This window comes from Callospermophilus lateralis, chromosome 6, assembly GCF_048772815.1.
Source record: "Callospermophilus lateralis isolate mCalLat2 chromosome 6, mCalLat2.hap1, whole genome shotgun sequence".
In the NCBI taxonomy this organism is placed as follows: domain Eukaryota; kingdom Metazoa; phylum Chordata; class Mammalia; order Rodentia; family Sciuridae; genus Callospermophilus; species Callospermophilus lateralis.
The window spans coordinates 157,133,669-157,205,757 of record NC_135310.1 but is presented as its reverse complement, the minus strand read 5'-3'; the positions used below and the strand labels follow the sequence as shown (position 1 = coordinate 157,205,757).

The following is a 72,089-nucleotide window of genomic DNA, read 5'->3' as shown; positions in this document are numbered from 1 at the left end:
TGGAAATGCATCTCAAAGTTCCTTTACGGTTGCTTATCGCTGGGAAGAGGGCAAGAGGTTCTCTGGGAAGACTGGAGACACGTATTTTTCCTACCCAAGATCAATCACTGCCTCTTGGATAAATATTGCTACATATACTGTCTCCCTCTTGCCTCATCTTCTCAGTAAGATTTCTCAAGCCACCACATCCCACAGAGCTACATGGACACAGACATGCAGACTGATGAATACAGGCAGAATATGAATATTAATTCTCCTAGTAACTCCAATGGCCAAAGTCTCTCTCTCCCTCCTATGATATTCCATAATCAATACTCTAGGAGTGCCTGAATCATCCCAAGGTATAAACTCGAGGCTCCTCCACAAACTCCCCACAGTGAACACTTGCTAATAGGCCTGTGAATCATGTCATTTGCTCTCACTCTGGGCTTCACCACTGGGCCTTGCTCCCTACGGGGCCAGAGGCGCAGTGCAGTTGAGAGCACGCCCTGCGCCTGGCCCCAGCCTAGGACGTGGCTCAGTCCTACACGCCAGCAAAGACCCTCTCCAGAAAGAACACCAGAGCAAAGCAGATCAAATGCTCTCTAGAGACAATCCTAAGACATCAATTTCTGAATCAAAACAGAAACAGAAGCAGTAAATCCTGTTGATTTTAATGCTGTAAAATGCCTTAATGTATTTTTCTTAGCAATTCAGCAGATGTGGAAAAAGTTAAAGAAATTAGCATTTATCACTGTTTATAGAAACACACAACCAACAAATCTGAACAAATACTGTCCAAAAGGGGAAAAAAAAAAACAGATGAGACCCTTGTCAATTTTTAATTGGCAAAGCAAAAACATCATACTAATAAAACTTAATTAAATCATTAAATATTTAAAATGAAGTTCTAGCATTAGCTTATTGAATTAATTCCTTTTATGTATTTGCAACTCTATTATAAAGTCTGTATATAAAACAGAATCAAATGTAAGACCAATTTAATGTATTCAACTCAATCAAAAATTCCATTTCATTTATCCTACCGAAATTTAAATCACCTCAGAATATTATATCACAGTTTACATTTCCCTCACATCAGGAAACACATCATAAATCAGTGCCACAAATACGTTGTCCATAAAGTGGTCCTACCTTACAAAATAGAACTCATTCATTTTACATGTTTCATTTCATTTCAATAATAATGTGTGATAATATTGTCCAATTTACAATGAATGTCAAGTTTCTGGTAGGAGATATAATGGATATTTACTAACTTCATTTTATATCATTCATTACCAACTATATATACATATGTATGTCTTTAACCTCCTTTAAACAAATATTTCTTTCTTGGCCTGAATAGGAAGGACTTCGATACACAATACTTCCTTGGGTAAAAATGAAATGTGTTCGCTTGTTATCACATGATTTGAATGTATTTATTGAGTCCCACTCTATAATATAACACTGCATATAAATCGAGAAACTAACTTAATGGTATTGGGTCTCTAAAGCAATAATGCCAATAAGTAATCAAAGGCATCACAGAAACACAGTATCTTCCTGAGCAGTTGATCAGAGCAGAAGAGTGAGCACAGTTTGTTAGCGAGCCTACTACCGTCGCCAAGGCAGAGTTCTCAGCAAGCAGAATCGTGGCCTTTGCTGGACCCATGCATAACTTGGATGAGCTCTCAAGTCCTTGGGCTGGAAAGAGGAACCCAAGTACCCAAGTACCCAAGCACTTCTTGCTCTGCTTTCTGATCTGTGTAGGGTCCCTTCCTCTTCACGCAGTTTGTTGCCCATATCTCAAACTGGACACATTTTTTTCTCCCTCTTCTTACAGTCATCCAATCTGCTGTTCCAGAGACATATCCTGGGACCTGTCCACCCCAGGAGCCTCCACCTGCCCCCTGGGCCTACCCATCTCCAAGCTGTGAGGTGCTTGGTCTGCTTATGAACCTCTTTCCAACGTACGCTCCTCCATCTTCTCAATGCTCAGCACTCTCTTGAGCTCTCAGGAAGGGAAAGCAGGGGAGACCTTCAGGAGGAGGAGGATCTCTATGGAATCAGAAATCAGTGAAATCATTCTACCAAACACTACTCAGAGCCGCTGCCTCACCATTAAAATGGACAATTAAAAATGCAAGAAAAACTAAGCACAGTTTTATTTTTCCTCTTAGTTGTAGCAGGCACAGTAGTTAGACCTAAGACAACAGGTTAGGTGTCTGGTTTACAACCTGAAAGAATTCATAGTCCGTAAATAATATGTTAGACTGCTTCTCTGTCACATGTTAGGAAAAAAAGTTTTGCTTTCAGATCCCTTCTAAAAAATGTCTCTAACTTCCAGCCTCCTTCAAAGTTCAGCATTCCTTAAGAACACAATCCAAAATCATCAACGTGTCATGTAAGTCCCTTCACAATCTGACTGAATTATTTCGTATGCTTCAACACGGTCAATGCTGCAGGAAAATGGTCCATCAGCAGCACTAACTTCAGTCACTATGGGGTCAAGCCCCACTCCTGGTGTCTCCAGCCCCCGACATGTCATCCTAGAATCCACAACTGCAGTCTCTCTGCTGTTTCTGAGACTTCACTTCCAGGAAATAAGGAGACTTGCTCAAGACCCTGAGCCAAAAGTTTTAAACCCAGCAGATCTGCAAACTAAAGATGCATTGTCAGATAAATAGTGAAGGGGAAAGAGGAAAGTCACAAAACAATGAAGATCAGAGTGTGTCATTTCAGAACTTCAAGGGCCTTTGTATCCCCCAATATTATAAGCTAAAAACATTAATTTTAAATGTGCTTTATTATTGGTTTCACCTTTAAACATCTACACTGAGTATTTTTTTAAATGATGACATTGGTATCCACTGCAAATAACATTGTAAGTTTGGCTTTCTTTCTTTCTTTCTTTCTTTCCTTCCTTCCTTCCTTCCTTCCTTCCTTCCTTCCTTCCTTCCTTCCTTCCTTCCTTCCTTCCTTCCTTCCTTCTTTCTTTCTTTCTTTCTTTCTTTCTTTCTTTCTTTCTTTCTTTCTTTCTTTCTTTCTTTCTTTCTCCTTCCTTTTTCTCCTGTGTCTAGCATGATATTCTGGTATTAAATAAATGTATTGTTCAAGAATGACCATTTCAACAAGTAGCCATTATGATAAGTTCATTGCCCAAGAATTCCATTTCAATAAACAATATTCTCTGAATGTATATAGAGAGGAGATTTACCAAAGAACTCTCTGGTCCTCCCTCTGGTCTTTTAATCCAGTAGGTTGAAGCTAATTCCTAAAAGACTTTCCAGAAATGTTCTTCCCATGGAAATGCACTTTTGAAACTGCCATCAATAGCATTCTATGTAATTGAGGGAAATTCCAACCTAGCATTGCAGGGGGGAAATCCAAGTGGCTTATTGAAGAATAACACTCAAGGAAAAAGTACCCAAAACGAAGCGCTCTGAAATATACACTGCTTCTAACATGCATTATTCCACATTTCACAAAACAAATCTGGAAATGTGAGTCAATGGAATTATATGTATAAGAATTCAAAAATAAACAATCTAAATGAAAACTATGTAAATTTACTTCGTACTTCTCAGAGGCTATGGGTGTCTTTTATAGCTTACCATATTGTGTCTAACTAAAAAGAATATTTGACTAGGAGTCAGGTATACCAGGCTTCTGTTTCCTGCAACACTATGCAACTTTAAATAGATATTTAAACTTCTCTGAGCTTCAGTTTCTTCACATACAGAATCAAGATTTGGGCATCAATCTTACCAATCTACCTCAGTTTGTTGCACTTCATTCTGCATGTGTTTTTGGCCTAACAGATGGTAAACCCCTCGAGAGTTAAGTCTGAGTTACTTTCATCCCTACTGTGAGCATACAATAATTTTTAACAGTTCTGCTATTTCACAAATGATACAGAAGAATAGAGAAACACAAATTTTACCTTAGGATTCTAGTTCTCTTAAAACGTGAAAGAGTTGTGTGTGAAGTCCAAAATGCTTGTGAAGCACCAAGTCAAATAAATTTAACTCTTTCTCCTGCAACATCATCAGAACATAGCAATGCACGTGTCCTTCACAACCATCCCAGAGCAGGTTTTCGTCAACATGCAGACGCGCTGCACCAGGGTGCTCAGCACTGGTCTTCAGAGACAAGGATGCTAACCACCAAATGTAACAACAAAAAACCCAAAGCTTCTCTCTGTGTGGTCCTGGCCTCTGCCTTGAAAGGTGGATCTGAAAGGCAGCCCCTTTTTGTAATCCGAAAGTCAAACTGCTTAGGCATCATCTCAGTTCCAGATTGTCTCTTTTAATTTAAAGGATCCACACAAACTAGAAAATCATCCTGCAAACAGACCCTGAGGTTTTGATCACTTTAAACTTTATAATGGAGTTGGTAGATCCTTCCTAATTTAAAAGAAATCAGGGTTTTCAGACTCGAGGGTCTTAGCCAAGTATTCAACTTTAGTTTTGATTGAAATGTTTCTCTCATCGCACTCAAACACCATGGATTTGTGTAGGATTTCATCACATCATATAAACACAATAGCAAGCACCATAGACATAAACCACTGTGAAGCCAAGCCGCCCCCCCATGAGCACCACTCACCAGAAGGAAGCTTGATGGACAAGCCACTCAGGCCCCCGTGGGTGGCTGCTCGGCAAGCTGTGCGCACCAGCAGTGGGCCTCAAAGGACTGGAGAGCATCCCAACAGCTGGAGGGTTAATTACACGGGAGTCACTTACGTGGATGTTCAGGGTACGTACAAAACCCTTGCAGAGGGTCTCCATGTGAGATTACCAAAACTCCCCTTCAAATCCAAAATTATCTGTGATCAAGAAGAAGATAGCCTATGGAGTCTTTTCCAATCATGTACCCTACTTTCCTTGTGAAATCGGATCATCCATCAGGGTATAAAATGCAGTTGTATCAGATGGAGGAAATACTGCACTGTAGCGTGAGTGACGCCATATAACATGAGCCTAGCCATGGACTGCTCTCGGCTCACAGACTGTCACTCAAGGGCCCCAAATCCATTTTGCCTTTTACTAAGACACAGTGGTATTATTTGGGAAAGTTCAAGGTACTGTCCAATTTATAATTAAAACCTAAATCAACCACTAGGATTTGGTAAGAGCACTTTCAAAGTTTGCCAGCCTAGAGGCACTCACAGGGCTATAGGAGAAAGGGTGCTGTCGACTGGCGCCTCAGTAACGGTCAGAGTGGGCATCCAGCTGGCTAGGCCTGCAGCCTCCTCCATTCGTAACGGCCATGACTGCCCCTGAGCAGCTCCGGTTGGTTTTCCCCGCAGAGCTCCCAGCATGGTATAAATAAATGAGACCGTTGAGGGGTATGTGGAGCTTTACAACCCAAACACTGGCTCCATCGCCCCAGGAATGTGCCTGGTACCCTGGACATGGGCTTAACCAGCCAGGCTGAAGTCACTTCTGTCCTGACTACTTTTTAAGGCCCTCCTCCTGACCCACGTACCTTGCAGCCACCTAGGACCACACTCCTGCCAGTAAGCCACCCAAGTGCACCCCTCAGGAATCCTGGGTCTGTCTGCCTCTTTGTCTCATAGTACCTTGGGGCCAGTTCTCACACTGGGACAGATGGCCCCAGGATGATCAGCAGCCTGGTGGTGACTCCAGCCAGGATTTCTAATCTTCTGTTTCCAATGGTGACAGTAAACAGTAAGGAATTTTCCAAGACACCACAGCCTGCAAACCCCTCGATTCTGCCTCCACAGGGGCTATCCACTGAGAACGCGTTGATAGTGGCTGTCACCAGGGGAGAAACAAATGACTTTATTGCTCCAGTTACCCTTCTCCCTATCAACTCACACACCCACCTTGCTCTTTGACTCCTTTATTGTCAGATTAGCACAAGTAGCAGAACTGGTTCAAAAACAAAGTTGTCTATTGCGGGTAGCACCTGTTTAATATCATGAGTAAATTCATTTTGTGCGCACCAGCAGTGCTGGTGATCTTACTAAATAAGATGAACAAGATATGCAGATACACAAATCAAGTTTATTCCAGGCAAGAGGAATGTGCAATTTTTACCTCACCAAAAGAGAGTATCATTTAAGAACTCACTTATGAAACTTTTGATGTATCAAGAGTCTCTGCGCAGAGTGGTACATGCTGCATTTTTACTTATTTGAAAATAAACAGTAATTCTTGAAGTCTTAGTGAAAACATCACTCTGGGTGTGTTTCTCCCCACAAAGGGTCTTCCTTTTAGTTCTCTATTTGCAAAAGGCCTAAATCAGTAAAAGAAACAACTATTTCAAAGTTGCTTTTGTTTGGAGCACCTCATAGATGGAAGTTCAGTATTCCATTGCTGATATTCAAGGCCAACTTGATCTTTACCGTAAACTTTAACAGAATTTTCTTCCACGTTCACAAGCCATTTAAATCTTTGCTGTAATTACCCAAATGCCCGACTCTGCAGCCGTGGTAAATCACAGGCATCAGGGAAGACTGAAGACAGCCCTAAGCTCACGCATGTTTACCAACTTAATTAGGCCATAACTAGCCAGTTACATAAGCAAACAAAAGGGGGGTGGCGTGGTGGAGCCGAACATTCTCAACTCTCAACAAACAGACCTTCAGAGACCGTCACTGTTACTATTACACAAAAGACCCCGCCTGTGTGGCATCACAGCTGCCTGAATTGATTTTCCACAGGAATGTCCAGGGAAAGTTACACAACGTATACACAGAACTGAGGGGGGAAAGCAGAAACTCCATTAGTATTCAAACTGTGCTGGAAAATAAAACTCTCCTCAACCACTGATTCTCAAACCTCCCCCTAAGAAATCCAGGCTCCCTGGTTTCTCAAAAGACCCCCAACCCCACAACTCCATCACTTTGAGGTGAAATGGCACCCATCGGAAACAAGTACCTCCCAGAAGTTCACCCAAGTACTAATCCCTCCTGAGTTCCAAGCCAGGCAGGCTCCAATCCCCACACCCCAGCCAGCCAGGCAGGAATGGGTCTACCTGCCAAATTAGGCTGGTCTCATTAGAAATGCCCTGGAAAAACAGGATCGGAAGAGAGTAAAGAAGGCTGTTTCTCCCTCCCTGTCTTTGGTTTCAGACAAGCTGTAATCTTGGGAAATTGCTAATAACCAAAGAGGTGTTTACAAATATCAGTGGCGACTAACTAGAAGCTCGAGCCAACAGTTACACCTCCATTACTTACTGCTATTCAGACTGGGAATCAATAAACTCCACAGTTGCATTAACCACTGAGCAGCGTGGACCACACCCCTCTTCCCCATCCTAGATGCTTGCTAGCCCAGTAATTCCCCTCTCTGCTGATAGAAATAGATTATAGGGTAACAAATGCCCTCTGTTTTCTTGGTATTGCAGATGCAAAGGTCAATGATTTAAAAACCATCTTTCAAGGAAATCTTTAAGAAAAATTAAGAGATCTTTAAAAAAAATACTTGAAATCTTAATATAAAAGTCAACATAAAAATTAAAAGTAGTCTATGATCATTTTCAGAAGAGGATTTTAGATGGGAATCACCTTTTTCGGAACACGCAGATTTATCATTAAGCAAGCATACTCTTCCAAGCACTACTTTAAAATATGTTTTGTTATCACAGGGAACCCAAGAGTAAATCCACAGGTGGTAAGTCACTTTTTCTCATGATGTCAACAAAAAATGGGTCAACTTGTGCTAAGGTTTAACTCTCACAATTTAAAACAGAGTTCAAAATATTTCTTCTAAGAGAAAAAAAAAATGAAGACAACATAATCCAAACTTACCAACCGCGGCCCCGCTCTCCGGGTGGCCAGGCAGGTGAATAAGACCTGGCTCATCTAAGACGCCTGGGTTCTGACCCAGGTGCCGCTGCTTTAGGCAGGGGACTCAACCTCTCAGGGTGTTTTCTTCAAACTCTCTACCTAGTCAACAAATATTTGTTGAACGCCTCCCCTGTGCCCAATTCTGCACTACAAACTGAATGCACCTTGGCAGAGGACGGGGGTCACTGATCTCAGCAAGATCATGTCCTGGAGGAAAAGACCGATAGGTGAACAAGCCACTGTGATCTCCGGCAGCATCCTGACATGGGAGGAGGGGCGATGTATTAGGGTTCTCTAGAGGAACAGAACCAGCAGGAGGTCTGATTATAAGGGGACTCATCAGGTTGGTTTACAGGACCAGAAGCTGGGTAGTCCACGGAGGCCATCTGCAGGCTGGAGAGCTGGGGGAGCCAGGAGCTGTGCCGTCCAGAGGCTGAAGCCCCAGAAGGAGAGGGATCCACGGCTACCCCAGTCTGAGATCCAAGGCTTCTGGAGAATCACCGGCAGAGTCCGCTTTGGAAGAGTGAAGAAGTGAGAGTCCTGTATCCTCATATGGTTGCAGCATCTAGAACCCATTCCGAAGAACTGAGCTTGTTCTGCCAACTTTATTCCATTCAAGTCAACATCCCATTGGATGGTGCTACCCATGCTTAGGGAGAGTGTCTAGTTGGCTATCCCACATGCCAGTCTTTCCTAGACACACCCTCATTGACACATCCAGAAGCCTGTTAATCTTCTGCATCTCAATCCAATCAAGCTGACAACTCAAATTAACTATTACAGGTGAGTTGAGCCCGAAACAGGGGAACGTGATCTGAAGGGTTGGCAGTGATTATCTGAGCTAAAACCCAAGGAGAAACGGGGGAGAGGAGGAATATAGGGAAAAATGTTCTAGACAAGGGAAAGTAAGAGAGGGCTTGACGGAGCAGGATCCTGGCGTGTTCAGTGTGGCTGCAGGACCAAGAGGAGGCAGAGGCAGGGACGGAGTGCGCCTGACCCGCGGGCCAGGGAAGTCCTAGGGAGACCCAGGAACCAGCTGGCAGGACCTTGGACACCATCCAAGACTGGAGACTCCATTGCACTGTCTGGAGCTGCAGAGTGGAGTCTGTACTCCAGGTGGAGGTGGGATCTGCACATGTGCTAGACGGCTGGTCATCTAGGCAGCAGACGGGTCTGTTTGGGGCACAGTTAGGAAAGAAAGAAGTGAACCAATATGTGTGAGATGCAAGGAAACTAAAATTAGAATTTAAGACATCAGTAAATTTATAAACAAGGGATGTGGGAAGCAAGCAAGAGATACTCTCTCCAGCTATAAAACAAGACATTCCCTATGAAATAGCTCCCACAGTAATGGAAACTCAAAAATGAAAATTGCTGGGTTTTCTTTTCTTTGAAAATGGCTTTTTTCAGAGTGAAACCAAAATTCATGCTTCTCATAAGTGATATAAGCTGAACATTTTCTTTCTGGGTCAAAACCTAAACCTTTGAATTCTCCCATGAGCATAAGGACTACAGGGCACCAGTGCAAATGTTCATGGGGACACTGTTCTGTCACCGAGTAGCGCCTGCAGGGAACCCTCTGGATTATGATTGGCCTGCCTTCCCACATGGGTGGGCATTCCGGCACGGCCAATAGAAGACGTTCTTTAGGTGCATCTCCACCCGTTAGGTGAGATTTCTGGTTCGGTTTGTGAAGAGGACCAGGAGGGGAGGCTGCCTTCCTCTGCAGGTCTCTTCTTGCTGCCCTGCTGAGCCGTGCATGGGGAAACGTCTGGCTGAATAAAATCTTAAGACTTTCTATACTTTGGGCTCCACAGTTGCCAAAATAAAGTTCTGGGGGGCCGCAGAACTGCAGCGAGCTCAGTGCACAAGGCCAAGCCCTTCTGCTGGTGGCCCCTGTTCACTTGCCTGCAAACAGGGCCCAGGAGAGGGGGGTACCAAGGGCAGAGGAGAGGAACTGCTTCTTTTCCTGGAGACACACTGTCACTGCCACCAAAGGACAGGGATCATGTTCCTCTGAATGCTAACACATGTGTGCTTTTATTAGGCATTTATAAGGACACTGTTTTAACAAAAGAACAGAAACTGAACAAGCATTTTCTAAATTAATAAGACCTGCATATCATTATGCAAAAGCATTATTTTCTCCCTGGGTATTCTATTGCACCACGCGGAGGAGACGCATCTTACTCAACAATTAAGTCAGTGGGGGAAAACTGCACAAAGTTACTCTTGCACATTCCTGAATCACCCACGAAGAACAGCGTGTGTGGCTTTGTATCTACTGTCTCGCAGCAAGCCTCACACCGTCAGCTGCGCCTCCCCCAACACTGGAAACAATGGCTGTTCCTTTAGTGGAGAAACCAAATGAAATATCAAGTCTGCATTTACTAGCTGTATTGTAAAAAGAAATTTCTTGGTCTGTTTTCTGCTCTCATTTTTATAAGCACGTGTAGCTGAACAAGTTAAAACCATGTAACTCCATTGTATATAAAAGAAAATGACCTCCCCCTCTATTTATAAAATTAACACAGATCAAGTCCCACTGTAATTACTGAAAGAACCTTTCAAGTACAATTTAAGCAACTGAACTATCTCATTTAACAAAGTAAGTTAGTTGGCTTTTGTTTTCACATCATTCAAAGCACTAAGTCTTTAACCAAACTATGGGTGTTCCTAGTCAACTGGAATATTAAATGTAAAGAAAAAAGGATTGCAAAACATATTTCACAATTTCCCTCCTCTTTCCACTCTTATATATGCATAAAGAAATCCCAATGAACCCCAAAGTCACCTCACTCCAATTCCTTCAATTCCCATTTAATTTTGGAAATAGGAGTCAAGTTCTGCCATGCCCCTCCAGATTCATCTCCCTCTCTCCATCCGCCCTCGGCCTCCCTGGGCGTGTTCTGTGAACCACATCACTAGGCACCTTCGCCTCTCTCTCTTCCTGCTGGGTTCAGTGAGTGGGAAGCCCTCCTTCCTGTTTGGTGGGAAGGAGACCAAAGCCAGCAAATGCATCCCTTGACACCCTCCCACTAAGTCTGCCCCCGATACAAGGCATTGCTCTTTCAATACACTGGGTTCCAGATAAACACCTCCTCTTTGCCATTTAGGATCAAAGGCGACATCAGGTCATTCAATACTGGCTACTTGATACCAATGGGACCAATAGTTCCCACGCCTTTCACAAACATTCCTGGCACTATTTTAACTTCAGCGAGCCCTCTGCTTTCTGTTTGAATCCTAAATCATACAATTTGACTTTACAAATGGAAAATCCCAATCTGAGAATAGTTAGGTGGCATCCCCAAGGGAACATAACTGCATGAATAAGAATAAGCCAGGGTGCTGGTTTGCCAGTGACAGAAACTTCTCTGGAACTATTAGAAAATGGTGGTGATGTTCACTGAAGCATGCAGCTAAGAAGCTCACTGAAACTGAATTTGAGCATAGCTAGATACAGGAACTTGAACTTGGTGCTCAGGAATGTGTCTCTGTCCTCCATGTGGACTTCATTATTGGGTTGTCGACACGTGATAGCAAACATAACTAATAGAATCTACAAGATCACACCCCACAGCAGTTCTAGCTAGTAAAAGTCCCATAGATGATTATAAATGATCTAGCAGCATTATATGTCTACCCAGGAACTAATCACAGTGGATTCTGATTGATCAGGTTAAGATCCATGGCCTTGGATAAGAGCGACAGCTGCACCCAAAAACACGGACTCAAGTGGAGAATCCATGTTAGAAAAGAGGAACTTTGCTCAGAAGTAAGTGTGAACACATTGCTGAATAGCAAGAGCAACAGACACCTCTGGGACACAGAAACATGAATGGAGTCAATTATCAGTCTGCACCCCATCCAAGTAACACTGACCTAACCTGAACCTTGCTTCCTGGAAGCCAAAGAACATTATCAAGCTAGAAACATCAATGACTAATTGTCCATATGGAATTTCAGATCTACTATCTCATTTAGTTCAGTTCTTCCAGATTAAGAATTCCAAATTGCTTACTGAGAGTATTGTGCAAGGCTAAATCTTTGGAATTTCAAGAATCCAAAGACCATTTCTAATGCTTCGGTGGTACTCAAATGTTGTTAAGAAACAATAGTATAAACCTGCGAGAAAAATTCTTGGTATCAATTTTATTGTACTGAGACCCTCTGTGGAAATCAGACCCATCAAGATACATTTCTGGGCCAAAGGCTAAAGTTTCTTTTCTGGTCATGTCTTCTCTTCTATGATCTGCATTTTACCCAGGACCTAGGGGTCACTTTAATACTAAAAATACAGCTTCCAACCCCCTTTGAAAACAACTTGACCAAGACTTTGACCATAACCTTGCAGAGAAGTCTTAATATGTGGGCTCGCGCAGAAATGTGTGGTCAGTAAAGATTCTCCAACCCACCATCAAGAGGTCAGGGCTGGAAAACTCTTGTAATGATTTCAAAGCAAACTGTGGGCTTGCTCTGCTGAAATTTAGTGGTCGGAAAACATGAAGAGGACGTCGTGGTGAAGCTTTGACAGGGAAGAGCAGCAAACTCGGTCCAGATCTCACGACGTGTTGTGTGAGGAGGAGGACCTAATTCCTAACATCAGGAAGAAAGTCCCAAGCTGCCAACTTGAACCTCTGAGCAGAATTTCTTTTGGTCCTTTCTTGATGAAATAAATAAAAAGTTTTAACTAAATAGCTTTCGAAGTGTGTAGGGGACGGTGTCACAATTTCAGTAATTACCTAACTCAGCAATTGAGAGTCATGTCATATGAAGTTTTTTGAAAATATGTCTTTCTAAAAAAAAAAAAAAAAAGGGAACCATTGATCAAGCCCAATCATCATAGGTAAGGGCAATAATTTTCAGGATAGAGTTTATTTTGGTATTTCTGGCTTTAAAAAAAAAATGGAGTTGATACTTCTGTCCAAACTCAAAAATCTTTTTTAGCTGTTGACATGAGAGTCAGGCAAAAGACCCTGATGGCTGGAAGGAGTCTGAGAAAAGGGGTGACAGACACGTTATGGGAATAAAAAAGGAGGAGGGAGTGAAAGGTGACCCAGAGTCCTGGGTCATTCTTTGTATTCACTGGATGATGCTTAAAAGAGCCCTTTTCTTTCCTGCCAATGGTGGGACAGAAAGCTGCCTACGTCTGGCTGCCTCCGCACAGATCGGCTCCTGAGTGGTGGAAGAAGGTCTCAGGAAGACAGGCAACCATCCAATGGTGCCCAACAAGTATTGTGACCAATAATGGAAAACCAACCTACCAATACAAAACAATTTTCTGGGACTGAAAGATTCTAAAAGGTTAATCTACCTCACCTCTGTGTTTCTCGTTAGATATTTTCTCCCTGCATGCAACTCCTCCAATAAAACATAAATAAAGTGCATTTCAAAGCTCAGCAGGGAAGAAAGGCCACGGCTCTTGTCACCTAAGCGCACTGGACTATCACAGGTGCGGGCAATTAATAAGCAGCTTGCCCTACGCCCACGGTTCTCAGGGACCCATGGAAAGACAGTAAAGAGACATTGGAGATCTCAGCTCAGTTACAAATAGAATTAAGCAGAGAAAACTTAGGCACCCTGTTCTCATTTTCTCCATTTTCTTTTGAAATTGAGAACACTCCTAGGATTCACTTTGAAGTGAGGGCTGCCTGAATATGATCTTATTGATTTCCATAACATGTTTTTGCTCTGCAATGCGGATGTGCATTTTTCAAACATATTAAGCCAGGCTTTGATCTGATTTGTTCCACCAGCACTCTCGATGGAGGCTGAGAACCATTTCTATATAAGGGTTTGCTCTGCGGAGGGAAAGATTGCCCTCGCTGGAAAGAACTTGGAAATATCCCATCTGAAAGCTCTTTTCCGTCTTCCTCAGCCTAAACATTTTACTCAGAGGGGTCAAAGGTCACCAACTGTCAAAACAAAACCCAAATTACACAGTGCTCCTGCAAAGGACGCTAAGCAGAGTGGAAAGTCAGACCTCACCAACCGGACTCCCTAAGGCAGCCTGTGATCAACAGTAAAACTGCCCTTAAAAAGTAGCAGGTACCTCACTCCAAATCCTGCTGAGGTTTACAAGTTGTCTAGTATGTTTGAGAGACTAGCCGCAGGTCTCAACGCGGAGACTGAGTTGACCACTCCAGGAGGAAAAGAGGGGACCAGCCCAATCCTTGAACTGTCAACGGGACTGGCCTGCAAACTCCGGGGCACCAGATGGTTTCATAAACCCGAAGGCTCATAAATCTTCCCCCAGAGTTTCCAATTTCAAAAAGAGACTGTTTTCTTTGTGGGATTGGGGATCGGGTGAAATTTTGCCATTGGTTTCTGACCCCAAGCCTCCTGGCCTCGTAAGCTTTCTTGCTTCTCCATCTGGAGAGGTCACCACCCAGCTCAGAGGGGACTTGCCAAGCAGGTCTCATCACAGCTTCAAGGAGTCCCAACAACATCAACCTTCAGGGACTGGGTTGATGGGTTCCTTTTTCAGGAAGGATCTTTGCAAATTATAGATAGATAGACAGACAGACATAGATTTTTTTTTTTTTAGTAGAACACAAAACTTCCAACTTTCAGCTCATATTCAGCATTTCTCAGAGTGAAGAATGGGGATGTGCCTTACTTCTTGAAGTATCTTTAGCTTTTTGTGGTCCAACTTTATCCCTGTCCTCTTACCCACAGATGAGGTGGATCTCCTCTTCCCGTTGTGTACCCAGTGGAAGAAGGACACAGGCAGATAGGTCACGGGAAGAGCAGCAAGAACTAGTGGCCCCAGTGTGGATTCACAACTCACTTCATTGAAAAGACCCGCACGTGTACACCCAGCGTACCAAGTGCATTTGTGCACCAGCTCTGTGACAATGACATTTAGGGTCCACTGAACAGTCTGGGACAAAGTAAGGCTTGATTTCGATGTGAAAATAAGGGAATTAGAAGAGGAAAGTTGTTGTAGGTACATATGCCTATCTATCTCACATTGCTAGGAAATCATGATACACAGGCATGGCCTTATTTTATGTTCTCATATCTGACTTTTTTTCCAAATGATGCTTCACTTTAGAATCACTCCACTCTGCTCCCCAAGTCATTCCTCTGTGATTGAAGCATAGGAACACATCATATCCCTGAGTATCCCAGGTTCTTGGAAGAATCAAATGAAAGAGAACATGGAATTAAAGTGCTTTGGAAAATATGAAGATGTATAATAATTTTATAATAACTAATTCATAAAGTAAGCACAAGAGAGAAGGGATGGAAAGTGGGACTCAGGAGAGAGGCTAAATGCTTAAGATTGGTTGCCTTAAGGAAAGTTCCGTGGTCACTTAATAACTACCTTCAAGTGTATTAAGGGCTATTAGAGTAAAGAGGTCCTCAGACTGTGGATAAAAGGAGGGGAAAAAATAAGGAGTGAGTTCAAACTTCCAGGTGTGCATAAGGAATCCCAGCAGTCTGGTGTGCTGAGCATGGGATGAATCACTAGCAGCTGTGGTCTTGTCTCCCCAGGAGTTGAATGGCCACCATCTGATGTGGTTCATACTTTGTGACTAAGCAAAAGGAATGAAAGAGACCAAGATCTGGTCACTCCAAATGTGTTTGTCAGCTCCAAAAGAGTCAAAGTGTTAAGGAAAAAAAAAAACAAACCTTACGTGAAGTTCTTATAACTTTAATGTAAATATGTACATTTAAGAAACAATGAATCTCCTTCTATGGGCTAATCCTTTTTAAATTCCATGGATGATGCCAACAACCCATAAATAAAAATGCACTTCATAATAAATGGACACTTTAACAGCAGCCATTTCAGAAGAAACTTGCATTTACAAGACACTCCAAGGACTTTGAAACCACATTACAGAGACGGTGATATGAGCACTTGAGCAAGTTTTTCCCTTTATTTTGTCTCCACGAGGAGGGGGAGAAGAAGGAGGAGGAGAAGGAGGAGAAGGAGAAGGGAGAGGGGGAGGAGGGAGGGGGAGGGGAGGAAAAAATCAGCAAAAAGGGGAGGGGGGAGGGGAGGAAAAAATCAGCAAAAATCAGCAAATCAAAAGCATCCACTCCTTCAGGGGTAGCATCATAAGCCGTAAGGACAGAAGGCAGCAGCATCCTTCTTAAGAGGTATGTGTACAGACATGAGCATATTCTTAAAGGCTTATTTATCCTTTCAGAAAAAGAAAAAGAAAGAAAAGAAAGTTAAAATTCTCTCCTGATGTCAACACTCTGGTGTAGTTTTTTCGTTTCTCACTCTCTACACCAGAGTGAGATTTTACTCTGAAAAGGAGGGAACTAAGGTAACTATAGCAATTGGCTCCTGTGCGTCCAAGAGTCTGGTTCTGCGGTGGGAAGCAGGATCCTGGCTTTCAGGTGCATTCCTGGGACCTGCCCTGGGGCTGTGCGCATGCCCGAGTTTGTGCCTCGGTTGCACGCATGCGTGCACACAGCCTCTGCCCCCTCCCCAAGCTGCTAGGAGAATCCCACGCACCACCTACCTGCCCTCACAGGCCGAATCCCTCAGCTTGAACTAGGAACCGTCCCCCGTAGCCCTGCCTCCTCCTTTTGGGATCCCTGTGTAAAGGGAGAATTGGTGGCTTCTGGTGCGCACAGCTGTTTGAAATGAGGTAGGACTTTGACACTTCTCTGGACCGGCCACCTGCTTTTACCAATGACCACTCGTTATGGAGGTTGGCCTCTTGGTTCATCTCAAAAATCAGGGTGCCTACAAAGTCTGAGAAAGACCAAAAGCAGGTTGCCAGGGAGGGACGGCTCCTTCATGTCCACCCATGGTTTCTGCTTGAGTTATTCACCTTTCTACTTGAATGGTATTTAGACCATCTCACAGAGTCTCCCTTCTGCTCCTCCCAAAGACAATGCCGAGACAGGTTCCAGTTTTCCTACTCAGAGACCCACAGCACCAAGATAGCTAGTATCACAAATAATGAGTGAAGGCAAGAGAAAGAACTTTGTTAAGTGTGAAAGCCAAAGTCCAGATGGGAGGCAGGCAAGCTCTTCAGGACTCCAGTGCTTGCCTGACTGCTTTCTTCCACCTCAAACCATCTCTTTGGTGGTTGTGACCCACAGTATATATCCCTCAGTTGGTAGCGTCACCCCACAGTGAGTTAGAGCATGCACTGGGTAACAGCCCATGGACAATAATCAATATTCACCTAATATTAGTGGTGCATATAAAAAGCACTGAATATCAACAGTTTGACAATGCAGTGTTTTCTAAATTCTAAACTTCAAAATTGAACCACATCATCAGGAATAATAAGCCAAGAAACTTCAGTACTACATATGGATAGAGGTAGATAGGTAGGTAGATAGATGGATAGATGGAGATATGATTATATTATATGATTGGGGGGGTATTTATGATCATTGTTATGTTTAGTTTCTTCTAATTCTCTGACCCATCAGATTAATGATATGCCAAGATTACTACCTGGGTAGAGGCATATGGTACTGAAATCACGGTGGATGGAGAAAGACAAAGACAGAATATGAGAGGCAGGGAATGGAGTTAGAGAGACTCAAGAGAGGATCATGAGATGGCACAGCCCAGAGACACAGCTGCCTCCTCAGAGATGTGTGAGGGGCTGAGCACAAGTCAGAAGCAAGGACCCTGGTGAAAATGTATACCCCAAACTGCACAAGAAGGAAAACGAAGTTCAGAAAATGTGTAATGAAGCTGAAAGCCAAAGTTTAGATGAGTAGGAGAAGCCCAAATTCAGGAGCAGAGGCAGATATGAGACTTGTAATAAATCATATAAAGTTTAATTTAGACAAGGCTCCAAAAAGTCAAAATATACATGTACCAGTAGAGTAGAGGTGGGGTATAAGGAGGAGGGAGGAGGAGAAGGAAAGGGGGAGACCTGGGGAGTAAAGTTGACCAACATCCTACATGCATGGATGAAAATGTCACCATGCATTCCAATTTGATATGTAACCATCATGCAACAATTTAAAAAACAAATAATAGGATGAAGACCAAAAGAGTCAAACAGGAAAGGAAAAAGGAAAAGGAGGGAAGAAGGGGGGGGGGATACACTATACACATACACATACATATATGATAAACAGGCACATTTGTTTTTATGCACATATATGCACAAATATACATGTGCAAGGATCTCTCTCATGCCCCTTGTCTTGCCACTGTACACTCTTAGCATCAGAGATATAATCACATACTTCTCCAACCCATTCCTTTTTATTGAGAACCATTCCTTCTGTTTTCATTATCTAATTTTAAGTAGAAATTTTGTTCTTGGATACCATGCCCATTCCTAATTGACTAAGCCTGAAGAAAATCTAGTGCAGATATCTTTTAATTAATTTCCACTTTTCTAATAAATTGGGAAAATAATCATGTTCAGATCTCATTCTGGAGGATAAAAATCTCTTATTCATCAGTCTTTGCTAAGGCTAAATTCTTACTCACTTGAATTCTGCTTATTTATAGAAGTCACTAACTACATTATTCTTCTATCTTAAGTTTCTCAATAATTATTTTTCTAATTTTAAGAGCAAAAAGTGTACCAAGGTCTAGCTATTAAAACTTCATGACAGTATGAAAATTAGAGGTGATCTGACTGTGACAACATTTGCAATTATGTTTTTTTAATTCTCAGAGACATTTTTAAAATGTAATACTAAAAATAACATTATTGAAATAAAAATATTAAATACTTTAGATATGAAGAACATTTGTTTTCTTCCTGATATTCAGCTCACAAAATGGAAATGAATAAATGGTTTTAAAAGTGCTTTTGGTACCTAATTTTTTTATTCAATTCCAGTATCACTTTATTTACAATAAACACAAAAGTTTGTTGGACTTCAAAGGATGATTTATTATCATCCTTAAATTTTCATAAACTTGAATCTTCTACCAGGTCCTTCCTAGCCTTCTGCTGTCAACTGTGAAGACTGGGGGAAGCAGGTGGAGAGAGAGAGAGAGAGAGAGAGAGAGAGAGAGAGAGAGAGAGAGAGCAAGAGAGCAAGAGAAGGAGAGAGAGAGAGAACAAGAGAGCAAGAGAAGGAGAGAGAGAAGGAAAGAGGGAAGGAAAAGAGAACAAAGGAAATAAAAAAATGAATGGATGGTGGCAGCAAAGGAGGAGGGAGGAGAGAGAAGGAAGAAATAAGAAAAAAGAAAAGGAAAGAATGAGGGGAAAGAGAAAATGGAAAAAAGCAAGCAAAACCTTAATTGTACTCAGTGAAACCCACTTTAACACACTGCAGTATGACACCAAAAGCAGGGAACTTCTAGATGATCAATTGTTTGGGTTTTTTTTTTGTTTTTGTTGTTGTTGTTGTTGTTACTTGTTTGTTTTAATTTTGTTTTGCTTTGTTTTTTGCCTCAGGGAAGACTGCAGTGATGCTAAGTGGCTGACATTCCATTAGAATGGAATGTTATGCTGAGCTTCCAATGGAAATGAAAGAGGAATCCAAGAAAAGAAACCAACAGAGAGAAGGAGCCCCAAATTCTGTGCATGTGATTCTATGTAAACTTTTGAGTGTGTGTGAGTATGTACCAACTGGCAGAGCTAAGGATGGAAAATCAGAACAGAGAATGAAGCTCACACCCATGAAATGGAGTTTCAAGTTGGAATCTTGTCTTCATTATTTTGCTATGTAAAACTAACAAAGCTCTTCATGGACTACGCAAAATCCAAACACAATATCATTTAAAATGTCAAAAGAACAATCCGAAAATTGTGTGTCATACAAGGTAATAGGAAAATGTCATTCAGTATTGAAAGAAAACACAATTAACATAGTTCAACGTTGAGATGACTAATGTGTTAGAAGTTAAGAATTTTAAAACAATTATCATAGTTATAAGCAAGGGATATGACAGGAAAATACTCATAAGGCATTAAAATGTAATCTCAGCAGACGAAAAAGACAAAAAATATTTTTAAATTCTAGAAAAATACATTATTTGATTTGGGATAAAAATCACAGAAGTAGCTTAGTAGCAAAAAGGGTATGACAAAGTAAAGAGTCACTAAACCTGAAAAGAGAGTAATTGAAATTATCCAATCTAAAGAACAAAGAAAAATTTTTTTAAAAAATGAAAAGAACCTCAGGCATCTGTGGGACAATAACAATAATTCAATTTACAGAAGTAAATGAAGCAAACAAAATCAAATAAGTAATAAACAAAAACTGTGAAATTGAAGAAAATGAATACACAGATATATCTATGAAATTCAAGCAATATCAATTCAAAGAAAGCTTGTATAAGGACATAATGACTAAATAAAATTTTCTAAAAGTAGTGAGAAGAAAACAACATATTACATAGGAAAACTGCAATCACTAAACAACTGACTTTTTACCCAAAATTATGGATACCAGGAGACATTGGAACAACATATTCAAGGTGTTGGAGAAAAAAAAATCAACATATCAACTTTCTTAAAAATGTTGAAAATAAAAATATGGATTTTTTAAGCCTAAAAACCCAATTCCTTAAAAATAAGGTCAAAATCAGGACATTTTAGCTTTTTTAAAATGCAAGCACTTGTCATAAGCAAACCTAAATGAAGTTTTTTAGTCTATTGGGAAATTATACTAGAAGTAAAGTTGAACCTCTGGGAAGAAATGTAAAACAACAGAAATGGCAAGTAGATGTTTATTTTTCTCTCTTAGGTTCTATACAATGCATGTGACTATTTAAAGTAAAACCATAGCTTTGGTTCATGAGTTGTGTAGCAGATATGTATGTAGTACATGTTGTAATAATAGCTTAAAGGATGATGGAAGTACATGCACATGTATGGCTGTAAAGTTTCTATATTGTATGTGGAATAAAACATTATCAATGCTAACTAGCCTGGGAAGAGTTTTGAGTTGTATATTGTAACCTCTAGAACAACTATTAAATGCTTTGCAAGAACTCAAGTACCATAATACTCATTTGAAGACAGTGACTGTTGTCTCAATCAAATATAAGCAAGTAGAGATGGTTCCCATGGAATAAGCATTGGCATTACACTCTGCTCGGCATCGCTTCTTTTCAGTACATTTAGTGTGTATTATCCCTAAAATGTACAACAGAAATTATAATAGTTCACAGGAGTCTGCATTTCCAAGAGTCCCTGGGACTCCAGTCTCCATTCCATTCACGAGAGAATTTTCTGAACTTTTTCACACTTAAAGGCTTATACAAGAATGTTTACCACAATATTGTTTATACTGAGGTTGGGAGCAGATGCAATCTGGAAAATTGGAGAGATATGATGTGAAGCATTCAATTAAGTGTTTATAAAGGAGTTAAGACAACAGACTAGATGTACCAAAACAACTCGAAAGCATCTTCCAGAGATCAGTGAAGAAAACCCAAGACAAAGATCAGACACACATCTCTAAGTTAATACCGTCAAGGCAAATAAAAAGTATATACTCATAGCAAGAATACACATCTTGCAGTATCACATACAAATTCATGTAAATTTATTTGAATGGTTGTTTATGGGGAAAGGAAACAAAAGGAAGTGAAGAAGTGAATTAAAGCAGATAGATGATAGGTAGATAGATAGATGATAGAAAAATGAGAGTATCTAGTCACAGATCAGTAATCACAATGCATTTTGAAATACAAAGAATGAGTAATCCTACCTCTGTACCTAAGGTCCATTCAGAAGAGGAAAGAAAATGAATTATGATTGTTTTTTAATTTCTCTTCCTCTGCCAGATATTTAGGATACCCATCCTAGTTTTATAACCTAAGCTGATTGACAGATTTTTATGAAAAGCTTATCAAACTATGCTGCAATTAAAATAGAAGCTTTAATCTGAATGTTTACATTGCCCATTATAGATGTAATGTCAGATTTTCACCATTTATACACAACCAAAAAATCAAATGAAAAGTGATTTGTGGGCTTTATAAACTTTGATCTAGGCCAAAGGTTAGTGAACTGTTTTAAGAACAAAATTCAAATTAGCAGCTGTCTTTATAGCCCATGAGCTTAGAATATTATTTACATTTTTAAACAATTAAATATCAAAGAACTATGTAACTACACACTTACTATCCCTGATATTTACTTCTTGGCTAACAAAGCCCCAAATATTTATATATTTTAAATATTTATATAATCCTTTTAATGAAAAGATTGCTGACCCTGATCAAGATTCTAGAAACATAAAATAATTATTGGATAGTCTTTCCTTTGCAAGACTTAATTTATAAGAAGTGGTCTTAGACATGATTTTAGAAACAACTTGGGGGCAGGGGGTGACGCAAAAGGAATCTGTCATTGACCAGCAATCCCTGCAGTAGAATATGAAGAACCATGTTGCTGGCTGAGTAAAAAGATGTCAACTACATTAGACACACGATTGTTTGCAGGGGGATGTAAGACAGGAAAGGAGCCCAATGATCATCGTGAATTATGAGGTCCAAAAGGGACCTGGCAGAATCTCCCAGTCCACACATTTTCCTACACTGTGGTGCTGACAGCCCTCCCAGAGACAGGTGGGTCTATTCCTTTCCTCCAGCTGAGCAAGCTGGTGACCGTGAAGGAGATGATGCAGGTGACTGCTGAGGCGAGGACACAAAAGGCAGTAGGGCTTCTGCCTAATTGTCCTGGCTTGGTTGCTCTCAGAGTGCAGCCTCCATGCTGTGAGGAAGCCCAGGTCAGTGAGGAGGCCATGAGTGAGTTTTGCTGAACATCCCCTGCTAAGGCCTGAAGACGCACAGACAACTTTCATCACATCACTGAGACGTCTGTCCTGTGCATATGGGCATGGGCCTGCCTGGACGCGGGGTACCTGGGCAGCACCAGGTGTTGCTGGCAGTTGCTGGCCATTGCTGGCCAGGGAGCTCCTTGGGCAGAGGGGAGTGTGGAAGAATCAGGAAGCTCACAGACCCTGACATATCATTTATCAAAGCTGGTGAGAAAAAGTACCTGTTGTGCCATCATCTTATAGGGACAGTCCGGGGACTCCGGAAATGGAGCTGATGATGTAAGTGCGACTGATTTTCCTTACACCGTGATGTAGGCATAAGTTCTATTAAGCTCATTCGCAGTGACATACAAGTTGTTGGGAAGAATAAGCTTATTTCTTTACTCAAAATCTTGGAGGTTACGCTCACATAACCCTTTCTAAAAAGAGAAGGCTTAAGATATAAACTTGTACTAATTAGAACAAATAAAAAATTAAAAAATACTTTACAACATACACGCACACACAAAAAGATAGAAACTTGTCATTGGGGTTTTAATGAAATGAACTGTGCTAAAGTGTGTCTATTGAAAGGGAGAAAATACAGAAGAAAGTTTTGCACATTACCACACAGAACTTGGGGTTTTCTGTTTGGAATGATAAAGATCCTTAGCTTGAAATAACATTGAAATGAACTATAAGAAAAGACATTTGAGTTTTTCTTTTTTTCTTTCTTTCTTTTTTTAATGAGGACAAGCCTGTGGCCTTTTCGCAAAGCTGTTGGACTTAACCTTGGAAATCTGGCTGCTTAGGGTAAAGGCCGAGAAAATGAACAGGAGAGCTCTAAAGGAGGGAAGCTATTATTAAATGCAAATATATTCATTAAGGAATTGGCCAAAGAGGAAGGTATATCCCACTTTTAATGAATTTTTTTAGGCATACAAATATTCTGTAGGTGTGCATTTTAATTTAACCTTTGAAGAAATGATTATCAGTGGAAATAGGCCTGAGTGGAGAGATACTATCTGGACCTGTTATTTTACATTTATTTTGCATAAAGTCTTTTAATTCTTCAGAAATTGTCTTTATTTATGCCCTTACATCTTTGGCCATTCTGCAGAGTAACTTAAAGCTCCAATAGTATCATTTTTGGGGATTTTTATTTTGACTTATATTGGTAGAAACACCTCACATAATGGAAATTCTATTTTAAAGATACATCTAAAATTTATAAACTGCTGATGAGGAATTAAAATACATTTTGCTTGTTGTGAGATTGTTACAATGATTTCCACAACTCATAACAGATCCACATACACATCTAATGCTCCCCCCAGCCCCACACAGTGAGAAAAGTGACTCATGTAGCTTTTAAAATTAAAATATTCAGGAGACAGTGATAAAATAACACAGATGTGTGCATGATCACAAACAGAGAACTTAAAAAGGTTTTTACTCTGTTCATCATTTTTGGGGTCATCAATTAATTCAGGAAGTAACAGTTACTAGTGATTTCACTAATCATTGCTCAGTGCCTTCAAAGTGTAATGAATAATTTGACGGTTTTTAACTATCCATTTGATAACACATAAGCAAACATTTTAAAGGATTGAACCAAAATAAGATGCAGATCGCTATATTTTGGGGTTTTGCAGGTCCCTAAGCCCTCAGATTGACACTCCCCGGAAGCACCAGAAATTTTATGAGGTAAGATATAGTGAGAGATCCCAGGTCAATGGAGCATGTCCTTGAAGGGCATGGTGGGAGCGGTCCCTATCTCTTCCTCTTTGGCTTCTGCAGGCCGTGAATAATTTTGCTCCACCACATCTGTCCACCCTGATGTGCTGCCTCACCACAGGTCTCAAACCATAGGACCAGTCAATCATGGACTGAACCTCCAAAACTGCAATTCAAAATAAACCTTTTCCCCACAAAATCACAACTATCTTATGTTAGACCAAGATGCCAAAAACATACATTGGAGAAAAGATAGCCTCTTCAACAAATGGTGCTGGGAAAACTAGAAATCCATATCAATTAAACCCCTATCTCTCACCAGGCACAGAACTCAACTCAAAGTGGATCAAGGACCTAGGAATAAAACCAGAGAAGCTGCATCTAATAGAAGAAAAAGTAGGCCCCAATCACCATCATGTGGGATTAGGCCCCGACTTCCTTAATAAGACTCCTGTGGCACAAGAATTAAAACCAAGAGTCAAGAAATGGGATGGACTCAAACTAAAAAGTTTCTTCTCAGCCAAAGAAACAATCTGTGAGGTGAACAGAGAGCCTACATCCTGGGAGCAAACTTTTTACCCCTTACACATCAGATAGAGCATTAATCTCTAGGGTATATAAAGAACTCAAAAAGCTAACCACCGAAAAATCAAATAACCAACCAATAAATGGGCCAAGGACCTGAACAGACACTTCTCAGAGGAGGACATACAATCAATCAATAAATATATGAAAAAATGTTCATCACTAGCAATTAGAGAAATGCAAATCAAAACAAAGATTTCATCTCACTCCAGTCAGAATGGCAGCTATTATGAGGACAAACAACAGTAAGTGATGGTGAGGATTGGGGAAAGGTACACTCATACACTGCTGATGGGTCTGCAAATTGGTGCAGCCAATATGGAAAGCAGTATGGAGATTCCTTGGAAAACTGGGAATGGAACCACCATTTGACCCAGCTATCCCTCTCCTTGGACTATACCCCAAAGACTTTAAATCAGCAAACTACAGGGACACAGGCACATCAATGTTTATAGCAGCACAATTCACATTAGCTAAACTGTGGAACCAACCCAGATGCCCTTCAGTAGAAGAATGGATAAAACTACTGTAGCATATACACACAATGAAATATTACTCAGCAATAAAACAGAATAAAATCATGGCATTTGCAGGTACATAGATGGCGTTGGAGAAGATAATGCTAAGTGAAGTTAGCCAATCACCAAAAAAACAAATGCTGAATTTTTCTCTGATATAAGGAGGGGCTGACTCATAGTGGGGAAGGGAGAGGGAGCATGGGAGGAATAGACGAACTCTAGATAGGGCAGAGGGGTGGGAGGGGAAGGAAAGGGGCAGGGGGTTAGAAATGATAGTGAAATGAGATGGACGTCATTATCCAAAGTACATGTATGAAGACACAAATTGGTGTGAATATACTTTATATACATCCTAGGGATATGAAAAATCATGCTGTATATATGTAATATGAATTGTAATGCATTCCACTGTCATATTAAAAAAATAATAAAAAAAGACCCTTTTCACTTTTTAAGTTGATTATCTTAGTTTTTTGTTATAATGACAGAAAGCTCAGACAGAGACCTAGACAAACAAATGCAATGAGTACTTTTCTAAATTACTTGAAAGATGAAAAAAATCTTTTGGTCTTGAATTTGGAATTAAAATTCTGTTTATGTTGAATCGTATGAATAGTTATTCCTTGTTAAAATTTCATTTACATAAGGTTTTTGATAGAGATCTTGCATACTTCAAAAAAATCCTTCAATGACAAAACATATGTTCCTATTTACCTGATGTTACTTTAGTGAGGACGTCTTTCGGAAGCCCAAGAGGAAAGCATCCTCATGATTTCATAGCTGTTCCCTAATCGTGGAGTCCATGGTTCTCACTCGTTTCATGGATATTATCTCTGCTTTCTGTAACGCTACCTCTTATCCTGCAGTTATCACCAGAAGCTGCGCCTCATGTGCATTCTGCTTCTTTCCCTACGAAACCGTGCCCTTTTCAGGAACAACGCCCTCCTTCTCATCTATTCAGGTGCCGTGTAAGGTGCGGCTACCAAGTGGCCTGCAGGAGGGAGCCTTCAAATACCACGTCACCTATAATGGCAATAATAATACTGCTTCTCTCAAGCAGCCGACAGATAACCTTTTATCTTTTTCTTAATCTACAAGGATTCTGTGACTTTCATTCCACTAATGATATAGAAGTGACAAGTGAAAAAGCTAAATGAAGATTTCATGACATACACCAGACGCGCATTAGCAAAGGAGTCCTTAGAAACCAGAATGGCAGACAAAGACCCGCCGGAAGAGGAAGAAAAAGTGAATAGCTCCTCATTCCTTACCTTCCAGACTCATTAGGAAATGCTCTAAAGGACGTTCTGTTTTTATGATGCGACTCAGAATCACACAAACTCTCCGTGACAGTGGCAATGTTGCCTTACAGGCCCCAATTGTTTAACACACCCCATCTCTCGCCTCTCTTTGGGAACCCCATCACCTCGGCCTGGGCCTTTTCCCTGTGAACTAATAATGTGTTTCTCAACGTGGCTTCAAGATCCTCTCTTTATCTTCCCCCCTAGATATGCCAGCAGCCGTACAAGAAGCTCAGTGGGCACATAAGCCTGAGAACAGCAGCAGGAAGAAATGTCAGGAGGGCAGCTAACCGCAGGACTGGAGCTCCAGGGCCAGTTCTTTCAGCAATTCAATATGTTTTCCTCATTTTCTTCCTCTGTAAAACGTGATCTTCGGTCAGGTTTACCCCACGGTTCCTCTGACTCTCGAGGACTATGGTGAAGACAAATTAGACCCTGTTTGGAAGTTGTCCTTCAGGATGATTAATCTCAGCAAACACACAGATTGAAATTGAATTGGACATAGGCAGGAGAAAATGGAAGAGAATCAATTATGGATATTCAGGTCGAGATAACCCGGAGAGAGGACGAGAGAGAATTTTATGGAGGCTGTAGAGGCAGAATAATTGCAGCGTACCAACGGGGTGAGTGTGTTGCGGGGAGGAGGAAGAAAGGGAAAGAGACGCAAGCCAGATATTAAGTGCAGGTAACAGATGCTATTAGTTCGAGAGAAAAGGCGAATTGCACAAGATTTTTTTTAATCATTCAGCGTGATCTTGCTTGAAGACGCACAGGTGGAAATGTCTGGCAGAGAGATGGCAGCTTTCAGAAAACTTGTCCTTTCCATGGCGGCCATGCAGAGTGTCATTCATTGCAGGTGACTCACAGGTGCCTGAAAGACAGGCCGCCCAGGGCCTCCTACTCTGGGGTCTTGGTCAATTCCACTGGCATTTTTTAATCTGTGCTTTATGTTGTTATCTTGCTATAGAAAGGAAAAGGATGATGGCCAGCTGACCTCCGTTGCTGATCACATAGACAGAAAGGACTGCACTCCAGCATTGTGCCTGTTAACCAACGTGCCACTTGGGTCATTTTAAATGATGTGCCCAGTGGTTCTTGGTACTGAACATGTCCTGGCACTTCACTTCTGATGGGGTCTTCAGCCGCAGGACTGCTGACTTTGGATGCCACAACATTTTATTTCGAAGGCTGCGTTGGGTGCTGTAGCACGTGCAGCAGCTCCACCAGCCTCTACCCGCCAGATGCCGGGGCACCCCTGCTCCAGTTACGACACTCACACACTGGCAAAGGCCCCCAGGAGGTGAAATCACCCCTAACTGCTTGTGCTTTGAAACACCAGGACAGACGAGCCCAAAATATGGCACCTTGACATTTGAGAAAAGCCCAGACACAGGAGGGTCCCTCTGACCTTCCCCTCCCTTCTACCCTGAAGCAGGTCATGGAAGAATTCTCTGACCTTCTCCTGAAGCAGGTCATAAAGAAGCTCTATTCCCGAGAGGCCCTCCCCGTACCCAGAGGAAAAGTACAGCTTTGTCCTCAGAGACACCAAGAAGAATCGGAGCAGACAGGCCTGGCTGGGCTCATCAAGGTTCCTTACCGTCAGGTCACGTGGGCTTTTGTGCAGTTGTACTTCCGCACGACTGTTCATGCCTCATCGCACTGAAGTGTGAAGACCCACCTTCCCCTCTTCCTTCAAGCCTTCATTACCAAGGGCTGACGTGTCATGTAAAATTTATATTAAATAAACATGTATGCTTTTCTCTGTTGATCTCTCTCTTGTTGGAGGAGTCTTGGCTGTGAACCTAGGGTGGGTGAGAAATCTCTTCTACCATACAAGCTATAGCTCCTATATGTGAGCATCTAATTGGGGCTTGCTTTGTAGAGAAAATGAATCCTTTTTTTCTTTTAATAAGTAAACTTATTCCTTAAGATGCTTGATCTGGGTCTAACACTGAATTTTTTTTTAGATTATGCTTTTACATTTCTTTTCTTTTTTGTTAAATTGAATGTCGTGTGTGTGTGTGTGTGTGTGTGTGTGTGTGTTTCCTTATTACAAATTAGAAGGTTACAATCATTTTCCATATTTTCTAGTGGTTATAATCATAGTTTGGCATCATTGATTGCAATCTTTTCTTTTATTGAAAGAATCAGCCTGTCTGCATCAATTCATCCCCACATACAAAACACGAAAAACCTAACATGCTCATACTTGCTTCCACTTTTGACTGCAGGCATATTTTTTGCTAGCTTTTCTTTAAGCCTAAAAAAAATTCATATTAGAATCTCCAGAGCCAGGATTCTGTGATCCACCTCATCTCAGAAGGCTTCCCCTGCCCCATGAAGCATCACCTTCCCTGTCATTGAAGAGACTGACATTATACATTTTACTTGATTTTGGTCAATACAGCATTCCACCTTGGAATTACCTCTTATTTATATGTCCATTCTCTTTCTTGTCAATCGCAAATGATAAGGAGCTGTGCTGAACAACCGTTGCCTTAATCCCTGAATATGAAAGTGTACACTACTCCAGCAACACGTTGCGTTTAATGAATAAATAAGGAAAAAGATAAATGGACATGCCACAGTAAACGTATTTGAGACAAATTCTGATGGGAAGGAGTAGTGGAGTCCAAGGGTGTGCCCGCTGGACCTGGAGGAGAGCTCTTCCTCTGAAGAACCCGCCCTCGTTCTCAGCCTGGACTCTCTGGCTAGACGCAGAAGAGCCCACATGCGGGGCAGGGGGCACAGGCTGGCAGTGGGCCAGCCCTCCCAGGGCCCCTGAGTTGCTTCAGTACCAGAACACTTGCTCCCTGACCTCTCAACTGACCCAATTCCTCCAGATCCCCCAGCTCCTCACTGGGCCCCCTACATTCTCATCGCAGTGTCACAGTTTAAGAATCAACGCCTGTCCTGGAGTCTCAGGGACTCTCATCTACTCCTATAGCTTTCTGTTTTGTCTGGTGGGGCCTGGACTAATCACAAGTTTGGATTATGACACTTAAAGTTATCCCTGGCAGTAGGCATGGTTCAGAGTCCCGTTTCCTGTCGGATAACAATGATGGATGGATGGGTGGATGAATGGGTGGGTGGATGGGTGGATGGGTGGATGAATGGGTGGGTGGATGGGTGGATGGGTGGATGAATGGGTGGGTGGATGATGGGTGGATGGATGGATGGATGGATAAATGGGTGGGTGGGTGGTTAGATGGATGGATCAATGGGCTGATAGATAATAAACACAGATGATAGAGAAGTGATAAATGATGGGATGGAATGGTCCCAGGATGGGGGCATGGTTCAGAGCCACTTCCCATTGGGCAAGGAATGCACATGTGCACACACTTAATATTGAAGTACAAAAATGTTTTACAAGAAAAATCAGCCTCCAGATTACTTATCATTAGCATGCAGCTAAATACTTGAAGTTTTTACCTGAAAAGTGTAAACCTCAAGGAGAAACACTGTGTAGTCTCCATAAACATCATTCTTAAACCTGGACTCGGTTTATATCGGACATTATGATTTCTCCAAAGATACAGATGTTTGGGGGCAAGCCTGTGATGAGAAGCTCAAAGAATAAGCTAATAGAGAGAACTCAGAGGCTAGATCCAGTGACTATAATAGCATACCTGTAAATAAATTTTTAAAAAAGACATTGCAAGGAGCGTTTCCAAATGCTTCTACTGTGGCTTTCTTATTAAAAAAGCAAATGCTCTCCAGATTCTGCCCACATCTTAAGAACTTGGGTCTGGGGTCATTTAAAAAAAAAAAACACAATCTCCCCGGCCCTGGCCAATAAACAAGCATGGCACATGAGCACCCAGGGGACAACAACTGTGCGTTAAAACAAAGGAAGAGAAGCTGAAGTTATTTTTTAGTTAGTCTGAAGAGCAGGACATAATTAAGCCATTACACTTTGCTTATCCTGAAACAGGTGCCATTTGAGAAAACACCATTGACCCTTCTCCAGTATGCCCTTCACAGTCTTCTATTGGAAATGATTTGTGTTCTACCTCATCGTGTTTTGGTAAATGACCATTTGAAAATTTTAAATCCATAAATAACACGTCTTTAATCGTTTTCAAAATCTACTTTACTAAAGACAATTTACCATTGACATCAATTAAAATATCCTTGTGTTACATTTATTCTGAGGATTATTGAACTTTTAATTTCTTGTACCACTACGTCTTGCAGTAGACACTTCCCCAGGTTATGGAATGCTTTTCAAATGCGTTGTCAAAAATAACAGAAGAAAAATAGAAACTTTTCCAACATGAAAGTAGGTAAAATGAATTAAACACACAAGTTCGGCTTCTAAGTAGAAATGAAAACCAACTTGATGTCCTATAACGTCAAATCTCAGAGCCCTTTAGGAAAAGGTGGCAAATGCGTTTATTAGTTTCATGGGCTAAACCTAGCGTGAGGTCATCAACAACACGTGGGCCATTTGTCCTGCTCCTTGGAGGAGCTGAGTCCTCAGCACTCGGTGGAGTCACAGCCATAAGAACCAAGATGGCCAACAAATGAAGTTTTCTGAGAGGAGACAAGTGCATCTGTAGTGAGCGTCTTAATTGCTCTAATTTAAGGCTGCTGTTTGATCAAGGGAAAGGCTGGCAGAGAGCACAAATATTAAGGCCAAAGGGGTGACATACGTAAGAGTCGGGGGAAAAAAAGCACAACTAGGACTCTCTGCATAAAATATGTCCTCTGCATTATTTAGATCTTGCAACATCCCCTTCCCAGGAAATGTGGTCCAGTGGAACAGCCGGAAGCACACCATAAATTTCGCAGAGAAACATGTACCTCTTCGCAGTCAAATAAATCAATTGGCCCCCACTGAACAAACACGACTCAGGTTTCCTAGATCACTCTTATCCTGGCTATCTACAAAAGCGGCAACACCTTTAAATTTCGAGATTAAGTTGTCAGTGTCGGTTCTTATGGCAGATTTTCTTGCTCTCCGAGTCTGGGAGGGGGATGCGTGGCAGCACTAATTTTCTATCCCACAGCACTGCTTCCTTAATCACCCAGACCCCCACTATCCAGGGGGAAGCAGATGCAGAATCCCGCCCCAGCTTCCAGACACAGAGAGCCACGCATGTCCCACTCGAGGTTCCTGACTCAAAACCTGGCCTGAGCTGGGGCAGGTAGAAAGAGAGTTTCTGAGAGACGCTGGTCTTTGCTGGTCTCCCTAGGTCTCCATGAGGACCTTGGGTCGGCGGATGGAGCTCCCAGGACCCTAGAGAAGACAAACACGAGAGGAGGAGACTGTTTTCTAAACGGCCTCACCCATCTGCCTACCTCAGAGATAGCGCACCTGGAGCTAAGGTCACAGGCGGAGGCAGATGCATGGGCTCAAAAATTAAAGGCAGCCATCAACCACTTCCTTCTTATTCATTAGGACACTTCATTCAGGAAATCTCCAAAAGGTGAATGGAGCTTTTGAGCCCATGAAAGATGCATGCTGGTCACCTTGTCCTAGAGAGACGTGGGGTCAGAGAAGGTAGATTGATCATAAGTTGATAACAGTTGATCCACCTCTTTCCTTGGGGAGAGTGGAAATAATTGGCCAGAACGTTGGTTTTTTGCATCGTGAACCAGGCTAAGTGTGAAAGCCTGTGTGCATGGGTGTGGGTTTGCCCTTAAAAAGCTACCATGTTTACCTCCCAAAATAAACTCCTGAGAGTCAGGAGAGAGATGGTGCTCATCCTAGACATGGGTGCACATCAGTAAAGGCTGAGTGACTTTACTGTGTTCTTCAGGTCCTTCCCAATTCCAAGTGATGCAATAATCCTTCCCTTGACTCTAGAATTCCTTCTAGATCCTTTGTATTGAGTCTCTCCAAGCCATTTTCCAATCTGTAAAGGGAGATAATAATATAACTCTACATATATGTTAAAATCAAAAGCAATAAGGAAGTGAAAATACATACTCTAAAATAAAGTTTCACACAGATGTGTCATTTTTGAAAGAAGGCAACAATGCATAAAAACAAGAAAAAAATGAGGAAATTTAATCAAAATATAATGGCAAACTGAAAATCCTAACTTTTCAATCCTTATGTCCTGCTATTTACTGAATAGATTTTGAAACGTTTAATTCACCTGGAAATCTTGAATGAGAAATTTTATAATTTCATGATATGTGAAAGTATTTCCTGAGTGAACTATAATATATACGTTCAAGAAACTGCAGAGAGAAGCAGGTGAATTTTCAAGTAAATGACTTCTATCGCTTTACAGATCCTCTAACCCAAACTAGTCTCCTGATCTCACCTTCATCATTTCTCTCATTTCCTTTTGGTCTAATTAATCAAAATCCTTCATTTCTAGTCAGTTTGTCTTCCTGAATATGAATAAGAAATAGAATGCCATTTGATGTTTGAAATTATGGAGGTAATCTCAATGACGGAAATGGATGGCCCGGAAAAGGGAGGAGGCTGCCTGATTAAATATATTCATGAAGATGTCAAAGGTTTATAAAGCCCAGGCCCATGGCAGACAATGCCGTGGACTGCCAGGTGTCCTCTGGAGAAGTGCATCTCTGCAAGGGTTACCACCATGGACAGCAAGCGGTCACCATGGAGAGGTACGTGCAGCAGATCACTCGGTTGTGGGCTTTACCATCACACCTGTGGGGTGAGTGTGCACTTTGGCTGAGAGCAGGAGGTTCGGGCTTATAGACTTTGAAGAACTACCTGACCGTTGACCTAGGGAACAACTCTCTGTACAGGACACAAAGGATAAACCAGTGGTTCAGAAACGGAGGCATCGAATGCCCCTTTCTCTTGGGGACTTTTGGCAATGGCAGGAGATCTTTGGTATGGTCTTCACCGAGGTGCCAGAGGCCAGGGGAGGTGCACCTGTGGCTAGTGAGGTCCTGCAAAGCATGGGACAGCCCCCCTGAAAGAGCTCATCCAGCTCAAGGCCCAAGATTGCTGGTGTTGAAAATAAGACTGAGCCAGTGCACCCCAGTCGCCCAACTCACCCCAACTTCTGCAGGCAAGGCCAGCATTGCACGGTCCCTGCGCCCTCATGGGGACTGGCCACCTTGAACCAGCCCCTCTGTGGCCTTCCTCGGACACTGTCATGTGCACGAGGACAGCAGATGGGTGTCTTATTCAGCCTTGTCCATCTGGCTCAAGCCAAATGGCTTTTCTAAAGGAAAAAAATGGGGCAGTACAAACTAATCACTTTCCTTTCTTGGTGACATTTGCAGAAAAAATAATTTAGAACGATCCTAAAATGTGTTTATAAAATGAACAAAAATATAGATTTGACCTCATCTTTGACTTCAACAATCTCTCAGATGAAAAATGTGTAGATAAATGCACTCAGAACATCTATCCAAGTATCCATTTCCTAGAACTGCTATTCCAATTTCTCTGTGTGCACAGAACATTCCACTCACCCATAGAGATAAAATATCCATTTGGCCACACTATGCACTACAACATGCATAAGATAAAGTTTTGGAAGCGTCGTATGTTTGGGAAGTTAAAAGTCCATATTATGAACCATTTCACAATATTACTTTGATTCTGTGCAGCTAAAAGCTTGCTTAGTTATATTTTATACCAAACAATGTTTGGGGTGTGGTTAGTTGTTTTAGGTACTTTTACTTAGGTAAATCCTTGACAATTTGCCAGTTTATGTTGGATGTTTCCAACTGCACAATGCTTCTGTGGAACTTAGTTTTCTGAGAAATGCATTTTTATATCAGATTCTTTTGGAGTAGTGTCACTGAAGTTGGAGGTGATTTTAATGTGGTGGCTTCATGCCGGTTCTTTCCTTTGGAGAGTGTAAATTATTGATATCTCAGAGGTCTGTATCTGTCTGTCTGTCTGCCGAGACAGTAAATTGGTCTGAAGCCACAACTGAACCTGGTCAAAGATTTTTAAAGTGAGCGTTTCCTAGAGCAGGGAGAGAGGATGAAAACCGAGCTCCCCGGGGAATCTGCACTCACGCAGCCAAAGGAAAAGAGTTGTTCTTTACAAGGAGCAGTTGTACCTCTGCAAACACTGCCTCACGCTGCTAGGGTGGCTGCTGCTGCACAGGTGCAGGTGGAGAGCCCACAGGTGCGTACCGTGTGACAAGGTGAAGGGCAAAGACTGCACAGTATTGGTGCCTGTCTCCCCCACCTGCTAATAACAGGACTTGGGGAAAGTCACTTAACCTCTGTAAGCTGTCTGTCTCATCAATATAATTTGATGACAATTACAAAAGCTCAGACTATTCACAGGCAATTGTAAAACTCAAATTTAGAAAAAGAAATAGTTGAAGCTTTGGCCAAGCACGAAGCCAAGGCATGGGATTGTCAGGATGAGGACGGGAGCCCGTCATGATGGGATGGTCCTCAGGCTCAGTACTAGTGCTCAAGCAACTGCCTGTTTATTCCTATCAGGCATGAAGACGAAACATGATCTATGCTAGTCTTGTCCAGTGCAGAGATCAGACATTGAGCTAAAAAATTACAAACTCCAGGAGAGTCTGCAGAGAATTTGCAGGAACTCCGGAGACATTAAACTCTCTTAAGAGAATGACTTTGACATCCAGGCTCAGAATTAATTGAAGCTCCAAATGTTTGCAGAGCCCAGAGGGCCTCTGGCAGGAATACAAAAATGCAGGAAGCCACGCCCTTCTCCAATTCTGCCTATCTGCAGAGATAACTTGACATCTAAGTGTGCACAGGGGACGGATGGATGCTCCCCACCCAACCAAGCAGGGGAGGGCAGGGGGCGATGCGGCCTTCCCTCGGCAGGATCGCCTGTGATAACCTCATCCAAGCACACCCCTAAGAGCGGCTTGTGTTCCTATCTGAGCAGGGTCACTCCTCCTGTTGCTGGTGTCAAACCTCCTGTGCAAGAATGTGGCCTCCCTGCCCATCTGTCCCAGCGGGGCTGTCAACTGCCAGGTGTCCCTCCGAGACCTGTTTGACCGTGCAGTCATCCTGTCTCACTACATCCATAACCTCTCCTCGGAAATGTTCAACGAATTTGTAAGTACCTCACATCCTGCCTCTCCCAGGGCAGGCTTCACGCCGACCGCTGGGCTGTTCTACCGCTCACCCGGGAAACCTTGCCAGCCAAATTTCAGAGAGCATCACGTTCGAGCTCAGAGAAGCACCATCCAAGGAAACATGGGACAGGAGGAAGGGAAAGTCTCGTGGAATCTCAAAAAGTCTCAAAGAGCGTAGTGACCTTTTAAAACTTTATTCCACCTTATTTTTTATTAGAGGTTTTTAAAAATCTGAACAAGCTGGTATAGAGTCCTGCTAGGCGGGGCTCAGGAACAGTGCCGGTTTCTTCTCCTTGCACAGAGAGGCCGGTCTCCCCGGGTCCTCTTCACTCGGCACCCTGAAGACACCCAGGGAACAACTACACAGCAGGATGTGAGTGGATCAGATCTGATCTAGAGAGACTGGATCCATCCTGATGGGAGGGGAGGGGGCAAAATCGCTTTTCAGAACCTGAAAAACGCTGGAGCTGGGTTAGAAAGGGAAACAGGTTCTGTGTCCTTGATGAAGGCCCTGGGAAGCTGAGGTCTCCTGGGTCAGCCAGGTGTGGACAGTGGCGCTTCCCTACACCAAAGGTCCTCCTTAGAGCATGTGGCTCAGGGTCCAGAACGTTCCTGCACACTCTTCTTGCCGTGCACCATATTTTCCGTCATTCTCCGTTTTTGACTGGCCATCTGTCTCTTCCCACTCTTCTTCGCACTCCCTTTAAATTTTCCCAATTTTTGTTAAACACTAGTTTTAAATGATGAATATTGACCTCTGTGTTTTTTTCCTTGTTGTATTCTCAGTCCGTGGCGCAAAATTTCTTACATTTGTATGCCCTGTTTTTTTCTGACGCATTTTTTGACAATCCACCAAAGTTCTCTGAGTTCCTGATGCGCTTGGTGAGGTGAGGGTGTGGGGATTCAGAGCAGCCGGAAGAGAAGCGATATTTCATATCACCTACCCAAGGAAAGAAGACCCGTGTGGACTCGCAGGAAATAAGACATTAAATGACTGATCTTAGATACATAAGCAACGCTGGCATTTGACTCAGATACCCAAGGAAGGTGGTGATAAAAAACACCTCATAGATTTTAGGTTTGCTATTTGAATGTTCGTTTTCCAAATTATAACTTGTAGGGAGGGGGGAAGGAAGGGTGATACAGCATAAAGTCATAAAGGAGGTAGGAAAGGGGGATGGAAAACGTGAGATTCAGAGCTAATGGGAAAGAGTGGGCCAAGGGTTAACGCTTCGCGTTCCATTTTTATGTAGCTAACATTTTTTTAATGACATGTCCACCAAATGTCTTAATATTCTGGTAACAGATTCATTTGTTCAATTCTCCAGGACAAACGGTACGCCCAGGGCCGAGGGTTTATCACCAAGGCCATCAACAGCTGCCACACCTCCTCCCTCTCCACCCCTGAAGACAAGGAGCAAGCCCAGCAGATCCACGTGAGTCCTCTGCTGGCCTCGTGCCTGAGCCTCTGAGGCCGGACACGCATGGCCATGCCTCAGGGCATCAGGGGCACCGTCAGGGGGTAATGGTGACCACAGGCACAGAGAAAAATGAGGAAGAGAGAGCAAAGGAAAATTGTCACAATGTAGTTGATAAGCAAAGCCCAGTACTACCGGAGGGTTTAGTGTATGGGTGTCGTCCATGCGGATGACATTATTTTGACCATGTAGGATCACGGATGCTAGACGGTGGGGACTGAACTGGCCATGCTTGGTAAATATCCATTCATGTACTTAACAAAGAGACACAAAGACAATTCTATTTATTATCTCCAGACCTCTCCTCTGGAGCCTTTGACGTCCCTGACCACTGCGTGATTGGAATCCTCTCTCCCGGACTTTCTAGACTCCCCTCTGCTTCTGCTTTGGCTTCTCTAAAACCTCCTTCCTCATCACTGACTCCTCTGCCCTCCCTACGTCTTCACTGAGACTCGCTCCACCATGCAGGTCCCATCAAACAGGATATCAGGTTTCTCACCGGTGCAGCTCTGACCTGGGTTGATGACAGCGCTGTCTACCTGTCCAGCCCCAGGCGTCTGTCCCAGCTCTGCCTGTTATGGTCAGGATGGCTCTGTTCTGATCCCCTGCCAGAACCACAGCCTGAACATGTTTTAAAATAAACATCATCCTGTGTCCACCCCTCACACACAGCACCTCTGTTCTCCCTCCACGATTTCCTTAGTGCCCTGGGTATTCTGTCTGTCTGCTGTGCTCATTAATAACGATGATCCTAATAAGAGAAAGAGGAGGCAGAGGAAGAGGAGGGACCAGGAATGCTGGCTGAGGCTACCCCTGCCAGCACTTCACAGAGCGTACGATGTGTGTTCCTGTGCCAGTCTCTCTCCTCTCCTGTACCTGTTTCCACTGCCACGTCCACTGGACTCTTGCTCTCCCTGACCACTAGAGCAGCTACAGACACCAACACAGCAAGTGTCTTAAATCTACCCATGATCCTACTATTCAGCATAAACTGGGGGATGAAACCCCACTGGGACTTCCATCTGCTGTTTAAGGATACCACTGTCCCCCCACAGGCTGCTCTGCCTGAGGCACGGGGCAGGGAGTTGTGCAGAGCCAGGGAGGCACACTGGGAGCGCCATGTTGTGTTTGTGGTCTCTTGGCTCCAATATCCCAAAATGAACCGAAAAATCACGGATATGTTAATGAACAAACCCGGTTCATTAGTGTGAGTGAACCCTTGGGTGACAATGATCCGTGTCACTTGTCATTTGATCCTGGTGGAATCTAACTTTCCCAAGGCAGGTCCCGTGAGTGCCGACTGATTTCCAGCAAAACCCGGCTCCTCCCCATGGAGAAGCAAAGCAATCAAACATGAGAGATCAGACTGAGTGGGTAGATGGATGGCAGGATTCCAGAGGGTAAACAGAAATGTTACCAATGAGAACTCTCCTTGGAAAAAATTGTCACTCAAATCAACTAGTTTTTGTTTTATTTTAGTGCAGTCCAGGCCCTTGACTTAAATTTTACTCTTCTATCATTTTTATCATTTACCCCCCAAATTGGACATTCACACAAGAATAACCAAGAGGTTCTGTAGTTCGGCCTTTCTGAGCAGAGACCCCATTAAGCAGCTCTGCTAATCTCTGCTGCTTCTAACGGGTCCCTCAACGTGGCTCCTCAGCACGAAGACCTGCTGAACCTGGTCCTGCGCGTGCTGCGCTCCTGGAACGACCCTCTGTACCACCTGGTGTCGGAAGTGCGGGGCATGCACGAGGCGCCGGACACCATCCTGTCGAAAGCCATAGAGATCGAGGAGCAGAACAAGCGGCTTCTGGAGGGCATGGAGAAGATCGTGGGCCAGGTGGGCAGCCCGGGCGCCCTGCTGTTCTCCTTAGTGAGGGAAGTGGCCGCCCCGGTGGGAAACGAGTTTTCAAGCACCTCACTCGGCAGAAACAAAACTTGTTGTTCTTTTTCTAGATGGCCATCAGAGAAAGCCAGCTCCTCCTCACTGATCATGTCAGACCCCAGTGTAACTGAGCCTAGGGGATCCCTCCTGGTCCTTGGCAGGTGCAGAGTCCCCTGTCCTGTCCACCACCCACCAAGGGCGCTTCCCTTCCTGGGACTGGTGGTTAGATATTTTCAAGGGAAAGAAAACCAGAGAATAGAATTGGTGAGAGAAACCATTCTTTCTCTTTTCTCCTCACATGGGAGGATTAGCGTAGGGAAGGAGAAAAGAGCAAATCAAAACCAGCGGAAGCGGTCCCCTCCACCCCACGCTGCCCAAGGAGAGTGAAAAGACCAGGCCACAGTGTCAGTATGTCCCCTGAGCACTAGATCTCAGGTGCCACCAAATGGAGGAGTGTGTATTTCTGGAATGTTCCTTATTTTATAGTTTAAAGAAAGTTGCTTCCCTCTAATATTCTAGTGCTTATGGATCCTAAATCAAAACTCATATCATTGCATTTAATCTCCCCAAATAACTTCATACTCAGATCGAATTAGTATTTTCAATATGTATCTCCATTCAGATAGAATCATTTCAACCCTGGTGAGATAACAGCTAAGCCGCTCTCTGAAGTTCTCAGAAATAATGTATCATCTAAAGAAAAACATATGATTATAGAGATAATAACAGAAGCAATTTTATATTTTTCTTTTTGTGTACTAAGTACACGTTATCATGTGTCATTTCTGTCATTTTCATGGAAGGAGAATATATCCAACACAAATACAAGGAACATATTAACCCAGGAACATAGGAAATAAACACCTTGATTTTCAAGTTATTTTCTTCATTACTGTGAGCCTGCTTCCTGAGGTCACTAATTTATTCTATAATACTTCATTTTCTGATCCCTTTTTCCTACCATTTATTTATTTATTCTTGTTCATATCCTTGTACCTTGCACAGTAAATTTTGTCTTCGGGCTCAAGCACTGAAAGTTCAACATAAAAAGCAAAAGGCAACACACACACACACACACTCACACATACACACTCACACATACACACTCACACACACACTCACACACTCACACACACACTCACACACACTCACACACACTCACACATACACACTCACACACACTCACACATACACACTCACACACACTCACACATACACACTCACACACTCACACACACACTCACACACGCACTCACACACACACTCACACACACACTCACACATACACACTCATACACACTCACACACACACACTCACACACACACACATACACACTCACACACACTCACACATACACACTCACACACACACTCACACATACACACACACACACACACACACACTAAGTTCTCATAGGAATCCAGATTTTAAAATGTTCTCACATTGTAGGAGTGAGCTCAGCAGATCAGGGGTGTGACCATGGGACTGTGTACCAGCTGGTCTCCAGATCAGCTGACACCTTTAAGGTGCCAGGATGGCCCCTTGGGCTCCAAGATCTCTGGGGAGTCCCAGAGTGCACAGGAGCACACAGGGGCACACGCCCCCTCTCTCTGCTGTTGAGCTTGTTCTGTGATCCTGGTCTTGCCCCCAGCCCAACTCAGCCAGCACCACTGAGGGTCAGCTGTCCCTCAGCACCTGCCTGCTCCTAGCTGCTCCTCCCAGCACCTCCCACCAGGGAGCTGGAAAGACAGCCGCTGTCCCCCCCAGAAGCCTGGAAGGTAGCTTCCCTGGCAGAAGGAAAGACAGCAGATGGTCTTCGTCACAGTCATCACTGAGCTGGCCACACCTTCAAGCAGTGAGTGCCACCCATGTCACGTCTAGGGCTTTGGAACACGCATGTATGGAGAACAGATTCAGTTCAAAACAAGACACTATCAAAAGAAATCAGGTACAAAGGACACATGGGGGCAGATTCAGGAAGTGTAGACATTCTTCATATGAGAGAACAATCCAGCTCCTCCATTGTCCCAGGCTCAAATCCATGCCTACCTTCAAGGAACACCTTCTGGCTCTCTGTCTGTCTGCTCCTGCAGGAAGACTTCCTCTGTGACCCCTTTAAAACTCACACACATGTTCTGCTTTGAGTTTTTAGATGACTACTGAATTTATGGTGCCTTCGTTCAGAAACATAAAAACCAGAATCTATGCCTTTGGATTTGTATTCTGATGTGTTCCCTAAATCTTAATTAATAATTAGAAGGACTGAGGATCAGCAAACTCTAATCACGTGAAATAATAAGTGCCTTTCTTGGTGGTTAGGTTCACCCTGGAGTCAAAGAAAACGAGATCTACTCTGTCTGGTCCGGTCTTCCTTCCCTGCAGATGGAGGACGAAGACTCTCGCCTCTTTGCTTTTTATAATCTGCTCCACTGCCTGCGCCGGGATTCCCATAAGATTGACAATTACCTCAAGCTCCTCAAGTGCCGGATCGTCTACGACAGCAACTGCTAGCTCCACTTCTGAGGTGGTTCTTAAAGATCCAACCCTTGGCAAGCTTCTGTTAGTAGATGAGCACTTTAATGCCTGCTTGGGTGTATGGTTTCCTTCTCAAAAAAAAAAATAAAATCTGAATCTTTAGAAATGTCATAATCTGAAAAAGTCAATATGTCAAAGTTTTTTTTTCTCCCTCTAATACAAAAATCAAAAGAAAATCTGTCTCTACCATTGAGAAGCTTCTGTCAAAATTCATCACAAATAACAAAAGCTAGCCTTGCAAATAAGACGACCGGCAACTTACTTAAGAACCACAGGCAATAAATGTGGGTCAAGTTATTAGAGCCCTAGTCAGATTACTATTACGCATTCTAGTCCTGTGAGAAAGAAGATTGAATTGTCAGGATCTTTACGAAGGCCAGCCACGTTCTTTGAGCTAACTTTCACAGTGTTGTGACAGACAGCGTAAGTACTAGGTGACAGCTGTGGCCCTAAATAGCGTGAGATTTACTGAACAGTCTAAAAATTGTTAGGATACAAATGTGGAATGGCTTCAAATTCCTCTCACAGCTGTCTTCACCCATATTCCACTGAATTCCCACCCCCTCAGCATCATCTTGGACACATATATATGTTCCGGTCACTCCGGGCCTAACAAGTCCACTCAAGTTTCAACTCCATCTCCTCTTTGCATTATTAATACTTTCCCTTCCCTCTATAGTGGCCCAAGGGACACAGCAGGGATAGCAGGTATGGCTTGTTCCTGAAAGGTCTCATCCTCTCCTTCTGGGTCTCCATTCCCCTGGGGGATACGGTGGAATGGGATGGAGAACTAGGAGAAATGGAACAGTTCTGAAATCACTGACCTAGGGGGGGCTGCCCCAGATTTCTCATGGCTGCAGGGGCTTGAATTCCCTGAGGGACAGGTGTCTCTCTTGTGAGGCATGCTTGTGATTCCCAAGACACCCGCCAAAGGGGACACTTCACTCTTTAGTATATTTATCGGAGAAATCCTCAGACTTGGTTCTCCTGTGCTCCCCACGGCTCTGCCATCTGTCGTGTAGGTCATACCTCCCCCATGGCTTGTCCTTCACCCTAAAGTCAAGGTCAGCTATCTGCCAGTGAACTCAGAGGGCGTGCATGCACCAGAACTGCTCCGAGCAGTGGAGTGGCAGTCATCCTGGACCACTGCTGATCCCTCCTTGGGGTCTCTACAAGTTCTCTCCTCTGTCCGTGCAGCAACAGAGCAGGTCAGAAAGCCGGATTCATTAGCAGACATTCACAGAGGCGGAGATGCCATTCTTCCCTTCACCTAAGCCTAATGAGTAAGGATCCGATCAGCAATCGTCTTAGAGTCAGCATCACGCACCTTCTCCACCAGGCCACTGGGGTGGGCCACCCCCAATACCTAGGCTTCCATTCATGGGGTCTGGAGAGAGGTGAGCGGTGAGGGTTGTCCAGCTGCCTCTCACAGGGGCAAACTGGCCAGTCCTCTCTCCTGCTGTTCGTCCAAGGCTTGCTGCTGCCAGGCTGCTTCTGCCCCAGGAGCAGGGGCAGGGCTCCTGTGGGCACTTCTAGCAACAGACAACGGGGGGCATCCCTTCAACATCCCGATGGACTGGGATACAAAGATGGAGTGGAAGAGAAGGAAAGAGAAGAAGGAAGGAAGGACAAGGTAAAGGTCACTGAGTGTGAGCTCCCCGCAGAGGATCAGAACAGCTAGAATCCTACCCTTGGTAAAAGCCTGCGTCTTCCTTCATTTTCACACCCCAAAGGCAAATACCATCCAGTTCTCCTTCCATTTCCCTTTTCTCTCCTCTCACTTGTCTGAAAAGTCCAATCTTATCAAGAGCATGTTTGTCTTTAATCTGAGTCATTATAGCTATAGATAAGCAGAATTTGGAATCTCTACAGATGAGAATTCAAGAAAATTTCCTACTTTGTTATTTTAAAAGGAAAAAATAAATAAAAACAAAGAAGGAGAGAGGGGGAAAGCCTGTCTCACACTCACAGAACACTCCCCGGGCAAACCCCTCTCTTCCCTCATGGCCAGTTTTGACCTGGGTCTGCTTGGTCCTGTCACTGTGGCGACCCAGACCTTTCAGAACACAACAAAACACCTTGCCCCAAATCAATCTATGAACTGCTCTCTTTCCTCCTGAATTCTTGCAAAATGTCAGCACTCTCTCTCTTTCTCTCATATATCACTATTTTTCTTTTAAAAGGCATGAGAGTAGGGGGAAACCTGTATCTACTGCATTTCTAAGTTATTTATCATTGAAAATCCCATTGTTGCCCATTTAACTCCCTTCCCTTCAATCTCGTTATTTCCAACAGAGAGGATGGTATTTACCAGGGGTGAAATTTGGCAACCGATGACAATGCCATTGTGTGACAGCCACATTCACCATTAGCAGCTTCTTGTCCTCTTCTCTGACAGAGTGTTCATTCCAAGCATCAATTTAAGACTCTGGCCAACAACTGGGGGGTGAGAGTAAAAGGCCCCGGCTTAGCTGTGACATATAAACTGAAAACTGTCATTTCCAGACACAATCGAGCAGAGCCACAGGTGTTCTGTAGAGTCAGCAAGGGGCAGCAGGAGAGAGGGTATTTGAGAGGCACATAACAATCACTCCCTTTCCAACTAGAATCAGTCCATTTTATCTTCCTCTTCTATGGATTTCTATGTAAAATTACATTTGAAGAAATAGCCCTGCCCTGCTCCAGCAAGAATAACAGCAGTGGTGTTGAAACTGAAATCAATCAGTCAAATCTTGAGATTCATTGATCACAAGCCAGCGCAGGACAAGGGCTTAGCCAGAGGAATGGAAAAGGTGTCTTCTAGGAGTCTGCTCTCGGGTTGTGAAAAAGAGGGCCGTAGTAATATGCAAATTCACATGCTGCACGGTAGAGAAAGGTCCCCATGAGAGGGGTGACTCACAAAGGGCCAAGGTGGCTCAAGGCACAGCTTTGGGACCTGCAGATGTGAGAGCTGGCAGGGTCCTGGAGAGGCTGTGTGTTGTGGTGGGGCTCTGGTGGAAGACTCACCGGCAAAGCAGGAGTCTGCCTATCTGCTGATTAATCTGAATTCACTAAGATCTAGGTGTCTTCGCTGTCTTGAGCAAAAAAGCCCTGAGATGTTAATACGTATAGCACTGTAAGCTTTCATTAAATAACCGCCTTTGACTTAAACCGAAGAAATGCCCATTTTTTAACAGACATTTAATATCTCTCATTATTATGTATCATCCACATTTCAAAACACCCAGTAAGGATCCTCTTTGCATTGTGGAGGGTCGTTTATGGTCGTTTAGAGAGTCTGTACTTATTCCGTGAAGGAGTGGAAAAGCAAAGCATTTTAGAGCAAGAGAGCATTATGTCCAAAATTGGAAAATAGAACTATGAATCTGTTTGAGGGAATTGTAGGAGTATGGGACTAGTAGAAAGAAGGGAAGGGCCCCAGAAACAAGTTGAAATGTAATTATGAGGCTCTAAAAGAAAATCAACGAGGACCCAACCGAGGGGAGAGAAGCAAAGGATCCGCGACATGCAGGAACATCAACAGGCCTGACTCTGGAGGAAGCAAGGCAGACAGAAGAGTCAGAGACCCAGGAACTTGAGAAAATGTGAGCGAATGAAGGCTGGGAACATCAGAGAGGAGAGAATGAGTGCTGGGTCTGTGTTCAAATGTGTGTGAATTTTGTTTTCCTGTATTTCACTGACTTTGTGCCAGCAATCATCAAACATGTTGTTGCATAAGCAAATCACAGAAATGAGTACATTCAAAAGCTTCTACTAAGCCAGGCACAGTGGCACCTGCCTGTAATCCCAGCAGCTCTGGAGGCTGAGACAGGAGGATGGCAAGTTCCAAGTCAGACTCAGCAAAGGTGAGGCGCTAAGCAACTCAGTGAGATGCTGTCTCTAAATAAAATACAAAACAGGGCTGGGGAGGTGCTCAGTGGCCAAGTGCCCCTGAATTCAGTGCCTGGTACCAAAAAAAAAAAAAAAAAAAAAAAAAAAATCTTCTATTAGACTCTACAGCAAAATAAAAGAATTGACACTGCCCCGTGGTGAGCTGGAAGTTACTGGCCTCCTTCAATACTTAATTAAGACGTTCAAGATAGAGCACAGAGGAGGATGAAAACCCAATGGAGTCAACCCATTTCTTTACCGTCTTTCAGCATTCGTCTACTTTCTCCAAGAATTTCTCTTCCCATCAACTTCAGAAGGGTTTGTTTCACTGAGGCTCTAAGATGGATGAATGTTCTTCAAACTTACGCACATATGAATATTCTGAACATTCTGTCTATTCAGTTGGAAGATTTTTATCAAGTATTTTAGGGTAAACTCCCCCAAATGACATATCTTTTTATCTTGTGAATTTTGAAAACCTCCTGTGTCTAAAGGACTAACCTTCCAATTATTTTGATTCTACATCACTTTATCAGTGCCCCAAATTATATAATTTTAAAAATCTATGCATTTATGGCATTTAAAATGTGTGCAAAATATAAACAAAAGAACACTAAGATAAAAATAAATATAAATGGAAATTCTAATATTTTCTTCTCAGAGGGATGAGGGCATTCATTCTGAGGTCTCTGGACAAATGGATTCTATGTACACACACATATTTGAACCACACGTGCTTAGCTATCATAATAAAATAATTTATTTTATATGCAAGTTAAATCAGGGCTCTTACAATGCCCTGAGAAGCTGGGAGTAAAATTATATGTGAGTATCTCTCCTCATATGCATATATAAAATTTTGTAAGCTCAATTAAGTCATCACCATTAGCTCTTTTATTATTCCAGCAACAATTCATATACTGCTAAATAATAACCCGAGTTTTATTACAGATTCCTTTCCTTCAAGAGTTTAAATCTCAAGGCACAGTTAAAACAAAGCTATGACCTACAAGAATAAGCCAAATCTAGTGTGGTTACCATTACACATATCCATCCGCACGGAGAATCAATGATACATACAACAGGCTCACATTAGAAAAAGAAGGCACAGTCCTTCAGAGACGGATGGACGGTCCCACTGCCTAGAGGAGTTTCCCGGTTCCCGTGACTTCCAAAGAAAGAGGCACCCACAGCTTCCGTCTCCTCTGCCTGGGGATGAGTCATCGCACCTTCTTCCCCATCTTCCTTCAGGAAGACACCTGCCTTTGGTTTAAAAGAGACCCTGAGGGCTGGGTTGTGGCTCAGTGGTAGAGCGCCCGCCTAGCACGTTCCAGGACCTGGGTTTGATCCTCAGCACCACATAAAAATAAACAAAAAATAAAACTATTAAAAAAAGAGAGAGACCCTGAACTTCCAGTTTACACAAGGAGTTTTTGCCCCACTGTCCACCCTTAACACGGAGTAACGCCAGGAGCTCCCTGATTGCTGCTGTGAAAGAGGGCTCCTTCAGGACTCAAGGACTGAGCAGCACCCAGAGAACAGGAAAGCCAGGCCCCGCATTTCCCCCAACTCAGCACCAGCAGGCAGCCAGGGAGGGACAGGCCTCCCCCAAACGAACCAAAGCCCCTCAGAAAACCCGAGGGACACCAAGAAGAATCATCACAGAAAATGGATGGGAGAAGTAAGCTCTCTCTCTCCAGTGGAGAGACATTGTGGCTGCCAAACTAGACCTGCAAGAGAGACCACAGAGGCCAGCCCCGGCCCTGGGTGTCTTTGTCTTCCGTGGGGATCCCACTACAGCAAGAAGCCCAGCCCAGGGGACACTGTCCCCCAAGGAGGAAAAAGTTCTGTCGTCTGGGGAAGCCAGAAATTCCTTTCCATATTTGGGGGAATTAAGAGGAGGGACTCAGTCATAGTTGACAGCAGAGCCTCGACAAAGTCCCATAGGGCCTGAGACTCCCAGCCTCTACCCAGAATTCAGGGACAGCAGGGGACATCAGCAGGAAGAGTATGCCACAAGGACTGGCCAGGGAAGCCTTTTCCTCCGTGTAGATAAAAGAAAGGACGAATGGTACATAGAGAAGTCAAATGGAAAATATGTATTTTTCCCAACTGTTCATAAAACATTCACCAACAACCATAAGAGAAAGTTCAACACATTTAAAAGTATTGAGTTCATACTGATAGCTGAAACCAGAAACTAATAAGGCAACAAGAAAATCTCTAAACCTGTACAAATGAAACAACACACCTCTCAACGTCCATGGGTCACAAAGGAAGTCTCCAAGAAAACACAAACACTTAAAGCTTAATGAAAATTAAAATACAACCCATCAAATCATGTGGAATGCAGCTATCACAGTACTGATAGGGAAACTTGTAGCTCTAAACGAAAATGAAGAAAGTCCTGAAATCGATCATCAAAATTCCTAAGGAAACAAGTAAATCAGAGAAAGGAGAGAAAAGAGGAAATTATACAAAACGGGAGTAGAAATCAACGAAACTGAAAATGTGAGATAGAGAAAATCAATGGAACAGCAAGCTGGTTCTCAGGAAAATGTCAGAAGAACTTTTAAACTTTGACTAAGTCTGACAAAGACACAGAGCACCAATCTTAGGAATGAAATAGAAGAAATCGCTGCAGGTTCTACACTGATTTCAAAGCCGCAAACATTACTGTGGTGAATTACCTGACTCGGGCCACTTGGAAGGAAAAGAAGTTTTATTTAGCCCATGATTTTGGAGGTTTGAAGTTCCAATGGCTTGGTAAGGCTCTGGCTCTGGTGAGGGACCCAGGGTGGGTGACAAATGACACTAGAGCGCATGTTGGAGTAAACCGTCATGTCTCACACCAGGAAGCAGGGAGAGGAGGGGCCAGCTTGTGAGAAGGACCTCACGCTCCCAGTGGCCTAAGGACCTCCCACCCGTCGTCCCCGACTAGGAAAGAAGTCACATCTCCCAATACTGCCATCAAGCCTCCAATGACCCGTCGGGGGGACAGCAAAGCCATCTTCAGACTAATAGCAAGAGAATACCACAAAACGTGTGTACTCAAGTTCAACGACTTGGAAGAAATAAAACAGCTCCTCAAAGCTCACAGCTTCATATGGCTCAGTCAGGATTGAATAGACAAATAGTCCATTAATGAGACTGAAGCTATAATACAAAAACTACCCCCCAAAGAAGCCTTCAGTCCCAATTGTTTTTACAGTAAAACTCTACAAGAATCTCAAGAAGAAACGAACATCAATTTTTCACACTCTCTTTCAGAAAATAAGAGAAGAGGGAACATTCCCAGTTTGAGGAGGCCAGTATTATAAAAAAAAAAAAAACTTTCATAAGAAAAAAAAAAAAAAAGAAAGTGGACAAAAGCATTGCAAAATCAAATCCAAGCCAAACTGTAGCTCAAAATCTGCATAAGTTTAGAGACAGGAGCCCTCACATTTATACAGAGTAAACTAAATCTGAGAGTGTGTACAAGCACTCCCTAAATAATTTCCAGTCCCCACTGAGGTCTGACCACACCATTCACCTCTTCCCAAGATTGAGCTAAGTCAGTGAGGCAGAGAGGAAGTGCCCTTTGTGGAACAGGGTCACCGCAGCCCTGAGAGGACAGATCCCAGGCCTGGGTCGAAGCCCTGTGACAGAAGCTCATTTTCCCCATTAAAGTGCGTCATGCAAGAGTCTGTCTGTCCCAAACACGGCCCTCCTTTTGTACAGAATGAACAGTGTTTCTCTAGGATGAAGGGAGGACCAACCCCACTGCTGCGGTCACCTGCCACCTTCAAGTGCTCACAGCTGCCCGGAGGCGGTGGCGACGTCAGGAAGCACTGGGTCCTGGGGGCAGACCCTCCCGGGGCGTGAGGGGACCCACCCTTCCCTTCATCCCTGGAGCGTCCTGGCCCAGAGCTGAGGTGCTCCACCTTGAGGTTCTGCATCGCCACAGGCCCCAAAGCAGGGGGCAATTGACCGTGGGGTGGAAGGTCCGAAACTCAGAGCCAAGCCAGTCGTCCTCTGACAGAAAGCTGCCCGACCCCCTGACAATCCCTCTCGCCCCTCTGGAAGGACCTGGGTCCTTTCTGCCATGTTCTGGGAATTTGGAGGCTGACACACCAGACCTCCTCCTCCAGGCTCCTTGGGCCTCCTGCTGCTCTTGAGTTTGGCCTGCGGTCGGCACAAGCAAGAGATCAGAGACGGTGGAGAAAGGGGGCCGTGCAGCCTGCTCCTCTGAAGCACCCCAGCCCTGCCAGGGCCCTCTCCCAGGGCCCCGCTGGCGCGACAGGCCTCCTTTCAGACCCCAACACTAACGTGCCCCCTTACCCCACAGGCCGAGGTGCTAGGGCTTCCCACTCTGCCCGTCCCGAAGATCTGCGTGATTCCATGTCAGCTGGGACCACAGCTTCCTGGGAGCCCTCTGTGCTCTCCTTAGCTCATGAAGCGCCCCTTACTTTTTCTCATTTGAAGGCGCCTTGTTTTCTGACAACACAGGTGTCCGCAGAGCGGGTGAGTGGAGACGGTCCCTCCAGGATCTAGCACTTCTGTGCCTGCAATAGGAGGGGGATACCTTTCTTCCTGGCTCCAAAATCACTCATATGGAACCATCCTCAGGCATCATCAGACCAGGTAAAAATAACCGTAAAAATTAAAATTTTCAGTTTGCTTTTTTTTTTCCTAACTTTTCATATAATTTGAAGGTATTTCAGCCAATACTCGTGGCATTAAAAAAAGATCTCTCACTTGGATAACTGCCCAGAGGAATTCAATGAATGTGTACATAAGGAAGGAATCTCAAATCAACTCTCCGATTTTAGACACACGTACACACACACACACACACACACACACACACATGATTGTCACTCATCTACACACATAAAACCAGATGGCAAAAATAACAACAGAAACTGTGCTCCCTGATTTCAGTCTCATGTGCAGTCTAATAAACAGGCTAACTCTTTAGAATTCTATTTTCAAAGTAAACACAATTGTGAGCATGCACTGCTGCGAACCTTGCTCTCCACATTAAATCTATGAACCTCATAACTTCAAACATGACACAAGCACATTTGACATACACTTTAGAGGTAAAATTGCAATGAATAAATAAATGCCGCACTGTGAGCATGCTTGAGATAAGAATTCAAATGGATATATTGATACCCTCCTCAAAAGACAGGCCACATTTTTGCCATGGCGACACGGAGCCCAGCAAATAACAAATAGCACCTTGTGGAAATTGCAGTAACAGAAACTGAATAGTTCAGCTGTTTCTAAAAAGTCTCATTAATTGTATTCATATTTTTCGTAGTTATTTTTCCTGTGCTTTAATTGCAAATAAATGCTTCTACATGACCATTAAGGTTCCATGGTCCCCTAAATTTCTATTTCATGACTGATCATCAGTCTCTGCTTAGGCTGTACAATTACCAGCAAAACTCCTCAGGCAGGCTCAGATACCATCCGTGAACTCAGCCAAATATCACAGACCATATGTCAACATTTCTGCCTGTATGTCCTAAATGTATTTTCAGACTGCTTTTATTTGGAAGCTGACGTATCTATCAACATTACGGAAATATCTCCTTTCCTTTGGGCTTGATGCCCATGTTTAGAGATGTCCCTCCATAATTGAACATAGAGGGGAATTGTACTTTTTATGGTAGTAATCTTTTTTTTCTCTTTTCCCCCCATTTATTCAGCCAGGAAGAGGAAATGAAAAAATATGAGCAATGGAGTTGAACATGCTATAAACTTCTATTTTTGGCAGGCAGCAGACCTATGTGCTGTCTTTAGAGTGACATGGGACAAACTTACTGCCTCTGTTTGCTTTTTGCTTATGCTAGGATTTTGTCTAGTACTATTTCTCTAAAGTGACATCAAAGTGCCCAAGGACAATATAGAGAATGAAGCCAATGCCGATGGCAGGGTGAGCCCAAGCCTCAAGATTCATATTGCTGTCATTTTTCAGTCTCTCTCTTTTTTTTTTTTAACAGGACGAAGCTTGCCTTGAACAAAATCCCATAGATTTTCAGATCCCGTATACCACCCCAAAGTGGAAAGCAGGAACATTCTGTGAACATTGTGCGGCCAACTGGCCACAGCTCTGGCCAAGCAGAGGGGGCTGTTAATGAGGAAGGAGATGCAACACAGAGAGAATGGTTCTTGGCCCTTAAAAACAAAGGTTTGAACAAAAGTTAAAAGAACTCATTCTGACTTTATGAATATCCACTTGGCATCCCCCCAAAAATCAAATATTCATATTGTTTCTTCAACTCTCAACTTTGGTATCTCAATAAGAAGGAAAATAGTGAATGGAAGACACTTTGCTTTTACTGGATAAAAAAAAATTCCCCGAGGCCTAAGAGACAGCGCTCTGGGGAGGCAAGCTGGGCCAGGCAGACGGGAGGGTACAGAGGGAGTCTCATCTGCTTCACAGGATGGACCGGACCAGGGCTGTGCTCAGAGAAGGAGAACAATGCAAAAATACTGCTTGCAACCAAACTGGGCCAGAACTCAGGGAGCACCACTGAGTGCAACTGTAAAAGCAGTGAAATAAACTTGTGTGAACCGACATTTAAATCTAACAACCACACATGGCTTCTACAATAAATGAGTTCAAAATGGCTCTCAAATTAACTATTGAAACAAAAGTTTTTCTAGGTGAGAGACTTCCTATAGGAAGGCAAAAACAAAAAAAAACAAACAAACAAAAAAACATACCATGAAGCAATTTTCCTTAGGGGAACTCTGTAAAGTTATAGAGACGACAACAACAACAACAACAATTAACTGAGACAACAAACCAGATATTTTGGATAAAATAATTCTAGCCCTCTCTAGTGGTGCTGTAGCAAGGTCTTAATTCCATTCAACTGTTCAATAACACTATGTGCATCACTAGATCTGAGTTCATGTAGTTCACTAATTTGTCTGTTGGTAAGTTACAAGGGAAAAAAAGAAGCTTGGAAAATTAGGTTGTTCAATGAGTCAGTCATTTAAGGTGGGCTTAGGTCTTCCAAGGTGAGTGTTGACATTCATGGAGACATTACCGATAATGACCATCAAGCCACTGATTTCCCACTTTAAACCATTTTGGAGACAATCCCGGAGTTGCATCTTTTCGGTATTTATTGGTCTATTCACATATTTATCATCTCCTTCACGTGGACTAGAGCATGAGGTGTGTCATGCTTGGATCTGGAACGTGCCCCAAGAATCCCATGTTGAAGGCGTGGTCCCCCGAGCAGCAGCGTCCCCAGGCGGGGTCCTGGAAGTGACTGGGTCACAGGGCCCTGACCCCCTCTGTGGATTCCTCCATTGCTCTCTGGATGGACTAGTGGACTGCAGGAGTGACGGGAAATGTGGGAAGGTGGGCGTGGCTGGAGAGGGGTCCTTGTGTGTGTGTGTGTGTGTGTGTGTGTGTGTGTCTCTCTCTCTCTCTCTCTCTCTCTCTCTCTCTCCCTCCCTCGCTCCCTCCCGGCTGCCATAAGCCCAGCACCTTTCCTCCACCACACTCTCCCATCATATTTTTTCGGCCCTGAAGCCACCTGACCTTGAACTAAAGCCATAAGCCAAAATAAACGTGTCCTCTTTTAAATTTTTCTTGTCAGGCAGGTATTTTGGCCACCACAACAAAAAGTGGACTAACGTGAGGTAGTTGAGGGAAGACACGTTATTCACCAGTGTCTCCAGGACCTAGAACGCTACGCGGGACAGAGTAGTTGTTGAGGGAAAGAATTAATGGAAAATGTGATAAAATGATTTTGCTATATTCATCCTATTCAAAAAATATGATTTCTGATGCTGAGATAGTTGAATCTGTGGTTACTCCACTGGCTAAAAATTTCTTAAATAATAGCCTATGTTATATATTTTTTTTAATTTTTCTTCTTTATTATTTTTTTAGTTTTTTAAAATTAATTAATTTGGGGGCTGGGGCTGGGGCTCAGCGGTAAAGCACTCACCTAGCATGTGTGAGGCCCCGGGTTTGATCCTCAGCACAACATAAAAATAAATAAATAAAATACAGGTATTGTTTTTGACTACAACTAAAAAAAATTTTAAAAAATTAAATTATTTATTTGAACACAATTGTACATAATGGCAGCACAACTTTTCATTTCTCTGGTTGTACATGATATAGCGTTGCACCCTATGTGTACCTGGGGTACTGATGTCCATCTCATTCCGCCATCTTTCTTGCCCCTATGGATTACTTTATATGGGTAAATGTTCATATAAACCTCACCAAAAAAACTCTAATTACTTCCAAATATCTTTCAGTTACCTATCAGTAAATCACTAGCTTGTAAATTCACTACCAATATGGTAACAATCTCAGTCTCTACTAAAACATTCAGATCCAATGATACTCTTATAACTGTGATCCTATAAGGCAAATACTAAAGAAAATACTTCCAAGCCCTTGGGTTGATAGCTGAAGACCAACAGTATCTGGTAGTAAGAAAGCTCTCTGCCCGAGAGTCAGGAAACCAAGTTTCTAGTCTAAACATTTACTTACCAGTTTGGGGAACTTGTGACAATCATTGGATTCCTCTGAGCTAACATGTAATCTGTAAAATGTCAGATTTGATGATTTCTATGACTATTCTAGCTTTAAAAGTCTACCTGAGCAACACGTTTTGGGGGAAACTATACTCTATGTAAACACACAATAATGGTAGATAACACCTGCACTTCTTACTAAATGCCAGACTTGCTTTCGACATCTCAACAACACACTAAGTCTTCTCCAGCAAGCCTAGGAGACAGCTCTCATCTCTTCCTTTTAGAGACGGGGATAAGGAGGCCCAGGCAGGGCAGATGACTTGCTCAAGGCCTCATAAGACAGTATGTGCAGTTACAGATGCCAAGTGACCTGCCCCTTCCTGCGTCTCTCCCCCAGGATTACCTCCTACCCTGACGCTGCTGGCTCAGACCATGCTGGGCTTCTGCTTCCTGAGAACACACATTCATTCCCTCCTAAGATCTTGGGCACATTTTGGAGGGCTCTCTCCCTGGCCCTACACATGGCTGGCTCCCCTCATCATTCAAAGGTCAGAGACCTGCCCCAACCCTTTTAGGCAACATTGTCACCATACAGGACCGCATTTCTTATTGGCACATCCATGATGATCAGAAACGATCTCATTTAGTGGTCTGTTAGTTCCTGCATGGATGTACCATCTGTCTCCCCAGTGCCTACAGTCAGGCAGGTACACAGCAGCTATTGGCTGCAGGAATAAATAGATGAGTGGATGAATGAAAACCTAATAAAAGTAAGATTTCTATGTTCATCTTATTCATTCAAAAACTGCAAATGCTAAAGCAACTCACAGGATATATGGAATCTCTGATGTGCCATTTAAGTAAGAAGTCTTTTCAAACAAAGGAGAAATGAGTTTACTGACAATATTTAGTACCAGCATTTCTCAGAATTTCTGCTTTACTGTCAACTCCTATCAAAATAATTATGTAAACATTTCATTTTTTTTTATTAAATGAGTGTGTTCACTTCAGAGAAGAGTTCAGATCTTTTACTAAATCACCCAAGAAACTGAATGACAATATGAGTCATCAAAAACATTAAGCTCACAGAATCTAATACTTCCAAGAAGACTTAAATTTTATATTAAAATTTATATGCTCCAAGTGCACAGCAGACGTGATATAAAGGAACAGAAGCAGAGGTAACCGTGTTCCGTGTCCTCCCTGGGGAAGGTAGTAAAATATCGCTTTATCAGCACAGAAAGAGCCTGAAGATAGAACAGTGAGCCGATCCTGAGTGAAGTCGGACAGCAGGAGGGGCGGCTGGAAGAACACAGGGCTCCTGGACTCCGAGGACACGCAGCAGCGGAAGGTCACCGCTTGCTGCTCTCAAAACCCTCACGCTCACCTCCAGAAATTAGTTAGGGTCGCTTTAAAAATCCACACAATACACTGAGGACCAGTTAAAAAGAAGAAGAAAAAATCTGCAAACATAATAAGTAGAATCAAGGTCAAGGTCAAGGTCAATGCCAATAGGAGAAATTAGTTAAAGCCAAGATTGGAGTGAAGGAGCACACAGGATGCCCGGGGATCCAGACTCCCACAGGAAGAAGGTCACGTAGTATTGAGGCTACGTCCTCCCAGGTGCAGCACAAGAGCCTTAGGTGACAGAGCCATCAAGTGCAGGAGCATTATTCAGAGCGTGGATGCGGGGTAAAATGTGGCCCAGGATAGGCATTACCCTCTGAAGTCTAGGAATATCTTCCCCACGGGTCCTCATAATAGTGACACTGGATGAGGAGCAAACTCAAGGGGGTCCTGCCCTGCACATGGCAACGTGTCCCAGGGCTGCTTCTCAGAAAGCCTTTCACGGCAGGCCGGGCCACTGCACCGAGGCACCCATTCAGTAAGGCAACCGTATGAGGGGCCTACGGCAATCTGCAGTTAGTGCACCTTCCTGCTGAGCCACCTGTCCTTCTCATGGTGAGTGTGTGTGTGTGTGTGTGTGTGTGTGTGTGTGTGTGTGTGTGAGAGATACTGCATGCTTTTCTCCAAGTGAGATTTTCATGAAATTGGAGCATCAGGGACATGGAGGTATTTACCTGGAGTGCAGGTGTCTTGGGTCCCACCTAAGCTGAGATGGATGAACGTCCCCTGAGGAAAGCACAGGAGTCTACCTAGCGGGACAGTGAAACACAGACAGTTTCTCAAATCCCTTAGGGAAATGAAACATAATGCTCCATATGCAGGTCTCCAAAGTTCTCCAGCAGAGGAATATGGCAAGCCAAAAACATTAGCCTAAACAGTATAAATGTAGGCAAAGTAATCATGTCCTTTGGATTCGAGAAAGTATTGGGAAAGTGAAACTGGAGCAGTTAGCCTTGAATTCCAGGCCATTCTTCTGTATAGCAGAGGTTGCAAGAAAATATGTGTAGAAAAGCAGGTGATTTAACCGCTGCGTAAGATGACCAGTGATGACCCTGCTGCATGCTACAGAGAGTGTGCCTGAAATCATGACGTTCCTTTTAGAATGGTGCCCCTTGAGTCCCTTTGCTTATCAACAAATGACAGGCTAGACACGAGCAGGAGGACCTGGTTCCATTTATTTCACAGAAAAATAAATACACAAATATAACCGGTGCTGGCACACAGTATCTGTCCCATGTGCTCCACAGACGATAAGTTTACCTCTCCATTCTGGACTTTGCTTTATTATGATACCCCAGTAAAATATAACCTAGATTTAAGTATTTCATGATTATATTTACATTAACTTAAATGTTTTTATATAATGTATTTTATAATAAATAACTCTTACCTATTTAATATATAAATTTTGCAAAACACACACTCTGAAACCTTCAGCTATCCAAATATACCAAGGTTACTGTTTTTTATGATATTCTCTTAATGAGGAACCTGGGAATAATTTCTTTCTTGGATTTGTACACAGGATGACTGCCCCTTGAACAGGCAGTCTATTTTTAAACATACGAACTCTGTGTATTATAGAACTCACCACATTGTGGTTTTTCAGTTGGTTGTTGGAAAGCATGGACCTGTCTTTTCTGTTTGTATAAGTGTGTGGGTTTTTATGGTATGCAATTAACATGTTCATGTTGTTTTACTTTTTACATTTAAATTATCTTTAACTTCATTTACTTTGAGGATTGTTATGATTTCTTAGGTGTGTTTTTTGTCCGCTTTACATCTACAATAATAAAATAGATTTGCCTGAAATCTGCTTTTTCTTCAAGCATAATATGGGCTAGAGTATGCTACCTTATTCTAAGAAACAAGAAAACTGGTAAACATTTTTAATCAGATGGCTAAACTAGGACTCAAATTAAACTTTTCTATAGTGAATGAAATGTAGCTATAAGACAATGAGACTGATTATCATAGATGATGGTGGAATTAGTCTCATTATCTTAAAAAGAGGAAAAGACAATAGATTGAGGACCTGTGTTTTTATTACTTTGGAACAGAATTGAAACAAGAGTGTAATTCCTCAATATTATTAAAATCATAAAAATTAAATTTGTTTCTCTTCAAAAATTGTTTTTGTTGTTGTTGTTGATGTTTGCTTATTGTTATTGTTGTTATTTTATCTAAAAATATCAGAGAAAAGTTTAACTGCAAAATGAAATGAAATTCAGAATTTTTAGGACAAATTTAACTAATTGAGCATATTATGAGATTTCTTAAATCATTCAGTATAGAATTTAAAACTTTATAGAATTTTTAACTATGTACTATTAATATCTTAATTTTTTGCCTTATGTTATAGAGAAATAATTTTCCTCTATGCTATATCTAAAAATGTTTCTTGATGGATTTATCATATATTATTATGTGCTTCAGTAGCCACTAAGGCAGAATAGAATGAATTTAATAAGGGTATAAAGAGACATTTTTGTTAACAACATTTGTTAACTATGGTGTGTGACAGTCTAGCATGTCAGAGTTTAATATATTTAGAATATACATAGTTTAGAATATTCAAATAGTACAGTTTGAATAAGAATATTCAAATAAGTTCCTTTTCTAATCCCAAATTCCAGAGTAGCAGTGTTTTAAGTGTTTTATAGTAACATCAATTTTCTGTCAACATGTTTCTGTAGCAAATATTTGATAATGTCTAATGTTACTTGTGTTCCTCCTATTATGTAAAGTATGGTTTTACTATTGTATTTAGATTATATTTTCTTACTTCGACCAAATATTTTGTATGAAATTTTCTTCACTATCAAATATAGTTTCCATATACATTGAATGACAAATATGGAAATGTAAGTATTCTTAATTCAGAAATTGAGGTACAAAAAATGAAAACCATTTCCCTGTAATTACCTTCTAATTATGAAAACAATACAAGAAGCCCAGGGCCCATAGGGCAGAGACTGAGCAGAGGGCACATGTAGAATCAGCCATGATTCTAACTGAGACCTACGTTGTTTGAATGCACTGATTACCCAGAGTGTTCCCATTGGCACAGCTATTCATTACCAACCTTCTCTGAAAAGACAGAAACTGGCCAAGAAGAAAGAATTAACAAGTTTGCACAAGACGAAATTGGGGGAGAAAATTAACCTGTTGGGTACTTCTAAGAAAGAACTATGCAACTTTTTACCCAATATCTTCTAATGACTAAAAGATGACTTGGGAATCTTTTCTTCATCAGTAAAACCAACTCTAGGCCACATACTAAAGTATTTTGGCTCTTCTTTGGTGAGAAGAATAGTTAGGGTGTGATTTTTTAATGATACTACTTCTACACTCATCTGTGAATATCAGTCTCATTGTCTTACAGCTGTATTTCATTCCACATTCAAAAATCTAATTTGGACCATAGTTTAGGTCTTTCATATAAAAGTCTTCTCTGAAATTTTGTTTCACATTCTTTCCCTAAGTAATATAATTTGAATATTAAATGTTCCCCAAAGACTCTTACACTTGTGGTCCCAAAGGCTTGGTCACCATCCCTTGGCATTAGTTGGAAGTGGGGGAAATTTTAGGACATGGATTTCGTGGGAGGAAGTTAGGTCATTGGAGATGTGTCCTTGAGGGTTCATAGGACCCCAAGTCCCTTCCTCTGTCTCTTAATACCTTGCCATCATTACGTGAGAGACCCCCTCTGCCATGTACTTCCACCATGATGTCCTAGGCCACCATAGGCCCAAAGCAACAGGTCCAAGTGACCAGGGACTGAAAACCTGAGCTAAAATAAACCTTTCCCACTTATAAAGTTGATTTGCCTTAAGTATTTGCTACAGTAATGGAAAGCTGCCTGACATTAAACAAGATAAGTATGGTGGGAAACAAAACCAAGCCTTTTTTGGACAATCCTATGATGATTTGAACACTTGCAGTGGACTCCGTCTTCATGACTCTAGTAATTAGCAAATATGATCCATGCATTTATCAGGTCCCAGAAAGTAAAGTTATCAATCAACTGACAAAGGATGTCACTTGCAACCCAAGCACCCGTGTATAGAGGAAAAGTACTTTACACATTAAAAGTATTATTGTACTTTATAATAGCTTCCAGCAAAATCAGCAAGTAGTGTTACACTAATGGACTTGCCCAGTGCCATTAATTAACTGTGTATGTCATGATTTAATCTTTTCATCACCTGAAAATGAATGTACCTTTGCCTAGTATCTGAACTAATGACTTGAAAATAAATAAATATAATGCTTAAGTCTGTTGGCCTTAAAAAAAAAGTCTCTATGCAGCTGGGCACAGCGGCGTACATCTGTAATCACAGCATCTCCAGAGTCTGATGCAGGAAGATCACAAGTTCAAGACCAGCCTCAGCAACTTAGCGGAACCCTGTCTCAAAATAAAAGAATATAAAAAAGGCTGGGAATGTTGCTCAGTGGTTAAGGGCCCCTGGGTTCAATCCATGATACCTAAATAAATAAATAAATAAATAAAATCTATGCAACAACAGAAGAACCACTTTTCAAATTAAGACAAATATATATATATATATATATATATATATATATATATATATATATATATATATATAAATGAATCTTGTTTCAAACAAGAGCAAAACTAAAATTTCAAATAAGCTGAAAATTTTACTAACAACAAATTTTCCTGATTGAAGTTATTTCCAAATTTCCAACTCTAGACTAGATTGATAGTTTTATGATTAAAAAAAAAATCCTTAATCTCACTAGTTCATTTTCATTGGCTCTAAGAGATCCAAGAGGACAAGTCTAGAGATGGAAAAATATTCTTTATCCAAGACATAGAAATATCCATGGGGAAATTCCAGCTGAGGCCTAGGAAACGGATCGTCCTAGGAGGGAGGGAAATGCAGAAGCCCACAACTGGACATTGAAGAACCTTAAGAGCAGGAACATTTAGAAAAGTGGGAAACTGTAGTAGTGAGAGAAGACGCCCAGGTGCAGATGACAGAGGACAACGTGGAGTCAATCACACTAAAGCTAATCATCCCAAGAAGCAGGGTGCCGTCAGCAACGGTGAAACCCCACCAGGTGTCACAGGGAGTGAGCACTGGGCACAGGCCACCGCACATGGCAAGAGATGCGTTAGCTGACAGTCGAGAACAGGCCCTCAGCAAGGACACAGAGCAAACCCATATGGTCAGGGTCATGGAGACATGGAGGCCTCCTGTGTGAACCTTTGATCTTGATACTGTGGTCACAAAATACACAAAAATGTTAGAGCAACAGCTGTGCTAAAAATTAAAAACAAAAACGTAAAATTATATGAGATATGTTCTTCACAATTTTGTAATACTTTTTTAAACATGTATCGTTGCCTTGGATGCATCAGCTATTTCTTTATTTCACGGATCTTTCTCTCATTTAAGTAATATTGTAAATACAATTTCCTGCATGACCTAAAAAATATAGTGGGACTTAATCATCTAGATATAGTGTAAAGTCCAAAACAGTGGAGAACTTTTTTAAAAAGAAAACTTGGGGTCGGGGAATAGCTCAGTGGTAGAGCAGTTGGATTAAATCCTCAGCCTCAAATAAGTAAATGAGCGCTTGAGATCCGTTCATTTGAACGCTGTTCCACAACTCTGAGTATCATGTAGAAATCTGCAGTGCCACCAGCAATGTATGAGTGTAACTTTCCCCCCCCACAGCACGAGCAAACACCGACACGCGTGCATGCTGATTAAAGTTTTCTTCCCAAATTAATCATACAATGCTTTATAAAATGTTTGCATTGTTTCTAAAATTTAACTCAAGTGTTAATCATACTTCCTCTGAATTGCCTTAATAAATTCAATGTGAATTGAAACAAATTACACAAATAAAATTTAAAGGCTGTTAAAAAAATCATACTTAGGAGGCAGCATGTGTGCCACAGAGTCAATAACGTTCTTTCAGGCCACATTCAGAAATAAAATGAATAAGAAATAGCCCTCAAATATATCTAATAACCCCGCCAGTGTTCCTGTTATGTCAACCCAAGGTTTAGTTTTTTTTGTCTTAGAGAAGCTTTAAGTTTAAAAGAGACTAAATTTTTAATGAGTGGCCATTTAATAACCCTTTAAAAATCAGCAGTTGCGTTACTGCTGGAAGAACAAATTGACCCCGAACAGTCTAAGACAAACATCTCTCTGTTTGGGATGGAAGGGCCCCTAGCGCAGCAGGGGGCAGGTGAGAGGACACCTGGAGAAAGGGAACGAACGTATCAGTTGCTACAGGGAAAGGCAGATTATAGTTGCCCCTGACATTTGTTGCTAATTATAACAATCAGCTTCCCGGACAACCTAGGATAATGACACTCAGTCCGAAGCCGGTCCTCAGGACTTCCTCCCGGGCTCCTCAGCCCCTGCCTTCCCCTCCGTGGGAGTCAGGTCCTTCTTCCTTTCCTCAGGCCATTACTCAAGAGCTCTCGACTTGGGACTGAGCAAACCGTGAAAAAAGTGTGAGGATACATAGAGAAGAAACAGTATCATCTATTTAAGCAAATAAGCTATACATGGTGAATCAAAGCAAAAATAGATATCATAAAACAAAAATCTATGTACTAACTAAAATAAAATGATTATATGTGTGATTTGACTTACTCTGTGCTGATTCTTTTTTTTTAATTTGCTCTTTTTAGCTATATATGACCGTAGAATGTATTTTGTGATGTTATACATACATGGAGCATGATTTATTCTAATTAGGATCCCATTCTTGTGGTTGTACATGGTGAGGAGTTACCCTGGTCATGTATTCAAGTACAAAGCTAGGAAACTTATGTCCAATTAATTCTACTGTCCTTCCTATTCCCCTCCATTCATCCCCCTTTGTCTAATTGAATGAACTTCTATTCTTCCCCCTCCCACTCTCGCTTGTTGTGGGTTAAGATCTAAATATCAGAGAGAATATTTGACGTTTGAATTTTGGAGATTGGCTTATTTCATTAGCATAATATTCTCCAGTTCCATCCATTTATTGGCAAATGCCATGATTTCACTCTTCTTTATGGCCGAGTAATATTCCGCCTGTTGTGTATATATACCACATTTTTTTTATCCATTCATTCATTGAAGGACACCTCGTTTGGTTACATTGCTTGGCTGTTGTGAATTGAGCTATCAACACTGATGGACTATATTACTGTAGTATGCTGATTTTAAGTCCTTTACCCAAAATATGGGATAACTAGATTAAATGGTGGTTCCGTTCCAAGTTTTCTTAGGAAACTCCATACCACTTTCCATAAAGGCTGCACCAATTTGCAGTGCCACCAGCAATGTATGAGTGTAACTTTTCCCCCCACATCCTCACCAACATTTATTGTTACTTGTTTTCTTTATAAGTGCCATTCTGACTAGAGTGAGAAGGAATCGCAGTGCAGTTTTAATTTTCAATTCTGTAATTGCTAAAGATGTTGAACATTTTTTCATATATTTTTCAACCATTGGTATTTCTTCTTCAGTGAAGTGCCTTTTCAGTTCCTTTGCCCATTTATTGATTGGGGCATTTGGTGTTTTGGGTGTTAAGTTTTTTGAGTTCTTTGTATATCCTGCAGATTAATGCTCTGAGGTGCAGGTGCCAAGTATTTTCCTCCATTCTGTAGGCTCTCTGTTCATGTTCTTGATTGTTTCCTTTGTTGTGAAGAAGATTTTTTGTTTGATACCATCTCATTTATTGATTCTTGGTTTAAATTCTAGCACTTATTGAGGAAGTTGTTTCCTAAGCCCACATGATGGAGAATTGAGCCTACTTTTTCTTCTGGTAGGCACAGGATCTCTGGTCTAATCCTAGGTCCTGGGTCCACTTAGCATTGAGTTTTGTGCAGGGTGAGAGATAGGGGTCTAATTTCATTTTGCTATTGTGGATTTCCAGGTTTCCCAGGACCGTTTGTTGAATTGGTGTCTTTTCTCCAATGTATGTTTATGGCTCCTTTGTCTAATATGAGAGAACTGCATGTGGGTTTGTCTCTGTGCCTTCTATTCTGTACCATAGGTCTTCAAGTCTGTTTTGGTGCCAATACCATGGTCTTTTTAATACTATCACTCTGTGATATGAGTTAAAGTCTGGTAACGTGATGCCTCCTACTTTACTTTTCTTACTAAGGATTGCTTTAGCTATTCTGGGCCTCTCATTTTTCCAGATGAATTTAATGACTGCTTTTTCTATTTTTATGAAGAATGTCATTGGAATTTTAATAGGAATTGCACTAAATCTATATGGCACTTCTGAAAGTATGGCCATTTTGAAAATATTAATTCTGTCTATACAAGAACATGGGAGATCTTTCCATTTTCTGAGTCTTCTTTCATTTCATTGTGTGTGTTTATGTTCTATAGTTTTCATTGTAGAAGTCTTTCACCTTTTTTGTTAGATTGATTCTCAAGTATTTTGGGGTTGTTTTTTTTTTTTTTTTTTTTTTTTTGAGGCTATTGTGAATGGGACAGTTTTTCCAATTATTCTTTCGTCTGACTTGTCACGGATGTATAGGAAAACAATTGATTTGTGGATATTGATTTTATATCCTGCTACATTTGCTGAGTTCATTTGAGTTCTAGTTTTCTGGTGAAGTTTTTTTTGGCATCTTCTAAATATAGATTTCTAAATATAGAATCTGTATGGTCCTGAGCTTTTCTTTCCATGTATAATACCCTGGGTCACAAATCCTCACGTCATCGGCAAATAGGGATAATTTGAGTTCTTCATTTCCTATTTGTATCCCTTTAATTTATTTCGTCTAATTGCTCCAGTTAGAGGTTTCAGGACTATGTCGAATAGAAGTGGTGAGAGAGGGCATCCCTGTCTTGTTCCAGTTTTTAGAGGGAATGCTTTCAATTTTTCTCTGTTTAGAATGATGTTGGCCTTGGTTTTAGTCTATACGACTTTTACAATATTAAGGTGTGTTCTTACTATCTAGTTTTTCTAGTGTTTTGAATATGCATGAACGCTGAATTTTGTCAAATGCTTCTTCTGAATCTATTGAGATAATCATGTAATTCCTGTCTTTAAGACTGTTGATATGATAAATTACATTTATTGACTTTCATACGTTGAACCAACCTTGCATCCCTGGGATGAACCCCACTTGATCATGGCGCACTAGATCTTTTTAATATGTTTTTGTATGTGATTTGCCAGTAATTTATTGAGAATGTTTGCATCTATGTTCATCAGGGATAGGGATATTAGTCTGAAATTTTCTTTCCTTGATGTGTCTTTGTCTGGTTTTGGTATCCGGGTGAAACTAGCTTCATAGAATGAGTTTGGAAGGGTTCCCTCCTCTTCTATTTCATGGAATTTTTTGAGAATTATTGGTATAAGTTTTTCTTTGAAGTCTGGTAGAACTCAGCTGAGAATCTGTATGGTCCTGGGCTTTTCTTTTTTGGTAGGGTTTTGATGCCATCTTTAATTTCATTGACTGAAATTGATCTGTTTAAATTTTCTCTGTCATCTAGATTCAGTGTGGGTAGACATGGTGGTGCCTATAATTCCAGCTGCTCGGGAGGCAGGGCAAGTTCAAGGCCAGCCTCCACAACTTGGTGAGACCCTGTCTCAAAATTTAAAAAGGGCTGGGCATGTAGTTCAGTGATATGGGCACTTGCCAAGCATGCGAAACACCCTGGGTTACAAATCCTCAGCAGGAAACAGAAAAAAGAAAAAATCAGAAAATGCAATTATAGAAGATTAGACAAATAACGGACTAAACAGCATTGTGCTCAAAAATAAATAACATTGTCCTCAATGTTCTAGTATAATTGTCATGTAATTTAATATGTATATGATATACATATTCAGAATAGATACTCAAATTCTTATGTACTTTTAATACAACCATGGTCACTATTTACAGAACCTTGACCTAGTCTCTAATGCCATAAGCAATGCCGTATGCCAGGCAGTTCATTTACTGAAATCTGTTCAAGTAAAACTGCTTTTGGATGCAGACTCAGATACAGGCTTTGCAAGACCCACCTTACGAAAAAAAAAATTACGAAACTATGGATATGAAATTAGATATAACAAGGACTATTTATTTGAAGTGAAAACTAAATCACAAAGGATTTCAATTGTGTAAATTCTAATACCAAATATTATTTGTTCAAGAAAATAAGATTTTTACAAATAAAATTTCAGATGGTACCTATCTCTGTAATAATTTTTCCTACATTTTCAATCTTTTGATCACTTTATATGACAAAAAATTACAGTATGTTTATAAAGAAACTAGACAAAAATTTAGTGTCTCTTCAAGCATAATTGTTTAAAATTTATTTTGAAAGTTTAATGATGATTCTTTTAGCTTCTTGTTATGTTATACATTATTGGTAATTCCATTGTTATCTGTTGATAACTTTGTAAAACTATCCAATGTGGTGTTTGCACACATGACTGTAGGATTATTATTATTTTGCACACACAAGGTCCTAGCTCTCCACATTTATTTATTTTTAACCTTATTTTTTGGCCATCGTTTCCTTGCTCAGCACCATAGTACATGTTCATATGGCCCTGACACCTTCTTTCCAGATTCTGGGGAGAGCAGGAGGGGACAGAAGCCATTCCTAACCAGTGTGCCATCACTGTTAACTATGCATGAGGCTGTGAACCACATAAACCGATCCCCCTTAGTCAGAATAAACACCCCCAGTCTGACCTTTCTTCAAGTGATCACCAAAAATACCATTCGGCATGATGATATTGAGTGGGGGGTACATATGCTGATTACCGTGATTGTATGTCATACTTATATGTTACATGTTGTACTTACACATGTCATAACATGTCAAATCATCTACTTAATATACGAGCACTTTATTATAGAGTGTTGACACTTCAATAGATTTTGACTCAAAAGAAATGCATCAGGAAGCACCTGATTAGGAAACAGAAAACACACAAATTTAAACAGAGAAGATTTGATATAAAAAAATAATTAACCAAAATGAGAAGTAATGGCAAAGATGTAAAGAAGATGCCCATGAAAGTGCTGGGTTTGAGGGAGATCACACAGGGAAGAGTAGATATGGAGAAGTGCTCTCCTCCAGACCAGTTAAGAACTTGTCAGAAAATGACACTCACAGCTCAGCTCAGGACAGAGAGAACCCTGGGAGGCCTGAGGCAGAGCTGATCCATGGGTGTTTGGGCAAGTAGGAAATGCAGACAAAATAACCCTTCAAGTTGCAGGTGAAACAAACCTGCAAACACCACAGAAGAAGTCAGGTTGTCGGGAATACACTCTTTGGTAGGCACTGCAGCCAGGGAAGTTAGTATCCATGTAAGAAGTCTGTGCACCAGCCCAAGGGCATGCAGACGGGCCAGAGCTGACTGGAGGTGTGTAGAGGAGGGTGGGTGTCGGCAGATGGCTGACCAACAGAGCTGAGCAAGCATCCATCACCAAGAAGGAAGAGAGCAAGGCTGGGGCTGGGGCTGGGGCTCCGCGGTAGAGTGCTCACCGAGCACACGCAAGGCTCTGGGTTCGATCCTCAGCACCTCAAAGAAATAAATAAATAAAATAAAAGGTATGTGTTCATCTACATCTAAAAAATAAATATAAAAAAAGAAAAAAGAAGGAAAAGAGATGGCTGTCACCATCCACCCATCATCTTAATGTTGTTGCAAGCCAGTGTGATAAGACAAGACAAAGAAACGAAAGGCATCCAAGTGGGAAAGGAAAAAGTTAAACTATCATTATTCAAAAATGGTATCATCATCTGTGTAGAAAATATTATGAAATTTACCCCCAAAGCTACACAAATTAAAAGTTGAGTTTAGCAGGGTGCAGTGGTGCAGGCCTATGATCCCAGCAACTCAGCAGGCTAAGGCAGGAGGATCACAAGTTCAAGGCCAGCCTGGGTGACACAGTAAGACTCTGTCTCAAGATTAAAAAGAAAAAATGATTGGGGCTGTAGCTCAGTGGTCATTCACCCCTGGATTCCAAAAAAAAAAAAAAATGAGTTTAACAAGATCATCATATCCAAATTTAATACTTAAAAAAATAATGATTTTATTTTTATGGATTTACAACGAATAATCAGAAATTAAAATTAAAAGATGTGATGCCATTTATACAAGCACCAAAACTATGAAATATTCAAGTATAAAACTGACAACAGGCATGTAAGTATCTCTATACTTAAATATATAAAACTTTACAAAGACATATTACAGAAGACCTAAATAAATGAAGGGATGCACCCTGTTCATGGACTGGAAAATTCAGTAGCATTAAGATAACGATTCTCCATGAATCAATCCAGAGATTCTACATACTCCCAAACAAACCTCAGCAAGCTTTCTCATAAAATTAACCAATTAATTGTAAAATTTATCTAAAAATAGCTCAAACAACTTGGGGGATGAAGACAGATTTGGAGTACTTAAACAAACAATAAGACTCATTACAAAGATACAGCACTCAAGACAGTGTGGTATTGGCATAAAGATAGATACCCATCAATGAAACAAAAAGTGATGTTAGAAATGATTCCACATACCTGTGGGAAATTGACTTTTGACAAAGTCTCAAGAGGGAAAGAACTGTTTGTCAACTAATGGTACTCAAATAACTGGATAGCCACAATGCAAAAAAAAAAAAAAAAAAAAAAAAACCACAAAAACTTCAATTCCTACTTTATACCACATACATACATTGCAAAAGAACTGTAAAGGAAACTGTTCAGAGTTATGGTTAGTAACTTGATTGTGGTGAGGGCTTGTGTGTATATGCATACATTAAAACAGCAAATTGTACACCTCAAATATGTGTAACTTGTGGCTCGTCAATTGTACTTCAATAAAGTTGTTTTTAAAACTGAGTTATTTGTGTGCACTTATCACCTAAGTGTCTTTCAGTGAATACACTCATACATACAAGTGCGAATTAGATTTATTTAACAGGCACTTGTATTCATAAAACAGAACTTCTATTATCACCACTTGCTGGTTCTCATCACAAATTTACACGAGCACTTTATGAAAGATGAAATGTGTTCACGAGTGGGAATATTGTTCCAAATGAAAAAGCACTGCTTCTCGGAAATTGAGAGGAGATGTGTGGGCTTGGGCTTTTGACACAGTCTCAAGAGAGAAAGAATTGTTGGGATTCAGGCAGTTGGAGAGAACAAGGGGTCTGACTGGCCACAAAGATTGCCTATTCTTGCCACCGGTGCCCACACAGTAGGGTGATTAGCCAGTACCATGTCCGGGATTCAGAACTACAGATTCCCATGATCCTGAGCAGCAAGAATATGGGAGATAGTAGGATCCATGGAACCAAAATGAAGTGTCGATAGCTTTGGATCTGATCCCTTCTATTTACATGAAGAAATCAAGGCCAGGGGAGATGAAATAACTTGTCAAAGTTCGGGTGATGGCACAGGAGATCTAGGACCCTGATTTCTTGTGATCCAGATCCTGTGCCTTTCTCTTTGTGTCCTAGCACCACCCTTTGAGCATCTCTCCCCCTAGTACCCATTAATCATTTCCTTGGATAAAAGCATCTTCTTCTTCCATTTTGCATTAAGTGCGGTTTTGTTTAGCTCTAATGAAAAAAATATCCCTGCAATTTTTCCCTTTGTCAAACCTATCCTCAGACGCCAAAGTTGACCTTTCTGAAAATTAGCTATTTAATTTATACACACTTGGACAATGTCCCCTGGCTTTGCACCTGTTTCCTTACACCTCATTTTCCACACTCTGCACTGAAGACAATAGTCTCTGTCCTTCATCTAGAATAATTGTTTGAAACGCTCTTTACAAACAAGAGTACCAGGCTAAGGCTCGTTTTTATAGCAAAAGACTTTTTAAAGACCAGAAGAATATGCAAAATTCCTGGCACCTCAAAATCATATACTACAATCCTGAAAGAATTTAACTAGTTTAATTTTATACTTGTGTATTTATTTTTTCTTTTCATTTTCTTTTCTAATTTCAAACCATTTTATTCTCAGTCAAACAACAGAAAAGCTTTAAAAAGATTAAAATCGTATAATGTGCACAAAGCCCTGGGTTTGATTCCCAGCAGTGCTAAATTAAATAAAAATAAAATGCCCATAAACTCACCAGCCAGATGTAACTACTTCAAATATTTAGCATTTTTACATATATAGTATATATATATATATATATATATATATATATATATATATATATCAACCAACACAATTTAATAAAGATTAACTAATGAGTTTTAGACAAAAGCTATAAGATAGAAATCATATTATTTATAAATTGTATGTCTTTTTTCAATTAACATATAATCTTTTCCCCATAACAGAAATTCTTTGCAAAATCATTCCTAAGAGATACATATTATTTAATCATATGGTCATACCATTATTTAATCCTTCTTCCGTTGCTGAATACATTATTTCTAAGCTTTTATTATAAATGTGAGATCAATTATATGCATATGAATCATTGTTAGCATTTCTAACATTGTCATAAGATACATTCCTGGAAATGCAACATTAAGTTTGAAATTTTTAAATTTTCCAGTGATAGGTGGGCATACGGGCTAATTCAAACTTACATAGTTCTTCTTAAGAAGATTGTGTGCCACTTGGAAAGTAGGAATGGGACGCATACAAAATGTCTTTTTTCATGCATAAGCAGCTTGCAGGAATAGCAGCTATCTAATTTTAAACATTTTGCTTTATTTCCCTTTGTAGTAATAGTGGAATCAAGTTTGCACACAAATTCCCAGGATCTGAACATTATGGTGGATCCGAAACGGAAAGCTGATATTGCTTACAAGGCCAATGCCTAGAAGATCTGTTTAAGATAAATGTTTAATAAGGGCACGAGCGCATGGCGTCACCATGGTGATAAAACGAATCTGGGAATACTAAGTGAGGAGCCCAGGTTGAGTAAAGAAAGAGGCCGAGGATACAGTGGAAAAGACTCAGCCAAGAAGGATCCAAGGGCGTGGCTTGGCAAAAGCCACCGGAACCGCTAGAGCAGGAGTTTCCAGTTAAATCACGCAAATGCCACGTGTAGTTTGCTTTCCCGTTTTGCATCTGCTCACCAGACCCCTGGCGAGCTGGTCAGGGTGCCCACCAAGTGCTCTTCGTGACGCAGGGCAGAGCCCAGAAACTGCCAGGCGCGCCCAGAGTGCCTGTGGGCGCTGCACTGGGCTTGGTTGTGCAGCGCCAAGGCTGCGGGCGAAGGGGTGGGATTGGGGGAGCCCAGTCTGCACCCGGAGCTGCTGCTGACTGTGCTCGGACATCCTCAAATACAGTGAGACTTCTGCCTGGGAAGATGGCACGAAAGCGGCTCCAAGGAAAAGATGACTCCAAAGGAAAGACGACACCCTTTGCAACTCCTGCACACGCCTGGAGTTGAAAATGCATGTGCCCGTTGTTTGGACACACACTCTTTAGGTTGGAGAAGATGTTCATTACTGACGTTTCCCTGTTTAGAAGGAAAGGCCAAACGGTGGGATGAAAGAACCCAGTGCTGGATGTCTCCGCCTTGAAATGGGGGATTTGTGACTTTTGGTTTCCTCATCTGTCCTGTGAGGTCCCTCCCCCAAGGAGCTGTTGTGAGGACAGTCCTACCCAACGGAGCACTGGGAATATCATAAACCCCTGATAGATCATAGTACTAGTGTCAGCATTATTTATGAATCAGCTTAAGAGATACTGAAGTATTTCCAAAGTACTATTAATTTAAATTCATATGACAAAAGGCAAAGTGGCCCAAGTCTGGATGAGTATGATAATTATTTGAGAGGAGGGGATTTTTTTTTTTTTTAATTGACACCTGATTCTTCCTTAAATGTTTCCACTACCAAGCTACACATGCTTTTGCCAGTGCACACATTGACATGCAGACTAAGAAGTCGGCTGTGGTTACATTTTAAACCTTGGAATCCTGCCGCCTTTAAGGAAAAATCACCTCCGGACTGCTCTTCCAGTTGGTGGCTAGAGCAGGAACTCCACTCCCCTCCCAAGCTCTCGGGAAGTCACCCAGGGCTTGCGCTGTGACAGGTTTCTATTCAGTGGGGATGGGTGGACCCTGAGATTTTGCTCTCACCACCTCCTAGGCCGTGCCTGCCCCACCCACTATGGCACAGGACTCACCAGGAGGGCCGTTCTTCCCTCAAGGGGACATGTAGCCACGCCTGGAGACACCTTTGATTGTCACAACTGCAGGGAGATACTGCTGGCGTCTATTAGATAGAGGCCAAGATGCGGCTCCACTGTCCTACAACGCACAGGATGGTACTCGTCAGGCCAAAGTGTCAATAATGCCCCCAATGCCAATTACAGCAACATTGGAAAACCCCAGGAGTAAACAAATCTAGCCATCAGAGTCTCCCTCACTTAATGCAGACACCTAGCAGGAAGAATAAAATACACGGTCCTTGATTTATGTCTGGATTTAAAATTTAAAAAAAAAAAGAAAGGAGAGGAAACAAAAGAAGCTTATAGGGATGGAAATAACATTTAAAATATGTATTTCACCCCTAAAGTAATGACCACCGTGGAAACTACAGCCCACAGAGGGTCACACAAACCAGATGCCCCCTCAGGGCAGGAGCTAGTTCTGTTGCGTGGACGGATGGTCGTGAGGCACGGGGCCTGACACAGTGAAGATGCTCATCTCACCAGGATCACACCAAAGGCGTGACGTGTCTACACAGGAGGTGTCCACAGTGACGTGTCTACACAGGAGGAGGTGGCTTGAGGGCTTCAGAGTGTCTGCCCTGGGTAGCAC

At 41.9% G+C, this 72,089-nt stretch overlaps 1 protein-coding gene across 2 annotated transcripts; it reads left to right on the top strand.

The window, feature by feature from the left end:
* Positions 1-33,187: 33,187 nt before the first annotated feature.
* Positions 33,188-41,522, top strand: Prl (prolactin). 2 transcript variants are annotated; one of them, XM_076857930.1, is made up of 5 exons: positions 33,188-33,215; positions 35,452-35,624; positions 36,973-37,080; positions 38,786-38,965; positions 41,331-41,522. In XM_076857930.1, the coding sequence occupies exons 1-5, from the start codon at positions 33,188-33,190 to the stop codon at positions 41,520-41,522; spliced, it is 681 nt and encodes a 226-aa protein (XP_076714045.1). The 2 variants fall into 2 exon arrangements, with proteins under 2 accessions (XP_076714045.1, XP_076714044.1); XM_076857929.1 differs by having other exon boundaries at positions 35,449-35,624.
* Positions 41,523-72,089: the final 30,567 nt, after the last annotated feature.

Bases quoted from the DNA above. Each gene is read 5' to 3' on its own strand.
- Prl (XM_076857929.1), top strand. From the start codon at position 33,188: ATGGACAGCAAGCGGTCACCATGGAGAG. The intron at 37,081-38,785 runs GTGAGTCCTCTG...GTGGCTCCTCAG, and splicing joins AGCAAGCCCAGCAGATCCAC to CACGAAGACCTGCTGAACCT. The intron at 38,966-41,330 runs GTGGGCAGCCCG...CTTGGTGGTTAG, and splicing joins TGGAGAAGATCGTGGGCCAG to GTTCACCCTGGAGTCAAAGA.